This window comes from Populus alba, chromosome 8, assembly GCF_005239225.2.
Source record: "Populus alba chromosome 8, ASM523922v2, whole genome shotgun sequence".
Taxonomy (NCBI): domain Eukaryota; kingdom Viridiplantae; phylum Streptophyta; class Magnoliopsida; order Malpighiales; family Salicaceae; genus Populus; species Populus alba.
The window spans coordinates 9,386,348-9,447,295 of NC_133291.1; the positions used below are offsets into that span (position 1 = coordinate 9,386,348).

General features: G+C 34.7%; 7 protein-coding genes and 2 long non-coding RNA genes across 13 annotated transcripts; 6 read left to right on the plus strand and 3 right to left on the minus strand.

The window, feature by feature from the left end:
* Positions 1–694: 694 nt before the first annotated feature.
* LOC118054279 (E3 ubiquitin protein ligase RIE1) lies at positions 695–4,419 on the minus strand. Its single transcript, XM_035065798.2, has 5 exons — positions 3,834–4,419; positions 2,753–2,872; positions 2,372–2,504; positions 2,092–2,250; positions 695–1,319 (listed from the first exon to the last, which is right to left on the minus strand). Exons 1-5 carry the CDS (start codon positions 4,313–4,315, stop codon positions 1,158–1,160), a joined length of 1,056 nt encoding a protein of 351 aa, XP_034921689.1. The 5' UTR covers positions 4,316–4,419; the 3' UTR covers positions 695–1,157.
* A 2,833-nt stretch (positions 4,420–7,252) lies between these two features.
* LOC140955854 (uncharacterized) lies at positions 7,253–11,134 on the plus strand. Of its 2 annotated transcripts, XR_012170512.1 has the most exons (4): positions 7,253–7,617; positions 8,548–8,662; positions 9,431–9,550; positions 10,813–11,134. It is a non-coding gene; the product is annotated as an uncharacterized lncRNA (long non-coding RNA). The 2 variants fall into 2 exon arrangements; XR_012170511.1 differs by having other exon boundaries at positions 9,431–11,134.
* Positions 11,135–21,219: 10,085 nt separating this feature from the next.
* Positions 21,220–27,040, plus strand: LOC118054287 (microtubule-associated protein 70-1). Its single transcript, XM_035065809.2, has 11 exons — positions 21,220–21,835; positions 21,936–22,021; positions 23,162–23,227; positions 23,317–23,487; positions 23,591–23,761; positions 23,903–24,058; positions 24,149–24,295; positions 24,418–24,489; positions 24,586–25,113; positions 25,197–25,384; positions 26,546–27,040. The coding sequence occupies exons 1-11, from the start codon at positions 21,601–21,603 to the stop codon at positions 26,583–26,585; spliced, it is 1,860 nt and encodes a 619-aa protein (XP_034921700.1). The 5' UTR covers positions 21,220–21,600; the 3' UTR covers positions 26,586–27,040.
* Positions 27,041–30,074: 3,034 nt separating this feature from the next.
* Positions 30,075–32,438, plus strand: LOC118054313 (uncharacterized). 2 transcript variants are annotated; one of them, XR_004688490.2, is made up of 4 exons: positions 30,075–30,454; positions 30,561–31,381; positions 31,888–32,158; positions 32,309–32,438. It is a non-coding gene; the product is annotated as an uncharacterized lncRNA (long non-coding RNA). The 2 variants fall into 2 exon arrangements; XR_012170570.1 differs by having other exon boundaries at positions 30,075–31,381.
* On the minus strand, positions 32,425–35,958 carry LOC118054306 (adagio protein 3). The gene is made up of 2 exons (XM_035065826.2): positions 35,506–35,958; positions 32,425–34,351 (listed from the first exon to the last, which is right to left on the minus strand). The coding sequence occupies exons 1-2, from the start codon at positions 35,811–35,813 to the stop codon at positions 32,746–32,748; spliced, it is 1,914 nt and encodes a 637-aa protein (XP_034921717.1). The 5' UTR covers positions 35,814–35,958; the 3' UTR covers positions 32,425–32,745.
* Positions 35,959–39,749: 3,791 nt separating this feature from the next.
* LOC118054326 (uncharacterized) lies at positions 39,750–41,325 on the minus strand. Its single transcript, XM_035065858.2, has 2 exons — positions 40,731–41,325; positions 39,750–39,957 (listed from the first exon to the last, which is right to left on the minus strand). The coding sequence occupies exons 1-2, from the start codon at positions 41,070–41,072 to the stop codon at positions 39,778–39,780; spliced, it is 522 nt and encodes a 173-aa protein (XP_034921749.1). The 5' UTR covers positions 41,073–41,325; the 3' UTR covers positions 39,750–39,777.
* A 1,738-nt stretch (positions 41,326–43,063) lies between these two features.
* Positions 43,064–49,296, plus strand: LOC118054330 (two-component response regulator ORR21). 2 transcript variants are annotated; one of them, XM_035065869.2, is made up of 6 exons: positions 43,064–43,661; positions 44,877–45,029; positions 45,110–45,505; positions 45,969–46,045; positions 46,957–48,156; positions 48,866–49,296. In XM_035065869.2, the coding sequence occupies exons 1-5, from the start codon at positions 43,472–43,474 to the stop codon at positions 48,154–48,156; spliced, it is 2,016 nt and encodes a 671-aa protein (XP_034921760.1). In that variant the 5' UTR covers positions 43,064–43,471; the 3' UTR covers positions 48,866–49,296. The 2 variants fall into 2 exon arrangements, with proteins under 2 accessions (XP_034921760.1, XP_073267079.1); XM_073410978.1 differs by lacking the exon at positions 43,064–43,661 and adding an exon at positions 43,749–43,770.
* Positions 49,297–51,396: 2,100 nt separating this feature from the next.
* Positions 51,397–57,631, plus strand: LOC118054345 (sec14 cytosolic factor). Of its 2 annotated transcripts, none has more exons than XM_035065902.2 (6): positions 51,397–51,847; positions 51,955–52,207; positions 53,633–53,669; positions 54,907–55,024; positions 56,537–56,647; positions 57,272–57,631. In XM_035065902.2, the coding sequence occupies exons 1-6, from the start codon at positions 51,773–51,775 to the stop codon at positions 57,407–57,409; spliced, it is 732 nt and encodes a 243-aa protein (XP_034921793.1). In that variant the 5' UTR covers positions 51,397–51,772; the 3' UTR covers positions 57,410–57,631. The 2 variants fall into 2 exon arrangements, with proteins under 2 accessions (XP_034921793.1, XP_034921785.1); XM_035065894.2 differs by having other exon boundaries at positions 51,415–51,847; positions 51,952–52,207.
* Positions 57,632–58,054: 423 nt separating this feature from the next.
* Positions 58,055–60,646, plus strand: LOC118054336 (uncharacterized). Its single transcript, XM_035065882.2, has 7 exons — positions 58,055–58,804; positions 59,246–59,332; positions 59,459–59,503; positions 59,605–59,700; positions 59,809–59,910; positions 60,043–60,197; positions 60,285–60,646. The coding sequence occupies exons 1-7, from the start codon at positions 58,244–58,246 to the stop codon at positions 60,364–60,366; spliced, it is 1,128 nt and encodes a 375-aa protein (XP_034921773.1). The 5' UTR covers positions 58,055–58,243; the 3' UTR covers positions 60,367–60,646.
* The last annotated feature ends 302 nt before the right edge of the window (positions 60,647–60,948 follow it).

A 60,948-nucleotide genomic window follows, 5' to 3' on the forward strand; every position in this document is an offset into this window, starting at 1 on the left:
AAAAAATATATTTTTTTTTTAGAAAGCATGGCCACTCCATAATACAAAACTTAGGTCTCCTTGGTTATTATAGTCTAATTATATTTTTTATTTTTTTTATTTTTAAATTAAATTTATTTTGATATCAAAAATAAATTTTTAAAAATAAAATATAAATATTATTTTTATATATTTCCAAATAAAAAATATTTTAAAAAATAACTTTAACTTTACTTCCAAATAAGCTTTTAAAGTGATTTTGTGTCTGTCTCAACCAACCTATTTTTTTTGTTTAATATTAAAATTAAAAAATATTTCTACAAAAATATAGAACCAAGCACGCGCTTCATATAGTTAACCTTGGTGCAATTTCTGTCACCGTAGAGCATAATTAAATTAATTTTAACTTAGTGTTACTCAAATAAAAAATTAATTAGAAACATACCATAGAATAAAGAACGAGTCATTATCTGAAATGAATGAGTTGCCTCAACTACAGTTTACAAGAGAATAAAATTATTTTGCCCCAGCCGTATCAATGGGGTTTCCTTTTGTTAAAAAAAAATAAAAAAATAAAAATTGGAAGAAACAGAATCTGAAAAGGTGCCAGCAAAGCTAAGCAAGCACCCATTTTTGGCTTTTTGCTACATGAAATGAAGCAGAACTGGAGGCAGGACAAGTTATAAGCCTCTGCAATGAGAAACATCATTCCATGTAACTACAAAGAAAAGAAACACTACAGATAAATTGTACACAGCCATGAAGCCTGAAAATCAGATCTTCAATGAATACAATGCCAAGGAGGCTGATACAAGTATACCTAAAAGCCACAATCAGAAGGGCACATGTATCATTATTACTAAGCAGGCTACTATAGATGCAATCGTGCAATTACATAGCTATAAACATATAATTTAAGCATACAGAAGGCCTGAAAACTCTTGCTCCATTTTTCACACTCCTCAAGCAACTAAGGAGAGGAAGAAGAATCAATACAACTCCAAAGGCCGAAATGAATACACTAAATGAAGCTTGATTGACTGAATTACACAACCTGTATTCTTCACAGAAATTTGAAGAAGCTTCTTTCCTTCTGCCTTGGTTTCTTCGGTACATGAAGATGAACAGTGTGCGGTGGGCATCAACCCAGCTGAATACTGTGTCTCCTTGTATTCTCTTCATGCTTGTTCATTTCCCTTGAGAATGTTGAGCTTGCAGAGAGGACATGTTGCATTCATCTTAAGCCATTTCACAATGCATGTAGCATGGAAATGATGGTTGCAAGGGAGTGCATGGAGTTCGGCTCCATCCTCATATGGGCTGAGACATATACAGCATTCCTAATGGGTATAAAATCAAAAAAAGAAAATGATGAAACAAAACTCCAGATCATTAGTGAAATTTCTTAGAAATCATAGTGGAAGTGAACTACGCTTGGAAAAACTTGTGACTTGGCCGTTGAAATTTTCCACTTTTTTTCATCAAAGCATTTTTTTCAAGACCACTCCACCCTCTCCTCTTAATCGAGGAGAAAACAAACAAAAATAGAATCTTAAATCTTATATTTTTGAAGTCCAAACCTAATACATTGATGTAACTCATAGCAAAGAAGCTGACTAGCCTAGCATGAAAATGTAGACTTACTTGAGCCAGTCATTTGTCTCACAAAAATTAATTGAGCTACTTAATAGAACAATGGAGCTGATACACAACATCATACTAACATCTCTCCACTCACACACATGCATTCATTCTTCTTGAGGGACATGATTTTCCACTTCTTATCAGGATATTTTGAAGAAGTAATCACTGGCTAAGAAGAGATTCCAATCTATGGTAAGACACCAAATTTAAACAATTACTCCATATTGACAGAATTATTAACCAGCAGCCAAGTTCACCACTACTTATCTCGGTATGATCTAATATGGTGCTTGCTCACCAACATTGCACTAGCAAATAAATAGCTCAATTTTTCTTTCAATTAATTTTGCACCAATATACAGACATGCACAAATACTAGGGGTGTAAGTACACATATATAACATGGTTTATAGCAGTGCAGATCCACAGGCTTTAAGAAACTGTGAAAATTCTCATAACAAAACTTACTGCATCCTCAGGTAAAAGTATACGCTCAGTTCCCAAAAATCCACTACTTGTTTCAACAGGAACCATTTTCCCTGCCTCAATGCTGGGCTTTTCCTCATTGCGTATCATTTGAAATTTGTATTTTGGCAGCATAATGAGATCTGCTTCTGATGCACCTTCCTATATAGTCATTCATGCAATGAGAGCAGCAGTAAATCCTACTTGAGCAAGTGAAAATGCCAACAGCTATAAGGCCTATAAGTCAACAAATTATTTATTTAGTAATCTTAGATCTTCATACCTGCCCCGCAACAGCATAAAGAATAGCAATAATGCATGGCAAGCAGCAACAGAGAGCGATCCCAATCAAACATGCCAAAACAACACAAAAGATCGCAAAGAACACATCAAATGCGAGAAAAACCACAGCCAGCCTGCAGAAATTCAGAATTAGAGATTCTTGTGGTCTTTGTTTGCATATATCATTGATGCATGCAGCTAGCACAGAGGAGATAAAAGTATGGAGATGCCCTGCATCCTAATACCCCTAAGATGAAGAAGAAAAAGGCAGTTCAATTTTCTCACACATGGGCACATGAAGCTTTCAAAAGAGCTTGTGGTATTTGGTAATGCCTACCACCTTGGAAACAGAATTTCAGTACTACATTGGTAAACTGCTTACCAGTACAAACGTGGAGCACTTTGCAAAAGGACATCGCCACCAGAGACTACCCAATAAAAGCCAACCATCCACCAAAGAAATGACACCATCGTATTCACCGATTCACATCTTTTAGTAACGCTGAGCAGATATCATTAAATTAAAAAAAAGTGCAATAAATTGATAAAACATTCTGGTAAAGTTACTAAGACAACATCCTATGAGTGATACCACTGGAGAGACATACAAGAGTAAGTAGGAGGAAAGTCACTCAATAACAAATAGCAGGATATCACATTTTGGAGCTCACTTCAGTCCCACGTGCATAAATGAATACACAGTGAAATCACATAATTCAAAGCTTTTGTGAGCTGAGCAGAGTCGGGCACAGGCATGAGATATAGATATTCAGAGTCCAACAGTTACATGGATGAAATACCCATACTGTTATGCTAGAGAAACCATGAAGCTCTTCACAAACATTATAACCACAAATGCTTAAAAATCAAGAAACTTGTGAACATTACTTGTTGTATTGAGAAAGTAATTAAATAAGTAAAAAAATAAATCTCATTTTCGTGCAAAAACCACCTTCCACCATCCTAAGTTTAGTCAAAATCTCCCACACTGGATTTTATAATCCTAAAAACAACTCCTTCCTTCGATTATCTAAAAAAATATCCAACTAGTTTATGTGAAAAGGCAGGTTAAGTGTGCCGCGGATGATATCATCCGGTAAAACTGTAATCCTCAACATTTTCACCAACAAGAAACTTTCACTGGTGAACTTTTAACACTTTAGATATTGTGTTAGTCTTCTTCCAATGAAAATAATTTGATGGAATATGAATTCTCAAGGACAGGTGAGCTGAGGAACCAAGCCCAGCTGTAAAGCAGCACTGCATATCAAAAAGCAAAACTAAAACCAACAACAAATGAAGTGAAATGCATCCTCTTCATTTCATTATTATTTTACTCTCATCATGACCCCGAAAACAAATAACACAAAAACCATCCTTTAAAAACAAGAAGAAAAATCCCAATTAAATTGGCACAGAAACCAACAATTGCAACAAAAAAAACGGAAAAAATATTTTTATACCTTGATCTAGGAGAAATGAAAGAAGCCCTGTCATCCTCGTCGTCACTCTCAGGAACATTCTCTTCCTCAGTTGACTGTTGCTGGCTCTCTATATCTCTCTCTCTTCGCGTATTCCTTCTCCTATACTCCAGCCACACCAAAACGACATGCACCAGACACTGCAACGCGTACCCACAGATCCATATCCTTATCGGTGTGTTCGGCCTCTCCTTCACCGTCACCAGAAGCATAGTTACCGACACCACCACGAACGCTGCGTTCCACATCATGTCTAATGACACGACCGGCTTCGAGTACCCCCAGTCGGCGCGTCTCTCATCCAGCTCACGCGCCGCTGTTTCTCTTACCAGCATGGAGGGGCCGCGTCGTCCGGTGGCTCGGCCTAGGAGGGCGGATAGGGTGGTTTGGTGGGATGTTGGGGAGGTCGGAGGGTCTTGGCGAGGGCGGAGCAGTGGCGCGTGGGGTTCATTCTCGGTTGGCATTTTTTGGATAAAGTTCAGTGGATGAGAGCAGTGTTGATTTAGTTTCTTAGATAGAAAAGAAAGACATCGTAAGATAAATTTTAATTATTTGATTTATTGGAGATTAAAAGAGTGGGTTGGGTGGTGACAGGTTAGGTGGTAGATAATAATAACTTTAATGAGCGTGTTTTGCACTGTATTTTAAAAATATATATATATATATATATATATATATTTAATTAATATAATTTTTATGTTTTTAATTTATATGTGCTGATTTTTAAAAATTAAAAAAATAATATTAATATTTTAAAAAAATAATTACAATTACACTCTCAACCGCATATTAAATTTTAATTATTTTAGTTTACTCGTATTAATAAATTGAATTGTTTCCTTGTTAGCTCAGTACATATTATTATTGATAATAAAACACTAAACGTACGGTATCCGCACCACTGTCACTGTCATAAATCGAGACTCAATGAATAGTGGACTTCCATAGCGCTTTTCCCCCCCCCCCTGTAAGATCAAATTTAAAACAGTTAATTTATTAGAAAAATTAAAAAAAGGGACCCAAGTGAAAAAAAAAAAAAAGATTTGTGGTTTTTTCAAACTCTTAGAAAAATATTCAATGTAATCCTCGTATTTTTTGAACTATAAATAGGAGGTCCTTTTAATTTTTAGATTAAAAAAAATATTAATTTTAGTTCAAAATTTTATTTTTCTTGTTTTTTCAACCTTCATTAAAAAAAAGTCATCAGAGAAAATCATTATTTTCAATAATTAATATTTGTATCCATAATTTTTATTTTTCATGTTCAAAATGACTAAAAATAAATATATGAGCTTGAAAAATTTTCAAACATTTATATTTTGATATTTTTTATGATTTTAAATTTAATTTCATCTAATTAAATTATAAAATAACTCGAATGCAAGAAGCAGAAAAAACAAGGCGCTTCAGCTAAACACCTTGAAAAAAAATCCAAAATCTTTTAGTATATGTTAGCTATTTGACTAGTGTTTTATTATGAGTCAAATAGTTTAATTTTCCATGATAAAAATACGTGCATACTTTTACAATGTGTATTTTTGCCATAAAAAATTTCCAATCAAAAAATAAAAGCTTATATGTACTTATAATTAAATATTTCAAGAACTGATTGGACCAAAAAACAAAAAAAAAATTAAAAAAATTAAAAGATAAAAGCAATGTATTTAACGTTACAATACAAATTATATATTCAGTTTAATTTAATAATTTTATTCCTCTGAGTAAATTTTTAATTTTATTAGCATGGTCATGTATAATATATATTAAAATTAAAATTAATTTAAAAAAACTCTAAAATATACGGTAAAATCACTTTTATCAAGAATGTTATGGTATTTGAAGTATAGTAATGTTTACTTTTTAAAGTGATTTTTATTTAAAAATATATAAAAATAAAATTATTTATTTTTTAAAAATTATTTTTAATATTAATTTATTAAAATAATTTAAAAATATCAAAAAATATATTAATTAAAAAAAACAGAACTGATCTTCGCGCCTCTTCCTCTCCCATGCTCTGGGGTGATTTGTCTTGGTTGCAATGTTGCTTTGACTTTCGGCTGGAGATGCCCTTTTCTTCTCAAGGCTTCAATTGGTGCTTCCTGCTCTGGCAGGGCTTGGGTGCTGCTGGCTTGAGGGAGTCGTTTGCGCCTCTTCCTCTGGAGAGCTGGGCTTGCTTCGGCTTGGGTCTCCTTTCGTCTGGTCAACGATGTTGGTGGGGTATGGTAGCGGCTTGAGGTTTTTTTTTTAATTGTGGCTACGCTAAATTTTTATCGATTATGGGTCTTGGCTCAGAAAAGATGGCCCCTAATCATGATTATACATTCAATGCACATTACTTTAGTCCTCCTGCAACATTGGGAGAGCTGCTGCTTCTTGGGTGGGATTAGACGATTTGTTTAATCTGGACAATTGCTTTGGGGGTTTCAGTTCCCGATTCCTGTCGTTTGTCCTCTGAGGCTATGCGGTTGTTGTCAGGTTTGGTTTTCTTTCCTACTGTTCTGGTTTGGTTATTTTTTTATTTTAACTTATTTAAAAAATAATTTTATGTTAAAATAAATATTAATAATATATTTTTATTTTTAAAAATTATTTTTGATATTAATGTTAACATAAGTTAAAGTCATTAAAAATATATTAATTTAAAATTTAAAAAAAAAAAAAAATTTAAAATATTTTTGATATGCTGAAAGAAACAGTAACTTTTATGGACCTGTGCTTGCTATGTTGTCATTTCATGTCCTCTTTTACTAGGTTTTAAAATATGGCAGCTACTAGGGGTGTTCACGGTCCGGTTCGGTTCGGTTTTAACATAAAAATTCAACCGAACCGGAAAATATTATTTCTTGTTAATATAACCCGAACCGAACCGAAAACCGGTTCAAACCGAACCGATTTTGTTCGGTTCGGGTCGGTTTTTTAGCCTTAAAAACCAGAAAAACCGAAACTAATAAAATAAAATAAAACTTTTGGGGAAAAGGGAAGGGAAAGGGTAAGTGGGTTGGAAAAGTTTTGGGGAAAAGGGAAGGGGGAGGGTGAGTGGGGTGCAAAGATTTTGGGGAAAAGGGAAGGGGGATGGTGATGGTGAGTGGGGTGCAAAGATTTTGGAGAAAAGGGAAGGGGGATGGTGAGTGGGGGCCGGCGGGTATTGGAGTGGGGGCCGGGTGCAAAGGTTTTATATTTTGTTTTAGATTCAATTAAACCGGTTCGGTTTAGTCCGGTTCAATCGGTTTAAGCTTTTTAAAACCGGAACCGAACCGAACCGGGTGGTTTTTTTAAATTTTTTAATCGGTTTATTCGGTTTTTTTATCGGTTCGGTTTTTTCGGTTAATTTTTTCTCGGTTTTCTCGGTTTAATCGGTTGATCGGTTTTTTTGAACACCCCTAGCAGCTACTATTGCCCTTGGGCTCGCCATGCTTTTACGTCCTTTCTTTTGGGTTGGGGAGTGCAGATAGGCTCATTTGTGTTTCGATTTGTTTTTTTTTTTTTCATGCCTCTATGCTTGCTTCCTCTTTTTGTTCATTTAGCTTTCTACCATTGTTCCTCCTGGTGCATCTTTTTGTGCAACTTTTCTTCCATGATTATCGTTAGCTTGGTTCTGTCTTTTTTTTTTCGATGCTAATTTATTTGAGGTTATCTTCCTAGGTTTTGGTTTTCTTTCATTGAATATGCAGGTTTGTTTTGTGTTCATATTGTCTCATAGGAATAGTTTTCCAGTGGGCTTGCTGAGGCTTTTGTCTCCTTTGTGGATGTTCTTCTTGGCCAGGTTTTTCCTCTTTCATTGCCTTCTCTGTTTTTGCCTGATCATGCTTCCATACTACGTACCTGTTGCATTGGGATTCGATTGGTTGTTGAACCATGGATTATTTGTAGTGTTTAGATTGTTAACATAGGTTTGCTGGTGTGGATGAGCTGCTACTTTGAGAGCACTTGATCAATGATCAGGGTTTTTTAAGGATCCTTTTGCTTTCGAAGCAAGGTTAACTACAAATATAGATTTCTAAGGATGGATCCGTGTTCTTATCATGGCTTGGCAGGGCAGAAGATTCCAGTTAATTTCCTGTCATTTAACAGGAATAAATGAGAGCCACCTAAAACGTTCGGAGTGGCGCATAGAACATCGGTTAGGCGTTAGTAAGCAAGATAGAGATTAAATAGATTTGAATGTGGTGCAAAAATTGCTTTGGGGAGTGTTTTTTGAACAACCTGTTTTGGCAGCCTGGTACTTTGACTATAATGGCTGTATCAGTATGCTTTTGCTGGCCAGTTTTTGCGTCTGTGTGACTTGCTTGAAGAGGCTTTGTTGTTTTGGCGTTCTATGATGATAAGAGATTGCCTATCTAGCTTTGGACTGTAAAATTTCCCTCTCTTTTTGATTATTTGTCCAGGCTTTACCTGAATATTTGGGGCCTTTTCCGAGGGAAACTTCTCAGGAGGTCTTTTGTGCGTTTATGCTGCGTCTCCCCCCCCCCCCCCTTTTTTTTTGTCTTTTGCCTTGGTCTAATTATGCCCATGTTTGCTTGATGTTTTGGTGGCTTGATTGGCTTTTTTGTCCTCTTTTGTTTTTTTATCTTTCATGGTTGGTGTGTTTTAATCCTAGGAATAGTTGCTGACATGTATTTTTTTTAGCTGCTTGCAAGTTTGGTGAGGTCTCTGGGGCCTGACTTTTTTGGAACTGATTAATTGTCTTTTGCAGAGGATCATGGAACTGTCTTGGTCTTTGATCGGCCAGCTTTCTGAACTCAGTTGTACGCTTTTTTCCCTATTCATCCACTGTTATCTTGGGCTCTTTCATTCCTAATTTATCTGAGGTACTTTTCTTTGTTTCTTTTGCACTCTTATTCTTATCGATGTTTTTTTGTTCATTTCAATGGACTTTCGCATGGCTTTATCTTTTTTCCTGTCTTTTCGAGGTTACAGTGTATTTTTATAAAACTGCCCCCACCTTTTCATATCTAAGATCGTAGGCTGATACTTGTTTTTTGGTGTTTTTTTTCCTTATATTTAAACCATTTTATGGCGCTGTCAAATTCATGGCATGTATAAAAAGTTTTTGGGAATTTTTTGCGAGTAAACCTGCATTTGCAGGTTCATTGTTAAGTCATGCATAGTTCTCTGATTTCTAGGTTTTTTGAGTTAGGAGGGTATGCAGGTGTTAAGGTAAGTTAAAAACCAACTCCATTACTTTCTTCCTGTATTTTATATATATATATATATATATAGTTTTTGGTGAACCATGGATTGTACCTCCGTCCCATGCTTTTAACTTGGTAGCTTGAAGTTCTATGATTTCTGTGAAATACAGATTGAGAGCTTCATTTGTGTTTGATTTGTTTGTTATGGTTTGATTGCTTTATTATGTTGTAAGAAATGAATATAATGCATGCTATCGTGATATTGTTTCTTCTCCTGACCCTGTTCCAATATAATTGCTTTCCAACCGAATGAAGGTGTTCTTTTCTTTTTTGATGTGTCATCCTTCTTCTTTTTTCCCGTTGAGTTCCTTCGCCTTTTTATTTCCCTGCTGGTTTTTTTGCCACTTGCTGAGAGAGAACATGCTAACACCCTTTGATCTGCAGCTTGAGAACTTCAGCCTTCTAACACATATCCACTTAGACACTTTATTGGATGAAATAAAGAGATTTGGCCAGGACTGCTTCATTTACCTCCGTTGCTTCATAGGCGACTGTTTTTTACAGGTTCACTTATGATTTTTTTTACCAATTCAAATGTTTTTGTTTGCTGCGCTGGCCTAAAGAAAGGTGCCTAACAGCCTGTTAACCTGAGCTTGAGATCTCATCCACTTGGTTGGGACCCTGCCTTCTTTTCGCTGTTTTTTCTGCGTCTGTTTGTCCAGTTTGTTTCTGTTCTTATCCTCCTGCCCATCTCTTTGGTTTTCATTATTGAGGAGCAGTAATCCAATTCTTTAGCAGCCCTTAATTTGTGTGGGAACATTAAACGCTTCCGGTCCAAAGTGTGATAAACAATGGAACTCATGTGAAGAACATTGATTATCAACCTGAGCTCAATGAGTTTTAGGTCAACACCCTTTGGAGAGAACTGATTTCTATGAAAGTTTACCATTTAGTTTATAGCATCTTTGATCAAGAAAGAAGGTTGTGATGGAGTTGATATAATTGATTAGTCAATATACATTGCGTAGGCAACACTTAAAGAAAGCAAAAGTATTGCCTGCAAAAAAAAAGACTGCACCTTTTGTTTTCTTTTGACATTGTGAGGCTAGATTTAAAAGCAGTGAGTGGAAGAGAAGGGTTCGACAACAAGAGAGTGTGGGTGGCATTTAATGTTAGCTGAAAAACCTCCAAAGTTATGTAAAAATCTGAAAAACCATTCATTTTTTGCCTCCATTTTCGAATCATTTTTGCTGTTCTAAAATCATTTTTGTGTCTGTAATGTTGAGGTTGAGTTTGGAGATCATTTTGACAGTACTGACATGCAATGCCTCTAGAATCACATGCCAACTTTGGGTCTACAGTATTGAGGTTGTTGTGTCTGTTTGTCGTTCTAGCAGAGATCTATGTTACTGAATCCTTCTCTGTCATTCGCACTTTGACGATTAGCTTTTTTTATCCCTCTGCACATTTTTTTGTTGGATGCTGCACATTCAAATTAAGGTGTTGATATACTGCAATGATTTATACCACAGACTTGATTGTATAAGCTAATCACTGCTGCGTATTTCTTTAGGAACACAGTTTTATGGCTCCTACCAGTTTTACTCAGGCATCTCCTTACTTTTTTGGCGACTTCTCCGTATTGTTTATTACCGTTGCATCAGCTTCTTTTGCCCCTGATTTGTTGCAATTCCATGCAGTGAATCAGCTTCGTATGATTGCCTTATTTCACTCTGCCTTCTATACTTATTGCTTTCGCTGTTAGATTATGATTCATGCTTTTTGAAAAGATATGAGAGTTGATTCATGCTTTTTTGATTTTCTAGCTTATACCAGTGCCAATGACAAGAATGAATCCTGTATTTAGAGCTCTGGGGTGGCCACTTAATTAGGAATTGCTCGAGAATCTTTTAAAAACAGGGGATTTTTTTGTGTTTCTGTATATTTTAGAGTCAGGGTGGGATTTACCCTATTCTTGCTCTTGCTATATTTGCTGCTTGGATATGATGGAAAACGGGAAGGAAATTTCCAGATTCGTATATAACCCACATTTAGTAAGTCTCTCTTTGAGCTGTTTGGATTGGTTTTTCTTAGAATTTGTAAAGAGGCAAGACCTTTGTATTTATACGTAAGCATTGGTGATTACATTATGAGTTTTCTGTCAAGAACAATTATGATAGATTGTGTAAACTTCATTTTCTCTTAACCTAGCCACTGTTTGTTTCAATCGAGCTGGAAAACTATTGTTCTAGACATGGTTTCTTTCCTAGCTTAAGACAACCACTTTAGCTATGTTTCTCTTTTCAAGCAATGGTCACACGCACGGCTGCACTGTTCTCACATATTATTCTCTTTTTTTGCCTACAATTTACCTCTATTAACTTGACTCGTTACGCCCATCTCTTTTTTTCCCTTTTTTATCCATTTTGTTTTCGTTTTCCCAGCCCTCATCTACATTTGGCAGCCTTGCTAGCTAGCTGGCTTTTCCAACATATCTTTATGTTTCTATTCATCCTTTCTTGCTGAAAAAAATGCTCCACAGGTCGACTAGCTCCGACGAGGATGCTTGGTTGAAAGGTGTCCGGCAAAATAGGTGGCTTTTTTGTTGGTTTTTGCAGATAAGAACATGCATAACACAGCCCCATTTCAGCGCCTTCGTTGTCAGAAAATGCCGCGGGCACCTACTTCTGCTGGGGGTTTTATTTGTTGTTTTCCCGATATTTTTTCTGGGCAGCCACTCCATGTTCAGATATCATAAAGCATGGATTACGCGTATTTACAACTTTATTGCTGTCTCACATCAAGATTTCTATGTTTTTCGCTTCGTACTTAAACATACTCACAACTATGCTTTATGTGCTTTCACACTCTGTGTTTCTCGTCCATTGAGCATATGCTACTTTTGATGGAAGCTCTCTGTTCGGGCCAAAAAAATTAGTTGTTTGAGGCCCATTACAAGTGACGAATAGCTGTGACTGAAGTTATTAAATTATTGCGGTTTAATTATATTTTAAAAATAAAATAAAATATTTTTATAGCTTTAATTTTTTTTAGGTGTTTTTGATTAAAAAAAAAAAAAAAATTGATGTATTTTTAAGTTAAAAGTGATTTGAAAATCAATTTTTATTATATTTTTAAACACATGCCCTAAATACAAACTATAATGAAATATGCATTTATCATTTTTAGCTACATTCATTGTACTATCTTTTATGATATATGATTGTGATGGCTTCCTTAAAGGAGGTATCATGGTATTATGGTTGAGCTTATCGGTTACCATGAATGCTGTCATAAACTATTGTTGAGCAGTCATGTGCTGGTTGGGTATTAATTTTTTTTTTTTTTTTTTTAATGATAATCAAGAAATGCAATCTTAAGATTATACCAATAACAATCTTAAGGTCATGGCCGGAACCAGGGAAGGCAAGTAGGAGCCCGGATCCCTGTAAAAATTAATATAATAAGAATATTTTTTATTTATTTAAATATGAAAATATCATATTTTTATTTTATATAAATAAATTTTTTAATAATATATCTTATTATATTAATTTTGACTTTTTTATCAAATGCTATCAGTTTCACCCCTATTTAAGGTGCTTGGCTTACTTTTAAATCCATGATGGTTTGTTTTGGAATGGATTGATTGTTTTTGCAATAGATTCTTCATTTTATCAAATTTGATCATATATAATTATTGCTTCTTTGAGAAAAAAAAATAATTTACCTTCACCACTTGCATTTAAGTTTTGGCTCCGTGAAAAATCAGCTTGTTATAACTATTTATACCATCCGCTATGATAAATGGTAGGAAAATTTTTTAAAAAAAAAACGTTGGAAAATTAAAAATAAAATAAAAGAAGAAAGCAAATGAAAATAAACATTAAAAGGATATGCAAGGCTTGGACCAAGCCAGCCCACGCAGACCTAGGCTACTCTGCAAGCCCGAGTAGAATGAAAGGAGGATGTAACGCCGCAGCATTCTTCGGTTAATCGTTGGGAATCTGGGATCTGGCATTTGTGCTGAATTCCCTCGTAAACACTCGGAATCTCATTTTTTAACGGTTTGGTTTTCATTGAAAAATATATTTAGACACACCTAAAGACATTGTAATAACATATATTACCTTCAAAATTATTTTTAAACAATTAATTGACATCAAAAAATGTTTTTAGACCTATAATCTTTAAAATAACTAGTTTACTGATCAACGTTGCAAGTTGGGTAGAAAATAATTAAATGCAATAAAAAAATACTCGAGTTCATTAAAAGCTATATAATATTTTTATTTTTATTAATATTAATTTAGCATGTAAACTTTGAATCCTCTTGATTTGACATTTTATATGATCTAAGTTTAAAATTAAATTATATAAAAGTTATTCCAATATAACTTAACTTATTTGACCGGTTTAAGGATATATTGGTCAACCAATAAAAAAAGTTTGAGGATGAAATAATAAAAAAAAAAAATTGACATAAAAAATCTTTCAATCTAACTTCTTACTTAGCTTAGCTTAAGTTAAAAAGTAAATTATATAAAAGTTGTTTCGACATGACTTGTCGACTTGACAAGTTCAAATATAACTTGGTTGACCTTGTAAGAAAAATTTGATTATAAAATTGAAAAAAAAAATTATGATTTTGAAATGTTTTTGACTCTGACTTGTTTAGCCCGAAAAAAATTAAATTACTTGGAAGTTCCATTAATATGATCCACTAGACTTAGTTAATCTAAAGGCAATTAGGTAATTTTTAAGAAGAATAAGAGGATGAATTTGAGAGAAAAAATGAAAAATGAAATAAAAAAAGGAGGGGAATGGAAAAAAAATTAGAGAGGGAGGCAATTGAAAAAAAAAAAAAAAACAAAGAGAAGCTTTAATGATAATATAAAACAGTGAAGCTCCACTCATTTACTATTGTCGTGGGAAGATTTGTCACCTCAATTTTCTCCCTTTTCTCTTGTATTCCTCTTCTCTTGTTTATTAATTTTTTGACCCCCCTCTTTGTCCCGCATTTCTTCTAGGGAAAAAAAAAGTACAACAAATTTCATTCATTTTTTTTTATCCTGAGACAAGGATGATTTTGAATTTTACCTTGTCGTTGCTAACAAAATATGGTTTATTTTGTCTATGCATGCATATTTTGATTCCATTTTTATATTTTAAAAACGTTTTAAAACATTTATTTATTTTTTTACTTCAAATTAATATTTTTTATGATTTTAGATTATTTTAACGCATTGATGTAAAAAAAAAATTTAAAAATAAAAAATATATTATTTTAATATATTTTTAAATAAAAATTATTTTAAAAAACAACCACAATCTCATTCCAAAATAAAACTATATCAAACCATATAAATTCCATTGCCCTTGCTAGAAGATTTAACAGTGCAAGAGCCTTCAACTCCATTTGCAGAGCTGTGATGGAGGTTCCATTTTACTGCAGCGTGTCAGCAAAACCTTCATGTCTCACTGGCTATGTTTATTTTTGTATTTTAAAAATATATTTAATTTAAAAATTTTTTTATTTTTATTTTTAAATTATTTAATGTGTTGATGTTAAAAATAATTTTTTTAAAAATAAAAAAATATTATTAACATTTATTTTAACATAAAAAATTATTTAAAAAACAATCAAAATCACATACAAACAAGTTCCAAGAAGATTACCTTCACAGTGCTAGAGTGGTTGGTTTGTTTTAGATATGTCGCAGTTGATTTATGATAAAACGCAATTGTTGGTTTCATGTTGGAAAACCATGGGTATTAAAAAAGATGTTTGAAAATATAATTATAGTTATTTTTTAAAGTTTATTTTTAAAAAAATATATTAAAAAATAATTTTTTTATTTTTTAAAATTTATCTTTCTGAATATTGCTCACGTTACAACATGCGCGCCGCAGGAACTCTCCCAGTTACATATCTAGAAAGGATCAAATCCGGTTTCAAAGATGTTGAATTCGTTGTTATGTTGTTTCCCTCCCTCCCTCCAAGAAAACAATTTTTTTAGGAATTTAATTGTCGAACATAGAATGAAAAATATAGTCATGACTGTCCTTCGAACTCTTTCAGTTTTACCGACTCTCAACTTTGATTTTAGGGCATTTAAGACTTTTAAATTAACATTTTTTTTTGGTAGAGAGGCTGTTGTTGCTTTTTAAATAACTTTTCGTGTTAAAATATATGTTAATGATATTTTTTTATTTTTTTAAAAAATTATTTTTGATATCAGTATATTAAAATGATTTGAAGATACTACAAATATATTAATTTAAAGTTAATAAAAAATAAAAAAAATATAATTTTTTTAAAAAAACGTTTTTGTAATGTAGAAACAATCTGTGTGTAGAATGAACGTGACGTAGGCCAAGTATTTGATACTGTTATATGAGTGTGACTTAACACGGTGCGCATGGCTTTCCTCTGTCAGTGACAGTGACCGTTAGCATTCTCTCGTGTGAATTATGAACTGTCCGTCATCTTTACACGTGCCTCCAGTGAATCTGTATTTGGTCTGGAAGTGCTAACACCCAAGCACCAAAATCCAAAAATAAAAATCAAACAAACCGAGAAACTTTATCATCCCTGTACATGGTACTCTGATTAAAGTGTGACCATTCGAGGCCCAACATCTCTATTTCTTAATGGATAATTATTTTCTGGCCTTGGGTTATAAGAAATCTTATGTGCGTGAGCAGAGAATTCTGCTAGATTCTATGATTTGCTATCGAGTTGTACAGTCACTGGTTGTGCACGAGAAACGAGCATGAAGATCGGATTTTAGGCTGGTCTGTAAGTGAATTTGCACAGAACGAGAAATGTCTTTATCGATTTCCCCCGACATATGTCAGTTTTTTCGTTTGATTGAGAAAACGACTGAACCCACGATCTTCTTCCTATGTCCAGGAACCATCGAACAACTTTGGGGAAATTTTTGTGCAAACCTTAAATCAATCTCTAAACTATACTTCATCGTTTGACATTACATTTAAGATGTTTTTTGAAGTATTTTGTCAAGGTGCATTTTTTTTTATAAAAAAAATATACTAGATTGATGTTTTTCTCATATGAAAATGATTTTGAAAGTCTCTTTCAAATATATTACCAAACGTATTCTTGTGACACTTGTTTTATAAAAAATATTTGATGGACAAATATGTTTTATAATATTAATAAAAAATGATATGAAAATTATAATGCATATAACTTATGATAATGTGTTACGATTATGATATGATGGTGGTGATTGTTGATATGATAATAATAATGTAACGGGTAAAAATTATGGTGGTGAATTTTTTGCGATTCAATAAAAGTTGAGGTGAAGGTTAGGGGTTGTGGTGATGATGGAGTTAGTAATAATGAGAACAGTAATAATAGAAGTCATATATTAAAGTAATGATGATAATAATGATATAACTGAAAAATGAAATTGTTGAATAATATCATAAATAGATTATTGTTTGTAAAATATATATGAAACCTTGGCAAGTGTTTTATTTTATGAATAAATTTAAGAGATTGATTGTGTATAGTGTTTTTAACTGACTAAAATTGTTGTAGAATATTTTATATAAAAGAGAAAAAAAGATATCACTGTAAAATATTCGCATGTGGATTATTTTATATAAAACAAACACCCTCCAAATCATCATGAGCATGTCAAAGATTTTAGCACTCATAGTGATTCTGACAAATAAATTAATGAAACTTAACATTATTGAAGTTTAAAAAATGAATGCATTTAAGTAAACAAATCAAGAATCAATTCATTAAAAATGGTAACCCTAAGAAGTATAAATTAACTGGTTAGATTATAAATTTATTTTCCAGATATCACCAGTTCGAGTTGCACAAACTTTAGGTTATTGGAGGTTTACATGATTGTTAACTTCATGATTCGTAAAATTAATCAAGGTATATATATAAACTGACTCGAACACCTATATTAATAATAATAATAAAATTTCACTGAAAATGGTAGCCTGTTTATTGAAAAATGTCGGGAACACGCATAAAGAGATGAGATTGTGCAGGAAACATTCATATTAAATATATGTTTTTGTACCGTGAAGATAATTTTTTTTAAGGTGTCATTTGTTTTCATTGCAAAATAACTGCTGCTGAGTGTAAGAACATATTTTAAAGACTGGTATAAATGTATAGAGAGTCAATTCGATATATAGAAATATAAAGATTTTACTATTTTTTTTTATAAAGAAAATCAAATAACTTAGTTGGATTTTTTTTTCAGCAACAAAGTGAAAGAAAATGTGGTTTTTTAAATAACCAAACACTACATTGTTACGGCCACTCAAACCAGTTATTTACATGAAATATTTACTGTACACGTCATGCTCACATTGAGATATTGAAATTCTATATAGCTATGCATTAAAATCAATGACCCATATTTTTTTAGAAACATATTTTTTAGATGTAATTTTAAAAAACATGTTTAATCTGAATAATTCGGAAAGAGGATTGTTATTTTTCTCCGAGAGGAGAATTTGTGAATGTGACTAAAAATCATATTAAAACACCTAGGCCGTACATAAAAGAATATCATTACATCAATTTTCGTTTACTCGAACTCAGATAATAGATCCATTTTGAATGAATTCTTAAATTTATCGTGCATGCCCGTGCCTCCATAATAAATTATTTCTCTTGTTGTCTCGCTTAAGATCCTAGCATCGTATCGTGGTAACGTGATTATTATTCTAGCTAAAGACTTGAGATGTTTTTCACATAATATAATGCTCGGAAAGGTAAACTTGGTTCATTCCAAACTTAAGTTTCTTTAATTTCGAAGCAGCTTGATTCAGCTCCAAAGAAGATCTATTTCTGGAGGGAGAAGTCAAATGTCAAGTAATCTGGTGCAAGCAATTTCCATTTGGAGGAATGTGGTGGGTTGAGATCAACAGGGGCATTCAATTGCCCGAGAGAATGGGAGTCTCGATCACTAGATTAACATTGCCAAGAAGCAAAGTCGGGAGTTATTTCATCTAAGAAATTAAGATCTTCTCCTCGGAGCGTTTTATCTTTTTTCGAGATAGTTTGGAGCTAAACCATTGTCACTTTGTTCCCCTTGGGTGCTTCCTGCTTGGCCCTTTTCTTTACCTTGACGAGTATTCTTGCTGGAAAAAGCAAGCTCCACCAAACAAAGTGCAAAAACTTTCTCGAAAGAGTTCAAGGGGGAAAGAAGAAGATTAAACTAGAAAAAAAGGATTTTACAGCTCGAAGAGACAGAAAACAAGAGCCATTTCAAAGCAAAAAACGAATCTATATACTCCTTCATGGGTCTGCTAGCCAACATTGCGTGCTGTCGTGCTCAATAATTGAAAACTCTATGTGCTGAATGCATTATTATTTTTACCCTTGAAAAATATTATTTTTTAAATTATTTTTTTTAGTATTTTTAAAATTATTTTTATATGCGAATGTTAAAAATAATTAAAAAAAAATAAAAAATATATATTTCTAAGTAAGAACATTTTAAAAAAAAAATCACAATCACTTTCTCAAATATTCTCCAAAACTATATATGTTCTCTGCTATAACACCGTGTTTTACGAAGTTACATGTTTATTTATAAAGAGTGTATTAATAATTGTTTTTAAAATAATATAAAAATATTAAAAAATATTAATTTGAAATAAAAAATTAATTTTTTAAAATATATTTTTAAAACACAAAAAAAAATATCTTAATCAGCTTTCAGCCCGACCCTTTGCGAAATTGACATAGTAATTTACGTCGGGTTCCCTAAAGTTATTTTAAATCTTGATTCTGATTATTGACAATGTGTGGATTACGTAAATCTTCAAACACCCGTTGCCCTAATTTTTTTTTTTTTTTTTTTTGTAGAAGACGACAAACTCAAAAAAATCTTTAAAACTGACCCCTTGCTCACTTGTGAGGTAAGCCAGACCATGTATCGTGCTCTAAGTTCTAACCCGAGTATGACAAACTATGCCTTTTGTCACGCTAAACTCAAATTCGAACCATGAACTGGTTCTATTGGAAGCGATATATATATATATATATATATATATATATATATATATATATATATATATATACAGGAAAGTAATTTTCGGTGCCTGGAGTGGCAGCAGTTTAAGGGAAAAACAATTATAGATATTAGTTTAGGCGACAAATGATGCAAGTTCATTTCTCTGGTAAATATAATTCACGCTGGGCTAAGAAATTGATTAGGGTTTTACTTCTCATAACTAAACTCGAAATTTGATTTTTTTCTTGAAAAGAGAAGGATATGCCCTTAAACATCAAACTAATCTTCGATTAATTACCTAGTGTTTTAACTCAATTGTAAGATAAATATAAATTTCCTCTTGGTAGAGATTTTATGAAATACACATTCCGTTTTTTCTCTGTATGGTAAAAATTCAAAGTTCATTTAATCTTGATTAGAAAAAAAAAATCATCTAATTAATTCTTCGAATTAACGATAATGTTCCTTTTTTTTTCGGAACATGGCATTTTGTGTGCTGGTGATTGGTTGATAGTACAAAATTCTCGAGGAAGTATTACTCTATGCCATCTCACCTTTGTTATTGTCAGGGTTAATTCCACGTACAGCCGATGAATTTGTAGCTCAGCTGCCAGTAATTAGTCGAGCTGTATACGAACACAAGCCAAGCCTCTTTTTTATAACAAGAATAATGGTGTAAAGTATAAACCAACACGAAATTTAAAGCGTATTTGAAAGTCTAATAATAATTTTTTTTAAAATATTTTTTATTTTAATTATTATTTTATTATATAATCACATCAAAATATATCGAAGATATAAAAAATATATTAATTAAAAAAATTAATTTTTTTTTAAAAATACTTCTAAAACACAATAATAAATACTACCTAATCAAATCAAGTAGGATCCCCTGCAAGTCCGTGCGATACTTCAAAGTATATACACCAAGCTACAATTTAACAAAACCTAAAAAGGATAATTAAATCACTGTACCCATGCTCGTAAATTACTGTTTGTTGAAATAGTGCTTTGTATATTTTTACTTGTTTTATTTTTGTCTTTTCAATGTTATTCTTCAATTTTCTTTTCTTTTCAATGCCACTTTCCGGTTTTTTTTAATTCAATATTAAATATACTATACTGTTCATAAATTTAATTTTATAATTTTTTTATTTGTTTTGATTGAAATTATCTCATTTCTTTTTATTTTAACTTTTAATACCGGATCCGGTAAAAATAGATATCATATTTATTTTTTTTATTTTCAATGGGTTATCTTGATCTCATAATTAAAGTCATAAATTGTTATCGTGTTAATTTAAAGTAGTTTTTTTATTATATTTTTAATTAATTTTTTTTTAAAATTTTATCATATAATATTTTATTGATTAAAATTTAAATTTTATATTAAATTTTATTTATTTTTTATAACTTGTTAACTTAGACTGCCCAGAAGTCAAGATCAAATCCTCTTAAATTCTTTCCATAGAAACTAGCGACCATTTTCAATTTGGATGCCAAAATCTAGCGGTAGGCAAGGCAAAGCAAAAATAAAAAACCCATGGATAGGAAATTTTACTAAAACGCGCAGTCGTGCTCATTACGCACACCTTGCCATTTGCCTAGATTTCCATCCCCAGAGAATATGTGCGCAGCACGCACCCCGCTCAGTTACCCTAAAACAAAAACCTCACCCCGAAACAAAACAAAACCATATGAAGAAAAAAAAAAAACACAAATGAATCAGGAAAAGAACAAAGAAAAACCTCAGACTAGTCTTCAACTATATATATTTTTAACAAATTAAGTCCACAACTATAGATTTTATCAAACTGGTCCCTCATCTACATACAATTCCTCTATCTTAACATTTTACTATTACAACTGGAGACGACACTAAATAGTACATGTACCCATCGAATATTCTCTATTTGAACCTATTTTTTTTTTTTTCAAATTGTAGACAACAAATACCATCTTCTCCCTCATCATGTTTAAGAACAAATGTATAATTAGAGCATAAAATTGCACATGATTGAGGAATGATATACATAGATGGAGGATAGGATAGGAAAAATGGGAAGTTTGAGGGATGAAAACGCAAATGTCATATAGTTAGAGTACTGATATGAGGTTTACTCATAGTTTACTGTCCTATCATACACTTATGAGTAGAGTCTGTCTAATAGCAGCAAAGCGTCCCACTCTCTCTTTTTCTCAAGAAAGCACATTACAGAGCACAGTCTCTCACTGTTTAATAACAACGAACACATCTACTCATCGAGATTTAAATCACAGCCCCATCACCCTCTAGAGAGAGAAACAAATACAAAAAAATATAAATAAAATAAAAATAAAATAACTCTCTCTCTTCTTTCCCTTCACCCTTTCTCTCTCTACATATCTCTACAGTCTTAGTAATTACCAGATGTGAGCCTGGGGAGAGAAACACAAAAACACTTCACTTTCCTTACTCTCTCTAGAAAATATCTGTAGCTGCTATAGATTTGGAACAGGAATCTCGTTTTACTAGTACATTTGGATCTTGCTACTGCATATGGAAGTGAGTAGCGGAAGGTAAGCACGAGTATTAGATCGGAGGATATGGCGGGGGTTTACGGCGAGGGGACGGCGGTTCTTGAGGTTAATGGTGGAGGTACGGCCACTACGCCGACGCCGCTTACTGTGTCTGGATCTTTTAAGGAAGGGCCGAAGAGCTCGTCGAGGAGGCGGGCATCGGTCAGGCCTAGCTTTGATGCAGACAACGAGTTCATGACGTTGCTTCATGGGTCGGATCCGGTTAAGGTGGAGCTTAATCGGCTTGAGAATGAAGTTAGAGGTGTGAATGTGGTTCGATCTACTGCTTTTTGAGCTGGATTATATTAATAATGATATTTATTTATTAATTGGTGGTTCTGTTCTTCGCTGTTTTGGTGTAGATAAGGATAGAGAGCTGGGTGAAGCACAAGCCGAGATCAAGGCGTTGAGGTTCTCTGAGAGACTTAGAGAGAAGGCTGTCGAGGAGGTCATTTCTCCATTCTCTATCTCCGTGATTTGTTGTGTTGTTTAAGGTTGTCTGGGTTCAGTTTTGAAACTGTTTTTTGAAGGACTAATTTTGCTAATTGGGCTAATCTGTTTGTTACTGGTTGTTGATTTTTACTGTCATTGGAAGTTGTTCCTTTATTTGAAGTTAATTTGATTGCAAAATTTTAGATATTGATTAATGTTTGATTATGCTAGTACTTTCTTGATGCAACTGTTAACTTTGAAGTTAATGGAAGATGGCATTTTTTTACCCATATGATCTTGTTTACGATTTTGGTTAGCTTGTGAGAAATGTAGATCCTGATAGCTGTTTGTCAAATATTATTTTCTTTATTCAGGCTCTTTATGTTCCTTCAAGTCGGCTTAGTCAAGTCATTTCCTTTGAATAATATGCCATGCATACTAACCTTTTCTAATTCATTTTGGTGATATTATATCATAATTGCTTGGTAATTTTATAATACTGTAAAGCTATATTAATTATATGGGGAAATTGCATTGGTACCAATTGTTATCAGAGGCCATTCTGTTGTGTGTTCTTACCTGTTCCCTCTCCTCTCCTTTTATTGGAGGCCATTCTGTTGTCTGTGTTTACCCTCTCCCTCTCCTCTCCTTTTTCTTTTCCTTTTCATAAATTAATTTCCATTTATTATTCAGATTCTATTGCTAAAAAGCTGACCTAGAAACTGGTTTGACTGTTAAAGTTCATTTTTTGTCTGTTGTATTTCTTTAACTCATATTGTTTTTCATAAATTTCATCATTTTTCTAGCATTGATGTCTATTGTTTTTCACTGCTAGATTTCTGCATTCATCTCTTAGAACTGTTTTCTGAACTGTGCTTGGAATGGACTTGAATACACTCATGCATGTGAGAAATGATGTCTGAGGTTTTTAGTTCTCACAAATGTCCCTTAGTGTTCTGTCTATTGTATATATTTATCTGACATGCAATTTTTTTTTTTTTTCATATGGGATTTTCTTTTAACTGGACATGGACATGACCAATTTATTTTGTAATAATTTTTTGTTCAGGATTTTTTTTCCTCTCAATGATTCAGTAGCGGTCTATGTGTTCCAAATTGATCTGATTTTATCTTATTGGGTTCTTTTGTGTCTTAGCTCACTGATGAACTCTCGAAGGTGGACGAGAAGCTCAAGTTAATGGAATCACTTCTAGAAAGCAAGGTATTGCTTGGGATCTCTTTCAATTCCTCCATTATTTTTTTACTGTTTTCTTGATACTAATTATAAATTTAATTAATATTGTTTTGCAGAATCTTGAAATAAAAAAAATCAATGATGAGAAGAAGGCCTCTATGGCAGCTCAGTTTGCTGCTGAAGCCACTCTCCGTAGAGTTCATGCTGCTCAGAAGGATGATGACATGCCTCCAATTGAAGCCATTCTTGCACCTCTGGAAGCTGAGCTTAAGCTGGCTCGCCAAGAGGTATTTTTTCTGAGCATAATGGTGATTCTTTGTCAACATGGACACATGTTGGTTGATTTATGATTTTTTTTTTCATTGCTTTGTTATGTTGGTTCCTTTGAAGATTGCAAAACTTCAAGATGATAACAAAGCATTGGATCGTCTAACAAAATCTAAAGAAGCAGCTTTAATCGAGGCTGAAAGAACAGTTCAAGTTGCCTTGGCTAAGGCCTCCATGGTGGATGATCTCCAAAATAAGAACCAGGAGTTAATGAAGCAGATAGAAATTTGTCAGGTATTGCAAGCTTGCATGATACTCTTCATTCTTCTTTTATGAATTTGTTGGAAGGGATATTTGTTTTCGTGTATAAAATGAGAAAGGATATTTGATATCCCTAGTGTATAAAATTGCACTATTTACTGTTTGTGCATGCAGGAAGAAAACAAAATCTTGGACAAAATGCATAGACAAAAGGTTGCAGAGGTTGAAAAACTGACTCAAACTGTAAGGGAACTGGAAGAGGCTGTTCTTGCTGGTGGTGCAGCAGCAAATGCTGTGAGGGACTACCAGCGGAAAGTTCAGGAGATGAATGTAATGCTCAATAAAATTTTGCTGGAACTCTTGGTTGGCATGCTTTGTAAGCTGCCCTAAATATGGTCTGCTTGTTATTGTGTTTTGCAGGAGGAAAGAAAAACTCTTGACCGGGAATTGGCCCGTGCAAAGGTAACAGCAAACAGAGTAGCCACAGTGGTAGCAAATGAGTGGAAAGATGCTAATGACAAAGTGATGCCTGTAAAACAATGGCTTGAAGAGCGAAGATTTTTGCAGGTTTTTGTTGAACTTGGTTTTGTTTCTTTCTATTGTTTAATCTCTGTTTGGAAGTTTCTTCGTTCCTAAAATGCCTTGCACTTTTCAATCCTAACCAATGTTAGATGACACTGTTATGACAGGGAGAAATGCAGCAACTTCGTGACAGGCTTGCTATAACGGAGAGGACTGCAAAGTCAGAAGCACAGTTGAAAGTGAGGATTTGATTTTTTTCAGCTGAGGATTTTTTTCTGTTTGTTTTGTTTTATCTCCTGGTTCTGAAAGTAAGCTATGCTCTTGGCCTTTTTCAGGAGAAATATCAGCTGCGTCTTAAAGTGCTTGAAGAGAGCCTAAGAGGGTCTTCAAGTAATAATCGTAGTACGCCAGAGGGAAGGGGTATAAGCAATGGGCCTTCTCGTCGACAGTCCTTAGGTGGTGCTGATAACATCTCAAAATTGACCTCCAATGGCTTTTTGTCCAAGAGAACTCAGTCCAGATCTTTGTCCTCTAGTACTAATTCAGTGCTGAAGCATGCTAAAGGAACATCAAAGTCATTTGATGGGGGCACAAGATCATTGGACAGGAGTAGGAAATTGCTCTTAAATGGGGCTGGCCAAAATCATTCATTCAACCAACCTTGTGATGTAACAAAGGACACTGAGACACCTAGTCCATGGAAAGGAAACTCGGATGAAAAGCCCAATGAATTCCCACTGGCAGATACAGAGGATAGTGTCCCTGGAATATTGTATGAATTGCTGCAAAAACAGGTTGTAGCTTTGAGGAAAGCTGGTCATGAAAAAGATCAAAGCCTTAAAGATAAGGATGATGCAATTGAGGTTGATATTTTTGTCTTGTCTGTGTTATTCTCTTGTTTTTTATGCTTCTGGTTAATATTTTGTCATGATCGTTGATTTTACAGATGTTAGCGAAGAAGGTGGAGACATTAACTAAGGCAATGGAAGTTGAGGCAAAGAAGATGAGAAGAGAAGTAGCTGTAATGGAGAAGGAGGTTGCTGCCATGCGTGTAGAGAAAGAACATGAGAATAGGGCAAAGCGGTTTAGTAATTCGAAAGGGCCTGTAAGTGCTCCTCAGATGCTTCCTGGGAGGTACTTGCTTTAGACTCTGAGCTCTATTCCTTTTTTAAAAAAAATTATCCATGCATTGGACTAAACTAGTGTATCATAATGTGATTTGTGTTGGTGTTTACTTTTTTTCCTTGACCAGGAGCTAGCAGCTGCATTATAAGTTGCAAACTTTTCCCCTTTTGAAAAATAATTTTCAAATTTCTGGCTCCTTCAATATCTTGTTTTAGTGCCTTAACATGCGTATTTTTTTTTTAATATAGTAGATAGTCATATTTTAGATGTCAATCCATCCTTTCAGTAATGCATGCTGGGAAAATTCATGTCAAAAGTGATAAGAACATGCAAATAGGGATTGAATGGCAAGCAGCAAGCCCTGTAGTTTCTATGGGCTTGACTCATGCTTTATTTTTTACAGTAACAAATATTTAAGCTCGAGATCTAGTTGAGTGTCTTGAGGAATTACAGTTAAGTTTTGTTTTCTGACACAATGGCATGCCTAGAAAATTGAGAAACCAGGCTAAATTTTAACCAAACCAAGATCTGTGCCTATTTTTTAATAGCCTTCTCCCCTCCCTCTCGTTCTCTTTGTCCCATTTGTTACTGCTTGAAATTTTATGCATGTGTATGTGTGTGCACTTATGTGAATGTGTTGCAAAAATTAAATAAACATTGCCCTTTACCAGTCAACAATATCCTGGCCTGTTGTCTATATAGTTTGAAGCAACTAAAATGGAGGACAATGAACTATGAATTTGCCTACGTTCATTACTTTTGTTTAGAAATTAAATCTAGAGCATTGAGTGCATAAGTAGAGGAAAATAGCTGGTGTATGTTTCTTGGTTCGAATTTCCAGTAAACCATGGACTGTTAGAGTAGAATTTTGAGGTAGACACAAGAACTGGTTACTAGCCTTTCCAGATATCCTCCCTTAGTTGATGGGGTATTTCAATTTGATTCTTGAAAAGGTTGTCTAGGACCATGTGGAAAGGAGTCTGGCATCTTGTGGTTTATGATTAAATTTCTGATGGTGTCAGTACAGGGAATTTTTTTTACCTGGACGACAATTAACTTTATGATTTCAATTATCCCATCCGGCAAACAGTGCCATAAAAATTAGTATTTAAGAGAAGTGGGGTGGTTAAATATTTATTTGTCTTAGAGAGATCCTCATATTTTGTGCAGAAATGTATCACGTAGCGGGTTAACACGCAGCACTCAATGACATGACAATAATCCGCACCCCAGGATGCAAGGAGTAACTGCATAGGTCTTGGTCTTCAGTTCTTTTTTATATTCTATATTTTCCCCTTCTCCCGTGATTGATTATATGATTGTAACTGGCATGCCGATGACCCTGTGTTCCACTGAAAGTGTCAAGGAAAGTACATTCAGGAAGAGAGAATTACTGGAGGATGAAATCGGTATGCATCTGACATAGACTGCTATTCCTCTGTTTTAAGAGATCAGCATAATGATGGAAAAGAAGATAGTGACTTTGGGCTAACCTTTTCAGGTTTTTCTTTTGAGTGGACAGTGGTTGTGTGGTTGTATAGGTAGCTTATTGGGTTTTATGTGCTCTACCATTTTGCAGTTTATTATTTGTATTCGGCTGCTAGTGTGATTGTTATCGGTTCAGGTTTGTTAATATTGTTTTAATCAGAGATCAAATTCAGATCTTGTGGCTGTGTTATTCATCTATAGTTTATTGTTGTTTATAAATCTAAAACCGAGCTCTTTCTTTTATTTTCTGTTCGAAATTCGAATCATCTCTCAAAATAGCCCGTCTTGGTCAAAAAGCGTGCTTTGATAAAATCATAACCGGTGCTCAAGGCATAAGCGAGCGGCTTGGACTTGAAACTTTTGATTACTCTTGCATTGTAATTATAATGAAAAAACACAACATATTCTTGTTTTTTTTTTTTTTTTTTTTTTTTTATTTTTTTATGTAAAGGACATGATTGCTCATGGAAAACATGAAAAATATAACAGGAAAGCATACACATCGAAGTGATATTATTAAAAAAAATAAAATCTAATTTAAAGATTTTCTTTAGCAAAGTGTTTTTTCATCCTAAGGAATCTATCAGGGCATCAGAGTACGTTGAGATGTCAAAATGTATAGATTTGATCTTAGAATTTAAGGATCAATTGGAAATATCATCCAATAGGTAGTCAAATTAATATTTTTTTCGTTGGCTGTTTAACCTGACAACATGCATCTTTTATCCTCACAGTGAAGTAGCAGTAGTGTTTTTCATTATCACCCTCAAGCTTTGTTATTTCGCATGATTCACCCTCAAGCTTTGTTCAGGATATAAGCACATCATTAAAATTTAATTTTACCACGGGGAAATATTTTGATAGAAAAAGATGTATAATATTCAAATGGAAACGCGCAAGCTAAGTTGGCGTGGTAATGGCGGTGCAACCTAAACCTTCTCTGTCTCCAACCGTTTTGTTTGTTTACTAAGCATATTCTCTCACATTCCACGTCCCCATCTACTTCTTGCCGAATACAGAATCTCCATTTCTTCTGCTGATCCAAACACCCCCTGTCATCCTTTCTTGCTTGGACCCTCAAACCGATCTTTCTCACATTTCTTGTCTTTTTTTCTTGCACAAAATCACACTCATTGCATCTGATCTAAAATATACATTTTGTTTTGTTTTTTTTGGTTGAAAATAAATAAAAAATGGCTACAATGGAGAGCTTGATCGGTCTGGTAAACAGAATCCAAAGAGCCTGCACTGTTCTAGGCGATTATGGCGGTGAAGGCATGTCTCTCTGGGAAGCTCTTCCGTCCGTTGTTGTTGTTGGTCCTCTCTCGCGTAGCCTTTTTAATTTTAATTTTAATTCTTGCAGGAGTAATTAATTTTTGTATTTTTTGTGTTAATATACACAGAGTTCTGGAAAATCTTCAGTCTTAGAAAGCGTTGTTGGCAGAGATTTCCTTCCTCGTGGATCTGGTAAATTCAGTAAACTTTCAGTGACGACTTGATTTGATTTTGATTTTGCATTTGCATTTGATTTCAATTTTTTTTTTTTTTTAAAAAAACAGAGGAAATAGAATATTTTTAATTACATTCGTCAACCTAATCTTATGTTGGATATGTATCAAAGGTATTGTTTCAAGGAGGCCACTGGTATGGCAACTTCATAAGATAGAAGGCGGTTCTGAATATGCCGAATTTCTTCATGCGCCCAAAAGGAAGCTTACTGATTTTTGTAGAAAATTAATTATGGGACGCAGTTCATTGAGGCTTTCAGATAACTGCCGAAATCCTTGTTAATTTGGTTGGTTCCTTTATGCATGTAGCTTCTGTGCGCAAGGAGATTGCAGATGAAACAGATCGCATTACGGGGAAGACCAAGCAAATCTCTAATGTTCCTATTCATCTTAGTATATACTCTCCAAATGGTTGGTACGTCCCTTGCAACTACATTTTGAATATAGTTATTTGATTGACTTGATAAGTTGTAATTATGAGTTGAATTCTCTTTGCCCACATTCTTGAAGTATTTCGTTTCCTGCATATCTAACACACATGTGAAAAGAGGGGAGCGGTTTGCTGCCTACAGTGGTACAAGTCTTGGACTTGCAGCCACGAGGTTGCAATTTCTGTTTTGAAACTGCCGAGGGATTGGATTGCTTAAAATTCTGCCACTTTGGTGACTCGATACAAGAGTTAATGCATTTTTATCAGCGCGTGCATGATCAAGCTCCTAACCTTCTAGTGCTGGTTTGTGATCTTTTGAATATGTTTTCTCTCTTCAGGGCACATACCGTATGTCTCTCAACGTTCATCATCCTCGCTTGTGCTTTTGCATGTTGTTACATGCACTTCTTGTTCTACAGAACTACTTTCCCGCTACATTGTCCTTCATCATTTGGAAGGATCTCTCTAGAATTGACCAAGTTTTGAACTTGCTTTCTTGTCTTCCGAACTTTGAATATGTTTTTGGGCTGTTCACACAATAAATGCAAACAAGATCCCTCGTGCTTAATTCTCACTAGTGCCAATCACTCTCTAATCAGTTGTTAGAAACTCTCTCTCTTTCCCAGTCATCTTCCATCTCCCTCTCCCTCTCTCTCTCTGCTTTTCTTTCCTTCCTTTTTTTTTGTGGGGATGGGGACGGGGCTGGTTCTTTGGGAAACAGGCGTTCGAGCATTTGTTTTGGAACTTTTCTTTTGTGAGCTTGTGTGAGTTTCTATTCTAGTTATTTCGATTTTCCTCATTTCATTGTCCTGCATTGTCATTTTTCATCTCAAGGAACCTGTCAGGGTATTAGAGTACGTTGAGAAGTGAAAATGTATAGATTTGATTTTAGAATTTAAGGATCAATTGGAAATATCATCCAATAGATAGTCAAATTAATTTTTTTTTTATTGCTTATCTGTTTTGAAATATGGTTACGGTTATTTTTTAAAATATTTTTTTATTCAAAAATACATCAAAATAATATATTTTTATTTTTAAATTTTTTTTAAACATCAGTATATTAAAATGATTTAAAAACGCTTAAAAAAAATATTAATTAGAAGCAAATAAAACAATAAAAAAAAAATTTAAATTTTTTTAAAAACACTTTTTAAATTGATTTGGAGAAAATAATTTCATCCTTTAGCACATTTTTTATAGTGATTAATGTTTCCTAGAAACTTAGAAAGAAGATTCAGAGCAAATACGCAACAAATTTGAGGTTTAACAACCACCACCTGGTGTGTTCATTGCTTGATCTTTCCAATAATTCCTTGTCTGGTTCGATTCCTGAAGACGCCGAATTGCATGAACTATGCCTCTTTGGCAACCAGTTGAATGGAAGTATTCCATTTTCTATATGCAAGATGAAGGACTTGCAGATTCTTGATCTCTCCAAAAATCAGCTCTCTGGGAGACTTCCTGGGTGTTGGAGACAGTTCAGTAGTCTGGAGGTGATAGATTTTTCATATAACAATCTGAGTGGCCTTATTCCTACTTCTTTGGGTTCTGTGCAAATTCTCTGATCTTTACATTTGCAAAGAAACAGTTTTCAGGGATAGCTCCCTGCATTATTGATGAAGCCGAGATACTTGGAAACGCTCGATCTAGGTGAGAATGCATTTACTGGCCCTGTTCCTTCATTGAATAGGTGAAAAGTTCTCTCTGGAAATACTAATCATTCATTCTAACGAGTTTGATGGCGGGATTCCTCTAGAGCTTTGCCACCTCTCTCAACTTCGAGTGCTGAACTTGGCGGGGAATAGGATCAGTGGAACCATTCCTCACTGTTTCAGCAATTTTTCTGCTATGATTGGAGAGGCTAGGACAGCTGAACACTGGCTTTATGCAGGAGAATATGACGAGAATGCTGTGGTTTCATTGAAAGGGAGGGAGCTTCATATACCAAGACACTTAAATTTCTCTTTTCCATCGACATTTCCAGCAACAATTTGTATGGAGAGATTCCAAAAGAGATGATGAGTCTTGGAGGGCTACAAAATCTGGATTTGTCTGGAAACAAGTTGCAGGGCAGAATCCCTTCGAACATTGGCAATTTGAAAATGATGGAATCTCTTGATTTGTCTAGAAACAAGTTGTCAGGGTCAATTCCCCCAAGCATTTCTTCTTTGAACTATTTAAATTACTTGAACTTGTCATTTAATAACCTATCAGGTCATATTCCATTTGGGAACCAACTTCAAACCTTGGATGATAAATCCATCTATATAGGCGACAATGGACTTTGTGGACCTCCACTAAAGAGTTGCCCAGGAGTTGACTCAACCTCTGAAGGTCATGAACGAATCAAGTACAAGATTAATGACGAGCAGGAAGCACATTGGTTCTATTAAGGTTTGACAATGGGGTTTGTCGTTGGATTCCTGGGAGTCTGTAGCAATTTGTACTTCGTGAAGACTTGGAGGCATGCATACTTACAGTGAATCAACAAAATATACATGCTCTCCGTAACAACTGCAGGAAAGGCAATTTGTCTCCGAAGAACATTCTGTGGAGGCAACTTTAGTGCATCAAAAGGTTAGTTCTCAATTCATAATGTGCAGATCCCTTGGAACATTCAAGTTATAAGTTAGAAAGAATGTATGGTCACATGACTTAATCTAACAGTTTAATTGTCTCAGAGCTGTTGACTGCTGAAATTTTACCTTGATTTATGCCCAGTAGCGTTCTTGGATTAATAAAAAGATAAAGATTCCAGTTGTAATTCTTATCTCTTAACTTGCATCATTTATAACTCGTGTTTTCCTTTCTGGTATATTTCTGGTTCTGGTCTGAAGCAAGACCTGCATCAAGTTTTACACACGTGAATGATTGGATATTTCCATCTCCTTAGCTTCAATTGAAACACACATACGCATACGGCATATCTTTTGCTCTTTCTCCTCTTTTTTTTTATGAAGCAGAGAACTTCCAAAATTGGAATGCAAGTTGATGAAAAACCAAAGTATATCACCTCAACATCATTGTGGATTTGACAACTTTGTTGGGTCAATTCTTTATACTATTTAAATTTTAAACCGCAGGATTTCACAGGTGGTTGCTGTGCTGAAGCTGAAAGGAGATCTTCTCTTCAACTTCAGAGCGGGGGTTGTATTATGATAACTAAGCCATATGATTGATAGAGCTAGTCTCTTCCCATGGACGATGCGTGCCTCTATACAGGGTGCTTCACCCTACTCAAGGAGGTGTAATGTTATTAGTAATATTTGGTACCCAGCGCCTGTCTGGCAACCACGGATGCTTGTAATCTATTAAACTAAATGGATCACCTAAATCAAGGTCGATGAATCCAAGGTGGTATGCTACTGCACTTTTTTTTTTAAAAAATATTATTTTAATATATTTCTAAATAATATCTATTATCTACTACGAGACCTTAAATCAATGTTCTCAGGGGGCATTTTTCTATATTATAATGCATACTATATTTTTTACTTGAATCAGGGCACAGAAGTGCTTTTGTACAAGGAGGAAAAGGAATGGTGAAAAAAAATCTTCCCAGCCAACCAACAGCATTCTCATGCAATAGAAAAAAAGGAAAAGGAATGGTCAAACGCACATAATGCAAAACCAGCTAACAACCCGTTACATCCAGCATTCAATTTCTAGTACAAGTCATTATACGTGAGTACTATATGATTGCAACCACAAGAAGCAAAACGTGAATTTGTGCAAGACGTTCACACAAAACAGACAGTTGTTGTGGTCTTCATACTTACAGTACAAATACGAGCAAAAAGCATGGGGCAGGTATTCGGTGATGCAGAAAGATGTGATGGAGCGGAAGAACCTTATAAATGGCATGGGTCACAAAACAGAGTTTTCTGCAGTGGCTGGTGCAAAACTTGTGTCAATCGTAATATGGACAGCTCATTGTTAAATCAGGGTTCGGAGTCTTGCCTGCTTGCTAAGCACAACTCATGCAATTCGTTTAGTATCCATTCCTCCCCAGTGTGGCCCCCCAATACGAGGACCCTAGTCCCTCCAACCACACAGGTGCTATGACCCCAGGCAAACTTTGGTGGTTGACCAGGAACATTGAGAATCCTCCATGATGGTTTCTCCTCAGCAGGATCCAACAGGAAAAGCTGAGAAGGAGAGTGCAGCCCGGCAATAGAACCACCAAAGATTATAATCCTTCCACAGGGCATGCTGACAGCAACATGATCTAGTCTGGGAGGGGGGACAACAGAACTCTGGCTCCCAATGCCTGTTAATGCACTGCACTCCAGTTGCCTCCATTGTGGCTCTTCATCCTCCAAGTCAATGGTGTAGGCCTCGCCTGATCTCAGTCGTAAGTGTCCACTGTTGGCAAGTCCACCAAACATAAGAATTTTTGTCCGATCATAAACCGAGAGTGAATGCCCTAATCGAGATGGAGGTGCCCAAGAAGTCCGGATCTCTCTCCACATTGGCTTGTCTGTAGTGAGATCCAACAAGTAGGTGTCACTGAGAAGTACCCCGGCATCTGTACATCCGCCTGAGACAACCAGCTTAGAACCTTCTATGGTGCATGAGCTATGCCATGATCTAGGTAGAGGGGGAGTTCCGCCAAAAACTTCCTTCCAAGTTGGCTGTTTGGCATCCAAGTCCAGGACAAAAACATCATTGAGCAACCCTTCCCTACCACATCCTCCAAAAACCACCAACCAGGAACCATTGAGGCAAGAAAGAGTGTGGCCCCAGCGCCCTGGTGGGGATGATTTCACACTAATACGCTGCCACTCTGGATTTGCAGCATCCAGATTGAGAACAAACGTGTCATCCATTGGCTGCATGTTTACCCCTTCCCCTCCAAACAATACAAGTCTATTTCCTGCTGCACATGCACTGAAATTGCAACGTGAAGGCTCAACAGCTCCTCCAACTGTAAATTTCCTCCAGCACACAGCCTCAAGTGTAGTTAGTTCCCTTGCCAGACGCCCCCAGCCCAACTTTTTAGTCATCAGCTCCAATGCACCAGTGACTTCTCTTCCCCATGCATTTTGACAAACCATCTTCCTTACATGCTCATTTTTTGTTAATTGTCGGATTCTTCTGCATACAGATCCAATGGATGCAACATCCCTTGGCGTCAAGCGTGATAAAATGTTATGAGCCAATACTTCATCAGACAACTGAAGTATTCCACATATTTCTGGGTGCCCAGTGAATGTTGATTGTCCACGCGGAAGAGAATAATTAGCTGATTGATCAGACAGCTGATTGCAAGTCTCTTTGAAGACTGGATATGATACATGGTTCAGATCTATTTTGGCTTCTGAAAATACCTGAATACCTATTATGTGTGTGATAGCTCCATCATCGTCATGTATGGGTACAAGTCTGAGCCTGTTCACCAATGGAGTACCATCCTTCCTAAAGTTTAGAAGTTCACCTTGGAATTCCACCCCTTCCTCAAGACATCTTCTGATTTCAGAAACAACAACAGGATCTACTAAAGGATGCCTCCTTTGAGCATGAGGATCCCTGTATTGTAAGAACCGACTGAAAAGAAATAATTTCCAAAGCAGTCAATATCGATCCCTTACCTCGTAGAAAAATCTCAGCAAGAAAAATCACGGGAGCAAAAATATTGAACATAGAAACTGCACCTTGAAAAACGTTCATGGAAAACTAATCAAATACAAAACATTTAAGCAAAAACACAAACAAAACCTGAATAGCTGCACTTAGAAGGTGGGCTAACTGGTAAATATCCATTGCAAAATGAACATCGGAATTGGAAAACATAGTCAGGATATCAGCCATACGTGGTGCAAATCACAAAAGAAAGCCAAGAGGGATCACAGTGGCCAACCAAAACTCAGTATACTACTCCTTCCCAAGTGATCAACAAGTTAAATTAAACCAGGGAAAAACAAAATCAGCAAGATGAGAATTCGTCAAATAAGGTGCCAAGAGGACCACCTCAGAAAACCAACTTAATTCTGAATACGAGGAACCAAACTTTAAAGCCTATCCTTTTCTATTTAAAAAGCATCCCAATGCCCCTAGCTCTCTAAGACCACCAAACAATCTCCAGAAGCACAAAAATTATAAGCAAGAGCTATAAAGTCGCACCTGAACAATAAGTAAATCATTAAAACTTAAAACTGCCTCTTGCTCACAACATAACAATCAGGCAATATAACCTTTTCAAGAATCCTAAGTAAAAGAAAAAAACGAACATCTCACGAGTAACCTCGTTCTTCTAAATTTTCTTCCTTCTATTGACCTATGACAAAAAGAATTTAAGATGATCCCATCTCCTCGTCCCAGTAAAAAAAAAAAAAAAAATTGTCTCGGGCCATTATTCCATTCTTCCTCTTTGTCGGAATCAAAATCACTTGTAGAAAAATAGATTGTCTTTTTACCTATCCTTAATTTTTTTTCCTCGCCAACCAAACAAGCTAGAAATAAACAGCAACAATGGTAATAAGCCCTGCGTCATCAATTTCAAAACGAAATCACATAATTTCCCCATTTTTCTACCAGCCAAACAAGAGTACCGACATTGAAATAAAACGAACAAAGTAATTGGAATTTAAAATATTATTCTTTCTTTGTTTCAAGTAAAAAAAGAAAAGAAAAGAAAAGAGTAGGAGGTATTGAAAAACGTAAAACGTAAAACGAAAAATTAAAGAATAAAAAAAAAGTACCAGTTATGACCGAGGACCTCGTGAGCTTGGTAGCCAGTGAAGTTCTGGAAGACCTTGTTGACATATATGATAGGAAAATCAAGCTCTAAAGCATCCGAAACTACAAAAGATGTGGGATTCGTTGGGTAGAAAAACAACCCTCCTCTTGTGTCCTCCATTAATGAAACCTCTCTTTCCAATTCTTCCTCTTCCTCTTCCTCTTCTTCCTCCTCCCCTTTTTCTTTGAAGGATTTGGCGCATTTCAGCCTTTTACCAGAGCTTTGCAACTCTTCATCTTCCTCATCCTTTTCTTCTTGAGGTTTTGACATGGTCTCTGTCTCCCCCTCACTCTCCCTCTGTGTGCGTGGAAAAACGAAAGAAGAGAAATCAGAGAAAAAGAAAAGACTCTTGCTGTGAGGATTGGAAGCGGAAGTTGAATTGAAGTGAAGCGTGTAAGTGGAGTCACTGTGCTTCTGTTCTGCTACTCGAGATATTTGTGCTTTGGCTACTTCGCTACTCACAATGGCCCTCTTCGTTCCCTTCATTTCCCAAAATGCCATCGATTTCTCTTTCCTTTAGGCTCCGTTTGTTTGCAGGAAAGTGGTTTCCTTTTGGAAAGTGAATTCTGGAAAAAGTGAATTCCTGGAAAGTGAATTCCGGGAAAGTATTTTCCGATGTTTGGTAGTGTTATGGAAAATGAACTGGAAAATAATTTAATAATGAATTAATTTTTTTTTCAAGTTTATCTAATATATATAAATATTTAATATAAAATATTTAATCACTTACAATTGTCATAACCCAATTTTGACCTTTTTTATTTTTATTATTTAAAAAAAATAATAAAAAATAAAAATAAAATAAATGAAGATGAATTAAAATTTGGGTTAAGGGCAACATGATTGGAAGTTTAAAGATTTAATTAAACTCTTGACTAGGTTAATTAATTAAATCAAGGGTTTAATTGGAAATTGATTTAATTAAATTTTAGATTATTTTAATTAATGAAATCAAGAGTTTAATTAAAGAATTAAGGACTTAATTAATCAAAAACCCGGGACTTAAATAAAATAACCTTTGCATTTTAATTCACTGTTACAGTAGCAATGAATTATAATTCGCTGCTACAGTAACTGTGAACTGTAGCAGTGAATTATAATTCGCCATCTCTGCATTTTAATTCACTGCTACAGTAGCAGTGAAACTGTAGAAGTGAATTATAATTCGCTGCTAAGTGAATTATAATTCACTTGCACGCCAAAGGAAAGTGTTTTCCTTTCTTTAACCGAAGGAAAACACTTTCCTTTCTCAAAGCAGTGATTGTATGTTGACTGGAATTAAGTTTCCGTTGACTTACTGTTTCAGTTTGTTACCAAACATGGGAAAGTAAGGAAAACGAATTCCAGGAATTCGTTTTCCTTGAAACAAACAGAGCATTAATGTTTCTTTCTTTTTTAAAAAACAAAATATTCATTTTAACCTTACAAGACAACTTTAATCTTAAAACATTTTTTCTCTAATATTATTATCAAATTTATTGTTCAATTTCTGTTTATTTTGATATATTGAAAGGGAACCTTTTTAACTTTGTCTCATAATCATGCACAAATAACGTCAAATGTATTGTTATTTATACATTGATGAATTTTTATATTGTTTATGCGTGAATTTTATTAACATGAATAAATAAAAGTTACTAGTATATTTATAAGAAATTAATTAATTTATTTTCATTAATTTTTTTTGTGAAAACAATATTTTTTATTTAGATTTTATTGTTTGATAATTAAAATTATTAACATTCTTACATTCAATAAATTAATTAAATCATGTATAAAAATAACAAGTTTTATTCGATCTCAACACATAAAAATAACAATTTCAATTATCTAAATTTCTTTTTATTTTTTTTAGCCTAACACATGACAATGTTATACGGCATCGTGTCACTAAATATTTATTATATCATAAATATTTTGGAAATAAAAACCTTTTTTTAATAAAAACATGAGGGTTCGTTTCAAACAGAACGTTAGTAATAAAATTTAAAACGTTTTTTAAATAAACATTATAAAATAATTATTTCTATCAATAAATGGTGGTTAGACGTTAGAAAGAATGTCAATCACGAGGATGGCAGTTTGGTAGTTTAAGGAATAGGCGAGGGCTTTAACGAAGAATGCAAGTCCACGTCGGCTCAGTGATGGAAACGTGTGCTATATAAATATCTTGGGAACAAAAATATCTAGGACCTAACTGCCACCATTTAGCCTCCACGTCACCCACAAGTGCAGAAGATATTTATCTGGCGGGAATGGGATCACCTCTGCCTCCCATCGTTCCCGTCCTTGCTGACGTGTTTTTTTTCTTTTTTCTTTTGGTTTTTTACTCTGTTTTTTACATTTAATCAGTAAAAAAATAAAAATAAAAGACAAAATGTGCCATTAACTCAGTTTTATTTCTCAAATGATTATCTTATTTATCAACACACGTAATTTTACACCTTTAATATAATTTACCAAAATAAGACAGAGATGTTGTTCATGAGCTAACTGAATGTTTATGTCTCTTTGTATCCATAATCATTTTCATAGCACCTCATAATCGCAGAGTAAAAGATAAAATACGTGTTTGGAAGTATGATTATTGTTATTTTTTAAAGTATTTTTTTATTTAAAAAATTATACTGATAATATTTTTTTAATTTTTAAAAATTATTTTTAAGATCAATACATCAAAATGATTTAAGCGAGGAGCAACAAAATAAAAAATGAATTTTTTGAAAAACACTTTTCTATTACAACCAAACGGGGAGCAACAAAATATATGGGAAGCTTCAACCAAAAGCATGCATCATTTAATAAGCGAGGTCCATTTAAGCTACAGAATTGATCTGCTTCTTAGGTAACCCCTCATTTGCAATACATAGAAATGGTTTGCCCGTGATAAAAGCCCCAGGCCTGGACTCCAATTCGTTGCCTGCTGGAATTCTGCTGGAATCCACAACCGCCATGGATGATCAATATCGTGCAAGCTTATTAATCGAAAGACCAAGCCGGAAAAGCTCCCACACGGTACCGGCTCCTTTTTTATTTTTTTCCCTAGTGAATTAGAATATTTGAGTGCATTCTGCCTAATACCATGCAGAATTGCAGCTAGCTTGCCGTGAGGAGGAAGCAACTCTTGCACCACAGGAAGCTCATGCAAATTTGTCACCCGTGTGTATATCAGAGGATTCTTTTCTGGCTCAAGAACTTTGCAGGTGCTAGATGTTGTACTCACCAGAGCGTCCATGAATCCCAGTTTTTTCCCATCACTGGTCCGAATGTGCTCTGCAGAGAATTCCTTAATGGCCTCCTCCAATACTTTCATTTTCTCCTGCACTTCCTCTGCTGCCTTTTCTTGTGCTTCTTCATCGCTCAAGATAACCTTACCCATGGAGTCAAATAGCTGCGTTGATTAACTTGTCAGTATCGATATATTCTAGCCTTGGCTTGCAATGAAAATTAAATAAAAATATGCTTTATTTACCTGTTGTTGCATAAAACTAACCCAGAAGCGGACTTTGGCTCCTTGATAAGGATCAACGGGCTGAAGCCTTGATGTATTTTTCCAGGTCTTGTCGGTATATTCCCAGAACAACAAGGGGCTCGATCACAGGTTTCCCATTATGAATTATTACAGGCACTCTCTTGTAAACAGGAGTTTACTGAAGGAGCAATGGAGTCTTGTTCCTTAAATCCTCTTCCACGTCCTCATAAGGCATGCCTTTAATTTTGAGAGCCATTTCCACCCTCTTAGAGTAACTACTAGCCCACATTCCATGTAGTGTTACTCTATCTGTCTCCTCCTCCATCTCTCTGATTTGTTTCACTCTATATTTCTCTGTTTTCGACGTAATGCTAGTGGAGGATATGTATATAATATAGAAAAATGAATGCCACATTAATTTTCTTTCTTCCCATGTTAATGAATTGTTTGTCAAAATGATAAGTTCAATTTTCTGGGTTTTTTCCCCAACAAATTAAAGAAATCTGATCGAAGTTGAGATCGTTGAATCATGATTAAACAAAATGTTGAGATCATTGACCGGATATGGATTCCACTTTCTTTGTGCCCACGAAATTAACTGTGAAAATGATAATTTTCTTAAATGGATGATGCGGTTCCAGGATGGCCCATTATGAAAATGATAAGTTCAATTTCGGCTGGAGTCATCATGCTTGAGGAAACGTGAATCCTTCCAAAATGTCATTTCTGCTGAAGCTAGAAATTAAAATACTTTCCAAAATGTCATTTAGGAGAAAGACGGCTCTTGAAGGCTTCCCATGTTAGGTCCTTCTCTAGATACTCTATATTAGAGGGGTTGAAAGGACCTTTGATTCTGTCTATGGATTTTATCACTGCCCTTGCTGGAAGAACACTTTTTGATGGATCTGGTGAAGTCCCGTAGCTAAGGCATGAAGAGAATCCCTGAGGTTACAAGCAAGAAACACAATTTTATTAATTGTGTGTGAGAGAGAGAGAGAGTGTCAAGGGATGAAGCCTTAAGAGTGTTTCATAGGAGGTAGAAAAATTATGGATAACAATGGATCTAAAAAAAGATTAAATTAATATTTAAATTAAATATAATTATAAAATAATAAATAAAAGAATAAACATTGCTAAACTCAGGGGGGGAGAGAGAGAGAAGGGGAAAAAAAATTTCACTCAAGATTTCTCTACCCCTTCCCCTGCAACGTTAACATTTAACCTTCTTTTTTTTTGTTGTTAATTCTTAATCTCCATTAAACGTTTTTTAGAGGTTTCTGAAAAAAACTCAGGGCTTGCTATCCAACAAATCTCAGATGGTCTTGTTATATCTTACAAGTCAATCCAGTAGCAAATCACTTCGTAGAGTAACTATCCGCCCTTAAAATTCGTGCAGAATTTATCTTTGCCACCTATTTTTCAACATTTATTAGTTTCAAAAAGAAAAACGAAAAGCATATATGTTTGCTATGGGGTTCTTTTTTCCTGGCAATTCTTTTTAATAGATTCTTGAACAATTTTACTTTTACCAGACTTCCTTCTGGATCAATAAAATTTCAAGTCCAAGAAATTCGCGACATGTGCAATTATGAAGATTTCAGGACGCATTTTCAAGCCACATCCTCCCATATATGATACCCTCCATAAAAACAATCCTCACACAGGGAAAAGGAAGAAGGATAACAAGAATCACAAGATTAAGCACTAATAATTACCTTAAAGATGAGCACCTCTACTTCCTGTTCATCTACAATCGCATGCACAAGAAGGGCTTCGCCTATTGCTGACTGACTGTAAAATTCCAACATTGCAATCTCCAGATTATGTCCATATTCTTCTTCTCTATCATCCTCGTCTTCATCCTCGTATCTCACTGGTCTTCTCCTCGCTCTGCAACGAGCGGCTGGAATTTCTTGGGTGCTCAGTTTTACAGCTTTAATGGTGGAGATAGTAGCGGCAGTACTGTTGAAGATTGGAATGTTTGTCATTGATAGAGTAGGTTGTAACGTGGAGTAAGAGGATGGCGTAACCCACCCCCTTGCTGTGTGCTTTGACATGGGCGACAGAGACACCAGACGCTCTAGGTTCCTTGATTAGTTTTGCTTGGATGTGGTTTGTTTTGGAAGATAAGGTCAGATGGATAGCGTAGATTTTATAAGAGGTTGTTATTTTCGTCCAAGAGGATCACATCGCTTCAAGTTTAATTGAGTAAGAGCTTATTGCCTCGATTGAACAGACCGAGTCAAAAAAGCATCTGGGAAGAAGAAAGAAGATAAAAAGAGCTAAGACCAGAGAGAAATAACTTAAATCCTTGCAATTCAATCCATCCTTGCAATTCAAACCTTTGCATGTGTTTTACGTTTTTTTAATGTGATTTTAAAAAAATTAAAATTAAAATTTTATTTTTTATGTTTTTATATTATTTTAATCTACTAATATAAAAAATAATTTTTAAAAAATAAAAAATAATATATTTTAAAATAAAAACACTTTAAAAAATAATCACTTCAACAATCCCACATATAATATTTAAAACTATTATTTTCCAGTGGTTGGAAAAATTATGGTCTAGAATACTTTTATTGGTTTTTTAAAGTATTTTTAATTGCTCTGGAATAGTCTATTATTTATTAATTGAAATATGTTCTAGAACCATCAAGAATTTCAGAATTTCAGAGAACATTGAACCTGATTCTAAAAAAAACAGTTTAATTAGTTAGATTTTAAATTTATTTTTTAAAATTATTAATTTAAATATTATAAATTTTAGAATTATTAAAAATTTATTTAATCATTAATTTTTAAATTTTAAAGAATTAATTAAGATTTGTATAAACGGATGAGAAACCACATTTAAAAGAAAAAAAAGAAAAAAAAAGACAGAACATTGAAATTAATACTGTAACGAATCTGGGTATGTTTCATAATCACACACTCAATTTGTCGGCTCCATAACGGGGCAGATAGACGAAGGGGGAAGAAACAAACATGCGCATTCAAGGCGCGGCAGGACGCCACCAGGTTGCCTTCAAGGCGCCAAACGTTTTCAACGGCGTGCAATGAATGACTCTGAGCCAGCCAACTTCTATTAGGCTAGGCTTACTGAGAGTACGGACCCAAAATATAAACGCACGCGGACCACCTCCTTGCGCTTTGGTAGGGACCCCCTAGCTACTCTCTCCCTCTTATCATTATCGAGTCTTTATTTTTGTGTTACAATTTATTTTTTATTTAATAATTTTTAAATATTTTAAAATATTTTTAATTAAAAATTAATTTTAAAAAAAATTGCATATAAAAATAAAACACACTAATCCAAAAAAATATCTAATTGATATTTTTATATATTTTTTATATGTTATATTAAAAATATAAATATAAAAAATATATTATTTTTTATTTAAAAATACTTGTACAAAATCCCCGTGACATTTTCTGACTTAATTCAAGTCCCTAGCAAACTTGTTATGTCGATAGTGTTTTACTAAACTAGATCATGTTAAAAGATTATTTTCATGTGGAGATTTAAGTCTTTTTTTATTTTTTTAAATTAATATATTTTTGATATTTTCAAATTATTTTAATATGCTAATATCAAAAATATCTTTTTAAAAATATTATTTTAATATATTTTAAAATAAATAATACTTTTAAAAATAACTCTAATTCCACTCTTAAAAACCACTACCACATAGTGACATTTATGAGGAATTATTAATTAATTGTAAACATATAGCATAAATTATGAAAATTTGATCAGAAGTACTAGAGAAAATAAAGTATAAAAATAATTCTTAAAACGTACCTAGAAGCAGCAGCTATCAAACATTTGCTTTTTACGATGTTTTTTTTTTAATATATTAAAATAATATATATATTTTTTATTTTTTTAAATTTATTTTTAATATTAATACATAAAAAAAATATAATTTAAAAAACACCTTGCACTGCAATAACCCGGAAAGGGCCCTCCCATGTCCCATCAATATTATCATTCATTCTGGCATTAAATAAATGAATAAGTTCCTATAATTACAAAAAAGGACCTCTTTTATTGCCCCTCACGGTCACGCATTATCCAACCATCTTTCCTACCTTCTCTCTCTCTCTCTCTGCTTTCCCTTCGCTTCACATCACTGGAATTCAACGCCTTGTAGAATTGAATCAACAAAAAATCCGTGAAATTTATCCCAACTTCCCTCACTATTTATCGATCTGAACTCTAAACATCTTCTAACTTCCCGAGATTCCTCTTTTTTTTTTTTTTTTTTCCCTTCAAAATTCCAGGGTTTCCGTTAAAAGATCTAGCGTCCTCAAAATCCACACCCAATTCCTCCAATTTTACGACTTTGCCATCTGACATGTTTAATTTAAGCTTTTTAACTTCAGAATTTGGCAGCAGAGAGTGTGATTAGTTGTGGGTTAGTGAGTGGCTCAGTTTCTGTTTGGAATTGTAATGGCTGCTTTGCAGCGAGTAGCGTCGAGCTTGGGCACAAGCGCAAGCACTTATGGATCGTGTAAAGGTGCAGGTGCAGATGTAATAGTGTCTGATCAGTTCCCGGCTGGTTTACGGGTTCTGGTAGTGGATGATGACATCACTTGCTTGAGATTGCTTGAGAAAATGCTTCGCCGCTGCCTTTATCACGGTTAGTTTACCCTGTTTCCTATTCTGATTGCTCAATTTGAACAGAGATAGGCGTGGAAGGAGATGAATGGGGTTCTCCGGGGCTACTTTTTGATGCATGTTCATGTCTGGTGAGTGTGAGTGAGTTAAATTTGGATGGAAGTTGGTTAGTTACTGATAGAGATAGAATGATAGTTGCAAATTGGTAAGCTACCTTGCCCATAAGTTTACTGCAACTGGTGAAACCATTCAATCGAAATTAAAAAAAAAAAAACTAGAACAAGTTTAGTCCCTTGCAAGTTGAAAACAGAGGTAACCAGATGAACTTTCATTGAACAAGTTAAGAAAGCTACACAAATCAATCCATATTGTTGATTTACTTGTCAATCCCAATAAATTTTTTCTTTTCTTATATCGCTCAAAATGCACTTGTAGTTCTTCTTTGCCAAATCTAAGCCTAATTGATAAAAATTTGAAAACATTGGTGTATACACTCAAAACCCAAGTTTGATCCTGCTGCAGAGTTGAGTCTCTGCAATTTCAAAATTGATTTTAGCATGTTATGGAACGCATACTATAGAAATCTTCCCGCGCATGATAGAAACAATACCCAGCATTGATGTCACATCTCCGATCAGAGATAGCAGAAGATGAAGATAATAGCTCACAGCAATTGCAAGATCATAGCCACCTAACTCAGGAAAGTGAAAAGATCAATGACTGAGTTATGGAGACAGATGAACCTTAGGCAAGGACACTGACCTCCTCGGTAGAAATCATCCCGTCCATCCTCTTTTTTTTTTTTTTTTTTTTGCATGAATGCAAAATTGGGCCCATGAGTCCGCACTCTGATGCTGCCTTGTTTCTCTCCGGATTACAAGACCATAATCCTCCTGAAGTTACGAATAAATCTCAATGGGAGCTCCACGGAGAAAACTGTTTATCCAAGTAACACAACCCAAAATTGGACCTCTGCCAGCAGAAGAGCATGAGATAAATTATTGCTTCGTGAGTAGTGATAATAGCACAAAAGTCAGTTCTTGGTATTATATCAAAGAACTATCCTCATATGGATTTTCAAGAAAACACAAGAATAAGATCCAGAAAACACTTCAATTTTAAAGGTTTTTAGACGTACTTGTAGAAGAAGAAGAGTTTAAATCTAGAAACTAAATGCAATTTGACAACTTCCTATTGTACCAATAAAAAATATTTTCATTTTATTTGTTGATTGCAGTTACTACATGCTCCCAGGCCACAGCTGCTTTGAAACTTTTGAGGGAAAGGAAAGGCTGTTTTGATGTGGTACTAAGTGATGTCCATATGCCTGATATGGATGGATTTAAACTCCTTGAGCTTGTTGGGTTGGAAATGGACCTCCCAGTCATTAGTGAGTGTATATTCCTTTTTTTCTCAGTAAGGATCTCTAAGTTGTGTATCAAACTGTTGACACAATAATCTGTCCTGCAGTGATGTCTGCTGATGGGAGAACAAGTGCTGTAATGAGAGGAATCAGTCATGGAGCTTGTGATTACTTGATTAAACCTATACGTGAAGAAGAGCTCAAGAATATATGGCAACATGTTATTAGGAAAAAGTGGAATGAGAACAAAGAACAAGAACATTCTGGAAGCTTTGAGGATAGTGATCGGCATAAAAGAGGGAATGATGCTGAAAATGCATCTTCTGTTAGTGAAGGAGCAGAAGGAGTTTTGAAAGGCCAAAAGAAGAGGAGCATTGCTAAAGATGAAGATGATGCTGAACTTGAAAATGATGATCCCTCTGCATCAAAGAAACCACGTGTTGTGTGGTCAGTGGAGCTCCATCAGCAATTTGTCAGTGCTGTTAACCATCTTGGAATCGACAGTAAGATCTTTAATGATCATTCCCGTTTAATTGTTTGTGTTTTTCTATATGAGGAATAATTTAGATGTGTGTGTGTGTGTGTTTGCATATGGTAGAAGAAAGATAGAATAGCATGAATAACTAGGACACAAATGAGGGAAAATAGTCCCACACAAATCTCCTAATTACAAGCTAAGACACCCTCTTGGAGGGAAACTAACATTAAAAGACCCAACAGTGAAGAAAAAGCATAATTCACTAACCAATCAACAATGATGGGCTTTAACCACCCATTCTCAAGCTAGAAGGCCACAAGTTTGCTGAATAAGAGGGTAGTTATCTGTAACAGCCATTCTAATAGCAAAAAAAGATGTATATTATACTTCGGAGATGAGACATGTAAATGCTTTAATGTCATTTCAGAGCTAAACTTGAGTGGCAATTGTATCTTTTGCTCAATGCAACTTTTTGGCTACCATTTCAGAGGCTGTACCTAAGCGAATTCTTGAGTTGATGAATGTGCCTGGTTTAACTAGAGAAAATGTTGCAAGTCATTTGCAGGTTTGTTTTTTTCCCTACTTCTCAATCTTCCATGATTCCTCGTGATTCTTTCCTTTTCTTTCTTTTTTTTTTTTTAAAAAAAAAATTCTTGTTTTGGGGCTGGTCCCTCTGGGTTGTTCTCATGCAAGCATTGGACTTGTATCCTTGGTGCTCTAAAGGATGCCTTGTCTTATTTGTCTTCTTCTGTCACTGCCACATTCCATGCTGTTATACTTATCATATGACATGACAACAACCGATTGGGTTTGTGAATGAGTTTCATTTTGCTTTGAGAGGAATAGTACCATCAACATGACTTACTTAGATCAAGCATTCCGTGAGCAATAAAGGGGTAAAATGACACATCCTTTCATGTAGACCTTTTGCTGTTTATATTTTGCTATGTGAAGAAAGCACAATAAGTGTTGCTATTTTCTTTTGACAAAAAATATAACCAATTGTCATAGATACTAGACCTGACTTAAGTGAAAGCATAGTGATCATACTTGATAAAAGTAATAGCATACATAGAATTGTTTTTTACTGTTTGCTTCATTTTTCATGTATTACTGCATGTTCAGGGTGAATGAATCATGGTTTGAGTCACCAAATAAGTTTCTAGTTGATCCTTCAATATTTAGTGAGGTTCATAATTCCCAATATACTTTTGGTTATTTCTTATCTACTAGTGCCTTTGGAATTTAATTTTGAGATTTTCTACTGAATTTATGGATTGACTCTCAATTTCCTACATGCATTTTCATAGGATACTGCAATAACAATTGAATTTTTAGATTTTTAAATATTAAATACAAGAACGTGTCTTCATACAGAACAGTATGAAGTTATATTTCAACAATTCAGATGTATTGAAGTCATTCATTGTGTTAATAATACTCTTTAATTTGGCTTCTTCTGATATCAATTTTCAGAAGTTTAGACTATATTTGAAGAGATTAAGTGGGGTTGCACAACAAGGTGGGATTTCTAATACGTTCTGTGGACTGTTGGACTCAAATGTAAAACTTAATCCGCTTGGAAGATTTGACATCCAAGTTTTGGCCGCCTCTGGCCAGATTCCTCCACAAACATTAGCAGCACTGCATGCCGAGCTTTTTGGTCATCCTGCAGGCAGCATGGTAACAACAGTAGACCAACCAGCTCTTTTACAAGCATCCGTGCAGGGTCCAAAATGTATTCCTGCTGAACATGGTATGGCATTTGGTCAGCCATTAGTAAAATGTCAAACCAACATGTCTAAACATTTTCCACAAAATGTGGTCTCTGCTGAGGAAGTTGCTACAGGATTTGTAGCCTGGCCCTCTAACAGCGTTGGAACAGTAGGACCCATCAGCAATCTTGGAGGGATGAGCAGTAAAAATAGTAACATGTTAATGGACGTGGTGCAGCAGCAGAAACAGCAGCAACAATCACCACAGCTGCCATCATTACCAGAGCCTAGCCGTATAATTAATGTACAGCCATCTTGCCTTGTGGTCCCTTCCCAGTCATCAGCCACTTTTCAAGCTGGAAACAGTCCTGCTTCAGTCAATCAGAATTGCAGCTATAGCCGAAGTCCTATGATTGATTACAGTCTTCTGTCACCTCAATCAAATAATTCCTCATTGAATATTGGCCTAATATCAAATGGGGATCTCAAAACCACAGGTATAAGTGGGTACTCGGGCTCAGGTTCCATATCTCCTTTGTCATCATGCTCTGTAAATCCTGACAATACCTCTCAGCAAGGTCAAAGCTCAACCATGGCAATTCGAGCTGCAAGACAATTACCAGGACTTGGTCCTAATATCTCTAACTTCCAAGGTTCCTATGGTGCTAAGTCAAGTGAAGTGCTTGATCAAGGACCTCTTAGGAATCTTGGGTTTGTTGGTAAATGTACTAGCATTCCAAGTCGGTTGGCTGTGGATGAATTTGAATCAACAATGAGCAACTTGGAACATGAAAAATTATATATGGAGACAAACGGTAATGCAGTGAAGCAGGAGCCAAACGGTAATGCAGTGAAGCAGGAGCCAAACGTTGAATTTATGGATAATGCCAAAGTTCTCATCCCAATATTACCACAATTGCCCCCAACTACAAGTGATCTCATGAGTGTTTTCACAGAATAGGTAACTTGGCTACTTGGATATGACATAAATTTGTTTATCCTTATTGCCTGTATATGGGAATTTCAATATGCTGTTGTTGCTGATATCAATCTTACTTGGACTGGGGATTTTACTTCATTAACTTAGTCTGATCTAAATATACAATTTGGCTAGCTTCATAGTTTTCGCATGTGCTTAGGATCATAATGTGGTCTTTTCTGTGGAGCTAGCAATCTCACTTCACGAACTGTTTTGCCTGCAGAACTAAATTTTAGTTTGTTTCGCTGGCATTGGTGGATGTTACACTCTTCTCTTTCTGTCCTTTTAATACTACCTCACTAAATTATTCAAGATAGAAATACAAGTTGGTAGCACGAGTGTTTTGGATTATTATTACCTGAGTGGTCTAGTTGCTCAAAAATTCATTTCTTTTAGAGGACCATGCATCTTTTTATTGCTACTCTCCGATTTGGTTTAGACTATCTATCTTATGCTGTAACCAACTGGATGCGCCAGTGATAGAAAATTTCATTTCCACGAGAGCCATTTTATGTGTGCACATAGACTTATCAAATGTAGCATTTGTAGATGATTTCTTTGCTTTTGCTGTCACTGAGACGCTATTTTGCGATCACCATGTCTTTTTGTGATATGATTTGAAATCTCCATGAGAACTGCTTGTATGGTCTTTCATAGGCTGGTTCTCTAATCTAATTTCAATTCATTGCAGGTTTGTATTTGTGAGGTTCCCACAGCTAGAAAGAATTCATATCACCAAAGAGTTCAGGAGGAGTTCTAATCTTAATTCCCACGGGTAGAGCTAGAGCAGATTTGTTTCGTAGCACCAGATTCAAGTTGAAGTCCGGGTATTATTTATTGTAGACTTTCTATTTATGGTGCCTGCGTCAGGCGCACTGTGGAGCCTCCCCAGTATCCATCGTTTGGCAAATTTATCATTTTGTGAGATTCCATTGAAATGCTGGGGTTGAAGTTGTAGAAGCACGAAGTGCTAGTATTATCTTCTAGTTAGCCTGTAGGCTGTAGGGAAAATAAGATTGTATCAGACCACAACTGCTTGAAATGCCTGTCCATCGTGAGGTATCTTGCCGCCATAATTATGTAGTTACGTGGTTTAATGATGATAAATGTTCATTTTTTAAACCATGCTTCTGATCCAGTATTTGTGCATTCCTTTCCCCCTTGTTCAACTGGAATTCCCTCCTTTAACGCTCCTTTCTCTTTCTCTATGTGTGACTTCTGAACCTTCCTAAGAGACTGCATAAACACTTGTCTTCCTCGATCTCTGTTTCGAACCAAATCTGGTCCCTGCTAGAATCAGCCTGTGTTACAAATGCAGAGAACCCAGGAAATTGCTTTGACCTAAATGAGGAAACCAGTTGGGAAGCTTGGTTCTTCCACTGAGGTAGCTTTCTTGTGATGTAGAAGTAGTGTGATTGTGCTGGAAGATATTATTTATATTTATTTATATTTTTTTTAATGTTTTATGAAGATAAGTTTTATTTTTTTAAAATAAAAAAATATTTACTTTAGATAATATTTATAATATATGCTAATATTTATAACCTATATTATAATTATCGCGAGATAATCTAAATTGACTTGATTTATTATTTTAATTTATTTTTTAATATTGAATTGAGTTAATTAAAAATTACTTTTTTTTTAGATTTATCAAATCATATAAATTATTAAAATAATTATAAATAAATATATTAAAATATAATTCATGATATTTTACTATTGAAATTCATGTAAGACAAAAACAATTATATAAAAATCTTATTACCAATTTGTCTCTTCTAAAGTCTAAACAGCAACACATGAGAGATTGTTGAGTGCGTGTACAGGAAAACGAAGGGAGAGAAAAATCAAAGCATATAAAGGCTGCGTTTATTTTTTTGAAAAGTAGTTTTTGAAAAATTATTTTATAATTTTTATTTATTTATTTATTATTAAAAAAAATTGATTAATAAAAAATACTTTTTAGTTAATGAAAAATACTTTTCAGTCAAAGAAAATTTTGACTTGGTTTTTAAAAAGTTTTTTTCTTTTATTTTGAACAGAAAACACTTTCTAGAAATTGTATATAATTTAGAAATGTCATATATTATTTACTGATTATATCAAATTTGATCCTCAAATTTTTAATTGCTATATATATAATATGTATATATATTGTTTTGAACACTTGTTTTTCAATTTCATCTCTTGTAATTTAATTTTTATATTAATTTTGCTTTTCATTTTTATAATTGGTATTTTTTTTTCTCTTATCAATTTTTAATTGAAAATTTTGATTTATCAAATTTGGTCCTCATTCTTTTGATTGTTACTTATTTTATTTAAAATAATTTATGAAATGTTAATTATTATTATTTTAATTTTTCATCTTTCAATTTTTTTATTTTTAAATTTGATTTCTATTATTTTGATTATTATCTATTTTATTTTAAATAATTTATGAAATTATATTTTTTTTAATTTTATTCTCATTCAACTTTTTAATTTGTAAGATTTGTTTCTTATTATTTTAACAAACTTGAAAAAATTAAAACATTAATAAGTTATTTTCCAGTTTATTTTTCATAACATAACTATTATAAAATATTTTCCAATTTATTTTTATTATACTACTAAACATCAAAAAAAATAATTTATTTTTTTTTTAAAAAATATTTTTTTAGTAAACAAACGGGAACGGATGGTTGTTTGATTATTCTTTCACACTCATCGTTGCGTACGTGGCCAATCCACAACCGGTTTTTTAACTTGACTCCCCGCTGCCGTTAAGTGAGAGGAAAACGTTTGCTTTCGTTCATGGGCTTAACGAACAACTACGGCGCATATTTTACTCTAATCAGGGCCTCATGTTTTAGTTGTGTCCACTAATCATTAACACCATCCATATACATCCTGTTAATTAACTTACGAAAACATTCAAGACTCGGTCCCTTTTATAAATGGAATAAAAGAAAATCAAGATTAATAATGTATAAGAAATAAAATAATAATCTTAGATTTTAAATAATAGATTAATAAATCCAAACAAAAAAAAGTATACAAAAATAATAATCTTATATTTTAAATAATAGATTATTTTTTTTTACCTTGGTTTTTATTTTATTTGTGCTCATCTTTCTGGATTTGTTTTTAAACTTTTTATCCCTTACTTTATATCATCCTCGACTTTCTTGAAAACTGAGAGCATGTTGCAAGCGGTGTTCCAAAGTTAACGGAAGGACTAACGGTGTAGCTAGACTTGAAGTACAGGGATGAAGATATATTGTTGATAAGGAACTCCTTCAGAAAAACTCAAGAGTACAGGGACTTCCGAAGTTCCAGGCTCGTTAATCCTTCGAATTTTGACAAAAGGGCTGTGCAGAGTAATAATCATCGAGTCACTTTCCCGTCCCAACTCTTTTGTCCTTTTAGTGTGGTCTCTGATTCCTTTTGTCCTCGGGAACTCTGTCCTTCACATGCTCTTTTCCCCTTCCTCGCCGGTGTCTGGCGAATTTTAATGCTTTAGACTTTGAGACCTGCCGACGCCATACCGTTCTCTTTTTTTGAAGCCGTAGCAGACAGGCTTCTGCTAGTATCATCAGCCTTCCTGCCTATAATGGACAAAACCCAACAAATAATTGCACTGACCCAGCTGAGGAAATCAGTTGAAAAGCTTGGTTCTTCCACCGAGGTAGGTACCTTTCACATAATTCACCAACTCTAACACACATGGCATATACTTGCGCCTGTCCTTGAATGTATCGGTTCTTGATTTTCGAAAATTTGCATTTGTAGAAGTATGGGGACCCAACGCTGGTGAGGTTCTTAATTGCAAGATCAATGGACCCGGAAAAGGCAGCAAAGATGTTTGCGCAGTGGCTGAAATGGAGGGCTGCTTTTGTTCCAAACGGCTCTATCCCAGATTCTGAAGTTCAGGATGAATTGAGACCAAGAAAAGTCTTTTTGCAGGGTCTGTCAAGGGATGGATATCCAGTGTTGCTCGTGAAAGCAAACAAGCACTTTCCCTCGAAGGATCAACTCCAATTTAAGAGTAATCACCCTGAGTCTTATAATTTAACTGTTTCTATTACAGTTGATTGGTGACTATCCTGTAACAATTTTCCATGCATGCTATTAAAGCTTAGTTTTAGTGATTAAAATCCTGGTTTGATTGGTGTCATGGTACTTTCAATCTAGATTGTCGCTACGGCCCATGGTACATATCAAGAACAGTTCCATTAGAAAAAAAGTTGTGACATAAAGGTGGGAGAATGAGCAGGACTTTTTGGACTGTGTCACTTGTTTGCTGTCCAAGAATCATGGGGCTTTAATATATAGCTAGAATTCTTGGTGTATGTTTCTTTTCAATTTCAATATTGGATGATTCCATCCGGTAGTGTACTCGCTATATGCTGTAGGTGTGTACTGCCTAAAGGAAATTAAAGATGGCCTTTTCTAAAAGATGATGTTCTTATTAAATCTGAAAAACTTCAGAAATGGGACCCTTCAATAAAATAAAACGGAGCTTGGGCCAGTGACCAGAAAATCTCCAATCTGATAATCGCTAAACACTAAAGAGGAAATTTATAAAGGATGGTCAAATTATTTAAGGGTATGGTGGGCCTATTTGTATTCTGGTTACCCCAAAGAAACGTTCATTTTTAACATTTATTTTCAACAAGCAACTTTCTTGTTTGCCTTGTATCATAGAAATGTGCAAGTTAAACTTATGAATCAGTTGACTTGTTACAATTTTATTTTATAGTTTATTGGAGCAGGCACTTTCATTACTTGGTCTCATAGGTGAAAATTACCGCGTCTCAAAGATATTTCTTTCAAGTTTCTTTGTCCCCGTAGGCCTTCCTCTGGTCACCTGTTGTTCTTCAAGAGTTTTATCCTAATCTGCTAATATCCTTCAGTAAATAAACTTCATATTTGTATTTTCATGCCCCTGGTGTTTGACCTGATAATGTTTCTTCAATTCTCACAACAACTGATTCTGTATCCACAGCTATTTTGCTCAGGTAAAGTGAACAGGGGACTCCTGTCTTTTCATTGGAGGCCACTCTGAAGCTGCTCCATAGAATGCTAGTACATGAACGACCTCCCTTCCACCCCCCCAAAAAACAGATAAATGTATAAACAAATTCCCCACCCCACCACCCTATGTGTGTGTGTCAGGAAGGCATCTGTGCTTATACTTTTTCCTCTCTTAGTGAACACGCGCACTATTTACACATGGATTGGTCAGAGGTGATTTTTGCTCGGAACTATGGTGTATAATGTATTATATTAACAATAACAGGATAAGTGAATTGAAATGTAGCCTTAGTTATCCATTCTGGGAGCTGCTTCAACCTGCTGTTCTCTGTATTTTCATACTATGCCTAGGCTTACATTTAAAGGAAACAATAATTGGACTTGATAAACTGGCAAGTGAGCTTTCGACTCATTTTTGTTTTGCCTTTTCGTGCAGAGTATGTTGTTCATCTGCTAGACAAGGCCATTGCAAGGTATCATTTACTTTAAATAATGAACGTGGTAAAAAAAATTATGAATAGATGTTCCAGTATGGGGTCATTTAGAGGCATGGTTTAACAATTCAGGAGTGATTATTTTGGGCTTGCCTTGTGTTATTTATTCTAATAGACAAAAGGATTCCAAGTTTCTCTTTCTCTCATATTAGATGTGTCCACAAATCTACAAAAGAAGCATATTCTTAAACTAGATGGCTATTACTTGATGATTTATATATTTCGAGAAAGATGGCTTATTGCTGTGACTTTATGCTATTTGCTCATTGTATTATGTATTGATAGCATGGAAATGTTACTGGAAACAATGGTAATAAAATCGAAGCCATCATTGCTTTTGACAACTGTTCTTAAAACCACCGGCAAAGAGAATTTTGTTGTTTAAGTGACGTGTACAGTTGTGACAAGTAGCTTATGTATGGAATACATGTGGAATGATGGAAAAGAGGGTAGGCTAAAAGATTATTGTTTTCAATGCTAGACTAGAAGGGGTTGACATGAAAGGACACAAGTATTCTTCTTTTCTTATGTACTTTGAAAAAATTAAAAGATTTACAACTTAGTTTTCTTCTCAAGTGATGGTTTCTATATCAACACATGCAGTAGTGGCTTCCTGAAGCAGTGCCAAGTCTATGCCCATTCAGACGAAGATCATGATATTTCTAGATGATTAGATAAATTATCTTAATAGAATTTCAATTATATGCATCAGAAATTGCTAAATGAACAAAGTGAGCGGAGGAGAAAATTTCGAATCTGAAATTTTATAACGTAAATGCATATACTTGAGAATTGCGCCAAGACTGGGAGGGAGCAAATGTTGTTCTGGGAAACTAAAGAGGCGGATTGAAATTAGTTGTTAAGTGTTCTTGCATGCTGATATATTACTTTGAATCTTCATTCCCGATGCAATTGCATGTTGTTCTGGGAAACTAAAGAGGCAGATTGAAATTAGTTGTTCAGTGCTCTTGCATGCTGATATATTACTTTGAATCTTCATTCCTGATTTCAACTCTGAACTGGTTACTCAGGAAACATGATTCTTCATTTCAAGTAAATGTAATGCATTTATTACTTCTATATAACATCCTCTTTTCCAAAATTGTTTTGTATGCCATATATTCGTGTGGCATGCTTCCCAAAGTCTGTTACTCTGATCTATGGTCATACATTAATGGCATAAAGAAGTATAATGTGTTTTCTGACCTTGTTTCAGCTCATTCAAAGGAAGAGAAATAGGAAATGAAAAGTTGATTGCCATACTTGATCTGCAGCAAATTGCATATAAGAACATTGATGCGCGTGGATTGATCACCGGATTTCAACTTTTGCAGGTAACTATTTCATTTGAAATTTTGACCACTAAAATATATTCCATCTGCCACTGGTACATCGATACCTTGTAAACATTGATTTTCACCATAAAGTGTTTGCCTCTTTTTCGCCAGGTGCTGAAAGAAACAAAAAATTGCATGTTGCCTAGATAAGGTAGCCTCAATTCAGGTATATATAATTGAGGAGATGAGGGAATTAAACCTGGATTTTAGAACTGATTTCATGGAAGCTGATGCTCATTACAGGTCATTTATGTCTGTTCTGTATAAGATATAAAATTCTTCTTATCAATCTTAGTCTTGCATTTTATGAATGCCAAGTTATATTTATGCTTCAAGTGGGCGGTAATTTATGTTATTATCATGCCATGAGTGCTGGAGCTTATATGTTTTGCTTCTCTTATTGTTCCTCTGTGATATGCATCAAATGGTTTAAACATTCTAGTTCTGGTCTGGAATTTTATTTGATAACTCTGTTCATTTTTCAGCACCTCAAACTTCCTACATGTTACATATGATGTCTATTAAGCATCGAGGATATATCCATTCATTTGGAGTGCAATACAGAGAGCACATTTCACTAAAATCTGAATCCTCTTTTCTTTAGTTTTAAAACTGCGTGCTTGGTCTGCTTGTGCCATGTTTGTGCTGGTTCAGCTGGTCAGTAGCTTGATATACCTGGTTGTTTTGTTGTTACATATGGTTGTCATGGTTATTTTTCTGAATATATTCTTGTTGACTTCTAAGTTGAGTGAAGCTGGTGATGAAGGATGCAACTTTATCTGCTAGTAAATCTTCTCTTACGAAAAAATGAAATCTTTTCCACATGCTGTCTCCTGTTTTCCGTAATAAGTATATTTTTCTAAAACGATCTCAAGTGAAACTAGGCATAAACTTTTAGAATGACCTGGGTTCTGATTCAAACGTATTAAGTCAAACTCGAAGAAAGAATGCTCAAAAGGACTTCCCTTCCATGAAGGGAAACATCTACTTTAGCTTATACCAAGTGATGCAGCCTACACTTAAAAGAAAGGCTTGGATTGACTTATGAAGAGTGGTGGGAGGAAACAAAAAAGAAACAGCCCAAGTATTTGCTCAGAGAGATGATCTCAAGACAAAGTTACCTATGTAATTACCGGAATAACCTGGATAAATAAACCTGAAATGCTTCCTGGATTCATTGCCATGACTCTCTGACAATAGTAAATAAAGCAACTACACAAAATTAAAAACACCTTTTCCTCCGAATCACTCTGTATTCCTTTTTTTTTCCTGATAGGGAGATCTTCTTTCTAAAATTATACATAATTTTTTTTTGCATAATGTGAATATGTTAGGATATGTGTTTGGTTCCATATTGAACACATTTTAGTCATATCAGAATAAAGTTGGCTTCAAAAACTTCTGTTCCATAAGGTACAATCTGGTGGAGTGTACATGGTTGATTGCTGACTAGGAAAAATTCATTACACTGTATGAATATCTAATTTTTTTAGAATTTTTGTCATGTAGGCTTACTATCCAGAGCGTTTGGCAAAGTGCTTCATTTTAAGTATGCCATGGTTCTTTGTTAGTGTTTGGAGGATGGTTTCTCGCTTCCTCGAGAAGGCCACATTGGAAAAGGTATCTAACATTGCTCAGACTCTACATCATTTAAAGTCTATAGACTCATAGACCCTTGGAATTATAAGTGGATATCATTTGCAAAAGCAACTTGCAGTGGATCTATATATATATCACTGAGTGCTTGTGCCATTTTCTTGATTATATGTCTCGAGTCATAACTAAACCAACATTTTTCCTTTTATCGGAAGTGTCACCTTTCATTCTTGCCAAAACATATTTTCACCCAACCCTTTCATATATATTGTCCGCATTGTTTTTGGGAATACTGTATACTGAGTTTCTAAAAGACAGGCTCCCTAATATCTGTGATAGAAAAAGGAAAACATTGATGTCATTGGTTAAACTCATGTGAATCTTTTTCGTGTTTGTAATTACAGATGGTATTATGACTCGCTTTCTAGAACCAAAATTATTTTTTCAAGCTGGTTCTTCTTTTTCCTTTCCCGTGAATGGGTGGTACCTCCTCGGTGCATTTATAGCTTGTATTCGTTTTGACTACCAAAAAAGAACAAAAAGAAACAGGGTTATTTTTGAAGTTAGCCAAGGACGATACATTGTTTAAGCTGATCGATCTTCTATATTAAATTAGCTGGGTGGCTTGCTTTGTGGTGATGAATGCAGGTTATGATAGTAACCAGTGAAGAAGAAAGAGATTTTTTTGTAGAGGAAATTGGTGAAGAAGTCTTGCCAGAAGAGTATGGTGGTCGAGCAATGCTTGTAGCTCCTGAAGATGTCACAGTGCCGCCGGTGGAGGGTTGATCCTCATCATGTATTGAAGTAGCTGCTACTGCAGAGGCAGCTTATACGGCTGCTATTTATGGATGGATATTCACCATTGGATGGTTAGCTAATTTCAATTTAAAGCATGCTGGTCAGTGTTGAGCAGTCACATGCTGCGATGCCTGCAAGTTACAGTTAAACTGATTTAAACATACGATAAAACTTAAACAACCATCAATAATGGTTGTGATTTCACTAGTATATATTGCTTTCAGCATTGCACTAACCACTATTGACAGTGTTTCCCAACTGTTTTCCAAAATATAACCTCAAGAAATCCTTACAAAAGGTCCCTTTTGGCTTTCTTAGTTCATGTAGCAGTGGATTAGCTCCCCACAATATTGTGCAGGAAAAGATTGTTCTGCTTTTTATTTATTTTATATATAAAAATATATCTCATATCCATTTTAACTAAGCATGTATATTTTTTTAAAAAATTTAAAGTTTAATTTATTTTTTTAAATTGCCACTACAAAACCATTTCAAAACCAAATACAATTCTCATAAATCATTTTCCATGGAACACAATTTCCAAAAGAAATTCCTTTCACGGCAAACAAATGTTCCTTCATCATCGAATCTGATTTACTCATGTTATTGGGGGGGGGGGGGTGTTAGAAAAATGAAAATAGAAATAAAATAAAGGAGGCAAAAGCCAACAGGAGACCAAACACCAATAAAACTCACCACTATCCTGTCATAAGTCAAAACCCATAACTCAAAACAACCCACAGGTTCCCCAACCCTTCTCGTCTCATTCTGTCAGCCGCCTCTCACTTTACTGTTTCTCTCTCAAATCTCTGTCTCCAAAACATGGCAGGTCTCGCTCACCCCGGTAGCCAAACCCACCTATTCACCAAACTCTCCCATCAACCCAAAAAATTCACACCTCCTTCAAGAATCCGCATGTCCCTTCAAGAAAACGCCCCCTCCCTAGCTGTGGTTGGCGTCACTGGTGCAGTTGGCCAAGAATTCCTCTCTGTCCTCTCTGACCGTGACTTCCCTTACCGTTCCATCAAAATGCTGGCCTCTAAGCGCTCTGCTGGCAAGCAGCTCACGTTTCAAGATAGAAACTACACGATTGAAGAGCTGACAGAAGACAGCTTTGACGGGGTCGATATTGCGCTGTTTAGTGCTGGTGGGTCCATCAGTAAGCATTTTGGGCCGGTAGCTGTGGACAAGGGAGCCATTGTGGTGGATAATAGCTCGGCTTTTAGAATGGAAGAAGGGATTCCTTTGGTGATTCCTGAGGTTAATCCAGAGGCTATGGAAGGGATTAAAGTCGGGATGGGAAAGGGCGCATTGATCGCCAATCCGAATTGTTCAACTATTATTTGTTTGATGGCGGCTACTCCTTTGCATAAGCATGCCAAGGTAATGTAATTTCAACATTAATCTAGTGTTTGGTTGTAAGTTTTGTACTGGGGACATCTTATGATGAATGCTTGAAAATGTTATATATATAGTCCCTTATCGATTAATATTTGACAAACATAAATTATTTTGTAAGACTTTGTAATCTGTACTGTGTAATGTGTTTATCTCTTAGTAGAATTTCTATTTCCCTGATTGTCAATTAGAAATAATTATCTTTAGCTAAGGGTGACTCAGTTCTAGAAATAAAAAATAATAAAAAAGTTAAGGGAGATTTAAGACTATATTTCAAGATGTAATTTTAGTGTTTTATATACATGCTGAAATTTAGAAAAAAAAAAAAAAAAAAAAAACAGAAAAAAGAAGCCTTGTGAGGTTCTTAGTGCTGGAATTTTTTTTTTTTTTTGTGTGTGAATGCTAGCTAATCAATGGATGTGGCAGGTGCTACGAATGGTTGTTAGTACATATCAGGCAGCCAGTGGTGCTGGTGCTGCAGCAATGGAAGAGCTTGAGTTGCAGACTCGTGAGGTTTCTGTTTTCCATATAATCTTGTTATCTTCGATCAATTAGCTTGTTTCATTTATGTTTTACTGGGATTGCTGGTTTTATTGCTTATCTTCACAAAGATGATTCCTTGTGTTTTATTTCGGTAAGGTCTTGGAAGGAAAACCACCAACTTGCAACATCTTTAAGCAACAGGTTTGTCTGTTCATTATGCAATAACTGTAACTTTTTAATAAAAGTTCCTTTATGTGCTATGAAAAGTTCAAACCTAACCTCTTGCTATGTTTTATTTACAGTATGCTTTTAACTTGTTTTCACACAATGCGCCTATTCTATCAAATGGTTATAATGAAGAGGAAATGAAATTAGTTAAAGAAACCAGAAAGATCTGGGTAAGCTTTAAAGCCTATTTCTTTTACTACACTGTTATATCTAATAAGATATATTATGGTCTAATCCTTTATAAAATGTTTCCATTTTTTTTTTTGTCAATTTTTCAGAATGACATGAATGTTAAAGTCACTGCTACATGTATACGTGTTCCTGTCATGCGTGCACATGCTGAAAGTATCAATCTTCAATTTCAGCAGCCCCTTGATGAGGTAAGTCGCTCATTTGACCAAATACAAACCTAGCACTATGGAAGTTTTTATTTTGTTTTTGATATAGTTGAACTTATAAAGAAGATTGATGACTTGTATAAAATCATTTTGTAAAATTTCTTTAATGCACAGGATACGGCAAAAGATATTTTGAAGAGCGCTCCTGGGGTGGTGGTTATTGATGACCGAGCATCTAATCACTTTCCTACACCTCTGGAGGTATCAAACAAAGATAATGTTGCAGTTGGCAGGATTCGTCATGATTTGTCACAAGATGGAAATAAGGGGTAAGACTAATTTGTGGGCCTTGAACTGTTTAATTGTTGTCTATCCTTTATGACAAAGTGTGACATTAATCGTTGGATGCCAAACAGGTTGGATATATTTGTCTGTGGTGATCAAATACGCAAAGGAGCCGCACTTAATGCTATTCAGATTGCTGAGATGCTGTTATAGTCTGTTCTCTTGCTTTGGTGGTGAGGTTCATTTGATGGATTATTCAATTTGGTGAGATAAGGTGGTTTAAAATGTTTTATATTTGTAGTCTCTTGACACGGATATTCGTACTTGCATTGAGGTTGAAGAAATTTGAGAAGTTTTTGTAGTATAAGCATTTGGATTTGTTATCTGGGCACGTGGTATTTTTCAGTAGGGTATCTAACTTTTGCATTTGAAGTTAATTTTTTACTGTTATTGTAAACTTATGATAGCCTATGCAAGCTGGAAATTTTGTCAAGTATGAAAATAGAATCATAGGGTATCAGTCTCCAACATGCCATTATTTCTTATCAGTCTTCATCTTCTGGAATTAAGCACTACTATTTGCACGCAATGCTTGTCAGTCAGAATTTATGTGATGTATCGAGCTTTACAAGGCATGCCATCAAATAGCCATGTTTTTTTTTTTTTTTTAATAAAACACTAATCCGAGGAATTGATGCAACAAGTTCAGCAGCCATACCAAGGTTGAGGTGTTTTACCCTTGCACTGTTCATAGATTATGTCGTGTTTGGTACATGGCTCTATTTTTGGCTTATA

Excerpts from the sequence above, each read along its gene's own strand:
- LOC118054306 (XM_035065826.2), bottom strand. The coding sequence starts at position 35,813 with ATGTCAAAACCTCAAGAAGAAAAGGATGAGGAAGATGAAGAGTTGCAA. Across the intron at positions 34,352-35,505 it reads GAGGTCCTCGGTCATAACTG|TCGGTTCTTACAATACAGGG; the intron begins GTACTTTTTTTT and ends ATTTCTTTTCAG.
- LOC118054287 (XM_035065809.2), top strand. The coding sequence starts at position 21,601 with ATGGCGGGGGTTTACGGCGAGGGGACGGCGGTTCTTGAGGTTAATGGT. Across the intron at positions 21,836-21,935 it reads GCTTGAGAATGAAGTTAGAG|ATAAGGATAGAGAGCTGGGT; the intron begins GTGTGAATGTGG and ends GTTTTGGTGTAG. Across the intron at positions 25,114-25,196 it reads ATAAGGATGATGCAATTGAG|ATGTTAGCGAAGAAGGTGGA; the intron begins GTTGATATTTTT and ends TTGATTTTACAG.
- LOC118054326 (XM_035065858.2), bottom strand. The coding sequence starts at position 41,072 with ATGTCAAAGCACACAGCAAGGGGGTGGGTTACGCCATCCTCTTACTCC. Across the intron at positions 39,958-40,730 it reads TAGAGGTGCTCATCTTTAAG|GGATTCTCTTCATGCCTTAG; the intron begins GTAATTATTAGT and ends TTGTAACCTCAG.
- LOC118054345 (XM_035065894.2), top strand. The coding sequence starts at position 51,773 with ATGGACAAAACCCAACAAATAATTGCACTGACCCAGCTGAGGAAATCA. Across the intron at positions 52,208-53,632 it reads GGATCAACTCCAATTTAAGA|AGTATGTTGTTCATCTGCTA; the intron begins GTAATCACCCTG and ends CTTTTCGTGCAG. Across the intron at positions 55,025-56,536 it reads CCGGATTTCAACTTTTGCAG|GCTTACTATCCAGAGCGTTT; the intron begins GTAACTATTTCA and ends TTTGTCATGTAG.
- LOC118054330 (XM_035065869.2), top strand. The coding sequence starts at position 43,472 with ATGGCTGCTTTGCAGCGAGTAGCGTCGAGCTTGGGCACAAGCGCAAGC. Across the intron at positions 45,030-45,109 it reads AATGGACCTCCCAGTCATTA|TGATGTCTGCTGATGGGAGA; the intron begins GTGAGTGTATAT and ends TCTGTCCTGCAG. Across the intron at positions 45,506-45,968 it reads TAACCATCTTGGAATCGACA|AGGCTGTACCTAAGCGAATT; the intron begins GTAAGATCTTTA and ends CTACCATTTCAG.
- LOC118054336 (XM_035065882.2), top strand. The coding sequence starts at position 58,244 with ATGGCAGGTCTCGCTCACCCCGGTAGCCAAACCCACCTATTCACCAAA. Across the intron at positions 59,701-59,808 it reads AAGAAACCAGAAAGATCTGG|AATGACATGAATGTTAAAGT; the intron begins GTAAGCTTTAAA and ends TCAATTTTTCAG. Across the intron at positions 60,198-60,284 it reads TCACAAGATGGAAATAAGGG|GTTGGATATATTTGTCTGTG; the intron begins GTAAGACTAATT and ends GATGCCAAACAG.
- LOC118054279 (XM_035065798.2), bottom strand. The coding sequence starts at position 4,315 with ATGCCAACCGAGAATGAACCCCACGCGCCACTGCTCCGCCCTCGCCAA. Across the intron at positions 2,873-3,833 it reads TTCATTTCTCCTAGATCAAG|CGTTACTAAAAGATGTGAAT; the intron begins GTATAAAAATAT and ends ATATCTGCTCAG. Across the intron at positions 2,505-2,752 it reads AGTGCTCCACGTTTGTACTG|GCTGGCTGTGGTTTTTCTCG; the intron begins GTAAGCAGTTTA and ends GAATTTCTGCAG.